Source organism: Arvicanthis niloticus, chromosome 1, assembly GCF_011762505.2.
Source record: "Arvicanthis niloticus isolate mArvNil1 chromosome 1, mArvNil1.pat.X, whole genome shotgun sequence".
Taxonomy (NCBI): domain Eukaryota; kingdom Metazoa; phylum Chordata; class Mammalia; order Rodentia; family Muridae; genus Arvicanthis; species Arvicanthis niloticus.
The window spans coordinates 145924391-145990036 of NC_047658.1; the positions used below are offsets into that span (position 1 = coordinate 145924391).

The 65646-nt window shown below is 38.5% G+C and overlaps 1 long non-coding RNA gene across 1 annotated transcript; it reads left to right on the plus strand.

Annotated features, from left to right (window-relative positions):
- The first annotated feature begins 31034 nt into the window (after positions 1–31034).
- LOC117695550 (uncharacterized) lies at positions 31035–60272 on the plus strand. The gene is made up of 4 exons (XR_013108390.1): positions 31035–31150; positions 31308–31453; positions 52353–52449; positions 60003–60272. It is a non-coding gene; the product is annotated as an uncharacterized LOC117695550 (long non-coding RNA).
- The last annotated feature ends 5374 nt before the right edge of the window (positions 60273–65646 follow it).

Consider the following 65646-nt stretch of genomic DNA (forward strand, 5'->3'; position numbering starts at 1 on the left):
CTTTATTCAGTATGGCTATATGGGACTTCTTTTAGGAAAATTTATGTTATGAATATGCTTTTCCTGTTACTATTAAACATATATAACAGTTACCATTAAACATATATAACAATCACTAAGTAATAGCACACCCCTTTGGAGCAGATCTTTGCACATCCATGATGATGTACTGTTTTGTAATGATGCTATATAAACAAATAGATGACTTCTTAAGTCTTAATGATGATCCTATAAGAATTTCTAAAATTATATCAATGATTATTAAGCTCTTTTATAGTGGGACTGCTATTAGGCTCTTTTCTGATAGTCCAAAGTGTGATGATAACTCTGCCAGTCTACCAAGTGTCACAGTTAATTGCTCTTAGATGTAACCAGACTTTCTCCTACTCAGAGCACATTCCACGAGGTTGTAAAACAATTAACCAAGGTCATAAAATGGGAACTAATGATTTTTTATATTTTTTATCTTTTATATTTTTATATTTTTTATCTTCCTAGGACAGAAGATAAAATATTGACTGGTCTATCTGTATAAACTTTACTGATAACTTAGTTATGGTTTTAAACCTTCAGTGACCCTGTGGAGCTGAGACAAGTGATGTATTTTGAGCCAGATAATTACTCCTAATGGATATGCATGTAAACATTCTCTTTTGTAAACTTCTATTTAAATTTATAATTTGATATTTTTTGTGAACTTGTGATGAACTTTGTAACATGTGATCATGTATTCTGGAGAGAGACTCAAGGAAGGGCCTTTTGGAGACTGCCCCACCTGGGTATCCATCTCATGTGCAGTCACCAAAGGCAGTCACTGTTGTGGATGCCATGTGGAAGTGCATGTTGATAGGAGCTTGCTATAGCTGTCTCCTGAGAGGTTCTGCCAGAGCCTGACATATACAGAGGGAGATGCTCTCAGCTAACCATTGAACTTTGGGTTCACAATGGAGGAGTCAGAGAGAAAACTGAAGGAGCTGAAGGGTTTTGCAGCCTATCATAGGGAGATGAACAATACCAACCCACCAGAGCTCCCTGGGCTTAAACTACCAGCCTGGAAACTGATAAGAAGAGACCCATGGCTCCAGCTGTATATGTAGGGGAGGATGGCATTGATGGGCATAGGTGGGAAAGGAGGTCCTTGGTCCAGTGAAGGCTGGATGTCCCAATGTGGGGATATTTTAGGGCAGGGAGGTGGGAGTGGGTGGGTGGGACCACACCCTCATAGAAGCAGGAGAAGGGGGAATGGGATAGAGGGTTTCTGGGGGGGAAGGGAATGGGGAAAAGGGATAACATCTGAAATGTAAATGAATAAAACTACCAAGAAAAAAGAAAAAAAATTCTGTAGTTACTTGGCAATATGAGAGTATAGTCATTTTTTTTTAACCAGACAGAATTAAGGCTTCTTGAAAGCAGCTACCATCTCCTTAGTTTCTCATGCTATTTGCTGATCCAGTATTTCCACTTATACTAAAATCTGAGACAAGATGCTCTTTTGTCTCCAGATGAGATGAATGTAAATGGCCCAGCTGATGTTTTCCCTAACACATGGTGTGTAGTCAAATAAAGAGCTATTGAATGAAAAAAAAAAAAAAAAAAAGAACTGAGGACAAAGAAATGAGAGGCAGATAGAATAGACTTTTTCCCTTTCCCCAGATAGAATAGAAACGTTTCCTTTTCCTCTTCCTAGAAGATGTTTTTTCCCTAGAAGAATTTTTCCCTTACTAGAATTTTTTTTCCCTTTTTCGATTTAGGATATTCCTGCTTTTCCCCTTTGATAGCTTTCATAGGAAACTTTGTACATCTTAGTAATACATGCTATAACCACTATTCTCTAAGTGTGCCTTTTTCTTCCTTTGACTTCCCACTAGCAGGTTGAAAGTTAGAGCCCTGTAGTTCCTGCTGAGATAGTACAAAGGCTATTTACTTAATCCATTGTGGTTTGAAGAAGAGGTGCTAAGTGCAGAAAACTGCAGTTTCTGGCCTCAGGATCACTGAAGGCAGGCCAGCTACAGTAGCATAATAACTTAGACTTAGATAAGTAAGCGTTTTATTATATAGCAACACTAAATATCTCATAATAAAACCCGGAATCTCATAAGATCAAGTTTTACCCTCCACCAATGCTCTTCCCTGTCTGCTGCCTCAAGAAGAAGTGACAAGAAAGAAGAACCCCTCCCTCCCCTGATGGGGCTGGGCCCTGGCAATCTCCCTTTCTAGTTAACCCTCTACAACCCCCCTCTCACATCCACATCTCAAATGATATCTCACCCTCCAGTTACCCCTTCACAACTTCCCCATCGCACATTCACCTTCTCTCTGCTCCTCTTTTCCTCTATTAGGATGCTTCATCCCCTTCACTTCACATTTTGACTAAATTCATACCTTTTGGGTCCTGGGAGCCTCTTTGTTGGAGTCTGGGACTCTCCAGTGGGTATCCCCAGTTCTTCATCTCCTACTACTATGTATTTCTATTTGATTTCCTGACCCTCTATATGTCTCTCCTGTCACCTCCAGTACCTGATCCCACTCCCACTTTTTTGTCCTCCTCCTCTCTCCCTCTCAGATCACCCCTCCTTCCACCTCCTAAGATCATCCTATTTCCCACTCTATGCAGGACTGAAGCATCCACACCCTGACCTTTCTTCCTCCTAAGCTTTATATGGTCTGCGCTTTGTATTTTGGTCATTGTGAGCTTTTGGGCTAATATCCATGTATCAGAGAGTACATATCATGTGTGTTCTTTTGTGACTGGGTTACCTCACTCAGGATGCTATTTTCTAGTTCCATTCATTTACTTGCAAATTTCATGAAGTCATTATGTTTAGTAGCTGAGTACTACTCTATTGTGTAAATGTACCACATTTTCTATATCCATTCTTCCCTTGAGGGACATCTGGGTTGTTTCCAGCTTCTGGCTATAATATATAAGGCTGCTATCAACATAGTGGAGAATATCTCCTTGTTTTATGTTTGGATATCTTTTGGGTATACGTCTAGAAGTGGAAAAGTTGGGTTTTCAGATAGAACTATTTCCAATTTTCTCAGGAACCATCAGTTTGATCTTATTGCCTCTGGCTACTACAGTCCTTCTTCCCACTCTTCTGCAAGGTTCATGGTCTCCCTCGGGAGTTTTGCTGTGTGGCTCTGCATCTTCTTCCATCAATTACAAGAGAAAGTCTCTTCAAAGACAGTTGAGCATTATGCTTATCTGAGTGCATCAAAATATCATTGGGGTCATTTCCTTGACTTTTTAATGGGGGAGGGCCAGTTGTGTGAGGCTGTAGCCTATGTTTTCATTTGGCTTCTGGTTCCTGGAATCAGACAATGCAAGGCCAGGGCTTCTTCTCATGGCATGGGCCTTAAGTTAGACCAGTTATTTGCAGGAATCTCCCATAAGCTCTTGGCCACCATTACTCCAGAATATTTTTCAGGCACAACAGGTTTGGTTCAAAGGTTTTATGGCTATGTTTGTGTCTGAGTTCTACCACTGGAAGTCTTGTCTAGTTATAGAAGATGGCTGGTTCAGAAACTGTATCTTCAATTACTAAGAGACCTCAATAAGGCCAACCTTTAGGTTCCAAGAAGTTTTTATGGCATCAGGTTTCCACATTGACATCTAAATGGTGCCCAATTTCAGTTGTCTTTCCCTGTACTTTCTTCCTCTTTTCCACATGATCTTCCCTGTTCCCATGCCCCCATGTCCCCAATCCACCTGAAAATCTATTTTATTTTCTCTTCCTAGGAAGATCCACACATTGATCATAGAATCTTCCTTTTTACTTAGCCTCTCTGGGTCTGTGGAGTACAGTTTGAATATCTTTTAGTTAATCATTAATATTCACATACAAATGAAGACATATCATGTTTTTCTTTTTGGGACTGTATTGCCTTAGTCAGGCTGATTTTGTTCTAGTTTTATCTATGAAACAAATTTCATGATGTCGTTTTCTCTAGCAGTTGAGTAATATGCTCCATGGTGTCAATGTACCACATTTTCTTTATTTCTACTTCAGTAGAGGGATATCAAGTTTGTTTTCAATTTACAACTATTATGAATAAAGCCACTATGAATACAGTTGAGCAAGTGTCCCTGAGGAAAGATGGAGCATCTCCAATATCTCCAGGAGTGGTATAGTGGGGGTCTTGATGTAGATTGAGTCCCAGTTTTCTGAGAAACTTCCATATTGATTTCTACAGAGGCTGTACAAGTTTCCATTTCTACCAACAACCAAGGAGAGTTCCATGTGTTCCACATTTTTGGCAGCATAAGGTGTCATTTATGTTTTTGATATTAACCATTCTACCAGGTGTAAGATGGAATCTCAAAGTTTTTTTGATTTTCATTTCTCTGATGATTAAGAATATTGATCATGTTTTCTGGTTCTTTGAAATGGGAATCTTCACTCTTCTATTCCTACTATTCTTAGGTTTGGTGTTTTGATTGTGTCTTGAATTTCCTGGATGTTTTGGGTTAGTAGCTTTTTTGCCCTTTGTTTTTTCTTTAAATGTGTCAATATCTTCTGTGGTATCATTGATGCCTGAGATTTTCTCTTATATCTCTTGTATTCTGTTCATGATGCTTGAATGTATAACCTCGGTCTCATTTCTAGGTTCTTTCCATTTCCTGATCTCTTTCCAGGGTTGTCCCCATTTGTGATTCATCTATGGTATTTGTGATTCATCTATAGTTTCTATTTTCATATTAGATCCTGAATGTTTTGCTCAATTCCTTCACCTGTTTGATTGTGCTTTTATGTTTTCTATTTATTGACTTTTATCTCTTTACCTGTGTTCTGTATTTCTCCACCACCCACTGCTACTTACTTCTATTAATTCTCCTTGTCCTCTGGACTTCTATCCTGTGTTTTCCCATACCTGTCCCCTCTTCTTCCCTCCCTTTTCTCTCCTTCACCTAGATTCTACCCTCCCTCTGCCTCCCATGATTATTTTGTTTTTCCTTTTATGTGAGTTTGAAGTATCTACACTTTGGCCTTTCTTTTTGTTAAGCTTCATACAGTATTTGGGTTTTATTATGGGTATTCTGATCTGTGAGCCTAATATCCACTTATCAGTGAGTACATACCAGGTATGTTTTTTGGGTCCAGCTTAACTCATTCAGCATGATATTTTCTAGTTCCATCCATGTGCCTACAAAGTTTGTGAAGTTGTCACTTTTAATAGCTGAGTAGTACTCCATTGTGTAAATATAGAAGGTTTTCTGTATTTGTTTCTTTGTTGAGGGATATTTGGGTTGTTTCCAGCTTCTGGTTATTATAAATAAGGCTGCTGTGAACATAGAAGAGCCCATAATCTTGGTATATGATAGAACATCTATTGGGTATATGCCCAGGAGTGGTATATCTGCATCCTCATGTAGTACTATGTCAAATTTTCTGAGGAACTGCTCTACGTATTTCTAGAGTGGTTGTAGCATCTTGCAATCTTACTAGCAGTGGAGTAGTGTTCCTCTTTCTCCACATCCTCACCAGTGTCTCTTAACACCTGAGTTTTTTTCTTAGCCATTTTGACTGGTGTAAAACGGAATCTCAGGGTCATTTTGATTTGCATTTCCGTGATGACTAAGGATGTTGACCATTACCTTAAATGTTTCTTGGTCATTTGAGATTCTTCAGTTGAAAATTCTTTGTTTAGCTCTGTATTCTTTTTTTTAAAAATAAAGTTATTTGGTTCTCTGGAGTCTAACTTCTTGAGTTCTTTGTATATTTTGGTATTAGCCCTCTATCAGATGTAGGAATGGTAAAGATCTTTTTCCAAGTTGTACACTGCTGTCTTGTTGTGATGACAATGTCCTTTGCCTCATAGAAACTTTTCAATTTAATGAAGTCCCACTTGTCTATAGTTTATTTTAGAGCATAAGCCATTGGTGTTCTGTTCAGGAAGATTTCTCTTGTGCGGATATGTTCCAGGCTCTTTTCCATTTTATTTTCTATTAGACTCAGTGTATCTGGTTTTATGTGAAAGTCCTTGATCCACTTGGACTTGAGCTTTGTACAAGGAGATAAGAATAGATCAATTTGTATTGCTCTACATGCCCACTGCCACTTCAGACAGCACCATTTGTCAAATATGCTGCCTTTTTTCCCACTGGATGGTTTTGGACTTTTTGTCAAAGTTTAGGTGACCAGAGGTGTGTGGGTTTAGTTTTTAAATTCTATTTCATTGATCTACCTGCCTGTCTCTGTATCAATATCATGCAATTTTTATTACTATTTCTCTGCAATATAGCTTGGGAACAGGGATAGTGATTCTACCAGAAGTTCTTATATTGTTGAGAATAGTTTTTGCTATCCTTGGTTTTTGTTGTCTCAAATAAATTTGAGAATTGTTCTTTCTATTTTTGTGAAGAACTGAGATCAAATTTTGATGGGGATTGGATTGAACGTGTAGATTGCTTTTGGCAAAGTGGACATTTTTACTTTGTTAATCTAGCCAATCCATCATCATGGGAGATCTTTCCATGTTCTGAGATCTTCTTCGACTTCTTTCTTCAGATACCTGTATTTCTTGCCATACAGGTCTTTCACTTGCTTGGTTAGAGTCATACCAAGGTATTTTATATTATTTATGAGTATTTTGAAAGACGTCATTTCCCTACTTCCTTTTCAGATTGTTTATACTTTGAGTAGAAAAAGGCTACTGATTTGTTAGAGTTAATTTTATATTCAGCCACTTTGCTGAAGTTGTTTATAAGTTTTCGGAGTTCTGTGATAGAATTTTTGGGGTCACTTAAGTATAGTATCATATCATCTGAAAATGGTGATATTTTGACTGTTTCTTTCCAATTTGTATCCATTAGAATTCTTTTACTTGTCTAATTGGTCTGGCTAGAACTTCATGTACTTTATTGAATAGATAGTGAGAAAGTGTAGGCAGCTTTGTCTAGTCCCAGATTTTAGTAGGATTGCTTCAAACTTCTCTTCCTTTAGTTTAATGTTGGCTATTGGTTTGCTATATATTGCTTTTATTATGCTTTTGCATATGCCTTGAATTCCTGATCTCTCCAATACTTTTAACATGAAGGGCTGTTGTATTTTTTCAAATGGTTATTCAGCTTCTAGTGTTTTTTTTTTTCTTTGAGTTTTTTTTTTTTTAATATAGTAGATTACACTGATGGGTTTCCATATATTTAACTATCCCTGCATCACTGGGATGAAGCTTACATGATTATTCTGAATAATCATTTTGATATGTTCTTGGATTTAATTTGTGAGAATTTTTTATTGAGTATTTTTGCATCAATATTCATAAGAGAAAGTGACATAAGGGAAAGAGACATTCTGTTTCTTTGTTAGATCTTTGTGTGGTTGAGGTCTCAGTGTAACTGTGGCTTTATAGAACAAATTATATAATGTCCCTTCTGTTTCTACCTTTTAGAGTAGTTTGAAGAGTATTGGTATTAAGTCTTCTTCGAAGATCTGATAAAATTCATCAATAAAACCATCTGGTCCTGGGCTTTATTTGGTTGGAAGACTTTTAATGACTGCTTCTATTTCTTTAGGGGTTATTGGACTATTTAGATGTTTTTCTTTTCTGACAGTGATTTAACTTTTGTACCTGGCATCAGCCTAGAAAATCGTCCACTTCATTTACATTTTCCTGTTTTGTTGAGTATAGGCTTTTGTAGCAGGATCTGGTCATTCTTTGAGTTTCTTCAGTGTCTGTGTATCCCTTTCATTTCTGATTTTTAAAATTTGAATACTGTTTCTGTTTAGTTTAAATATCTGTTAAATATCCTCTGTTTAGTCTTGCTAAGTGTTTATTTATCTTGCTGATTTCTCAAAGAAGCAGCTCCTGGTTTTGTTGATTCTTTGTATAGTTCTCTTTATTTCTACTTGGTTAATTTCACCCCAGAGTTTGATTATTTCCTGCCATCTACTCTTTTTGTGTGTATTTGCTTGTTATTGTTCTAGAGCTTTCAGATGTGCTGTTAAGCTACCAGCGTATTATCTCTCCAATTTCTTTATGGAGGCACCCAGGACTAAGAGATTTCTTCTTAGCATTGCTTTCATGTATCTCATAAGTTTTGGTATTATATATGTTTATTTTCATTAAATTCTAGAAAGTTTTTCATTTCTTTATTTTTCCCCTGATCAAGTTATCATTGAGCAGAGAGTTGTTCAGTTTCTATATGTTTGTGGGATTTCTGTTGTTTTTGTTGTCATTGAAGACCAGACTTAATTCCTAATGATCTGATAAGATACATGGGGTTATTTCAATCTTTCTGTATTTTTTGAGGCCTGTTTTGTGACCAATTATACGGTCAGTTTTAGAGAAGGTATCATGAGGTGCTGAGAAGGTATATTCTTTTGTTTTAGGATGAAATGTTTTATAGATATCTGTTAAATCCATTTGGTTCATAACTTTTGTTAGTTTCACTGTGTCTCTGTTTAGTTTCTTTTTCCATGATCTGTTCATTGATGAGCGTGGGGTGTTGAAATCTCCCACTAGTATTGTGTGAGATGCAATGTGTGCTTTGAGCTTTAGTAATACTTCTTTTTCAAATGTGGTTGCCCTTGCATTTGGGGCATAGATGTTCAGAATTGAGAGTTTTTCTTTGTAGATTTTTCCTTTGATGAGTATGAAATATCTTTCCTCATTTTTTGATAACTTTCAGTTGAAAGTTCATTTTATTTGATATTCAAATGGCTATTCCAACTTGTTTCCTGCAACTATTTGCATGGAAAAAATTTTCCCAGCCTTTTACTTTGAGGTACTGTCTGTCTTTGTCACTGCAGTGCACTTCAGCAAATTGCTGAATCCTGTTTCTGTAAATAGTCTCTTAGCCTATGTCTTTTTATTGGGTATTGAATCCATTGATGTTGAGAGATATTAGGGACCAATATTATTGCTTTGTGTTATTTTTGTTGTTGAAAAAAATTAAAAAAAAAAAACAAAAAGACTATAGTCATAGGGGCAACTGGGCAGAAACAATATTCTTGGACTACTTCATGAACTGTTGATCTGGGGAAAGGACAAGTGTCTCATTCTGGTTATTCCTGAGTGCTCTATGCCTTTGTTGGGGAGAGACAAAGTTAAAGTTTACTCAGACAGGACCACGGGTGTCTTGAGAGAACCCCCACCTCTATGATATTGACCTTAAAACTAGAAGATGAGTAACAGCTTCATGAGCTTCAAAAACTTCAAGAAGCCCCCCTTGACATTAGTAAATGGTTAACAGAATTTCCAAAAGCTTGGACTAAAACCAGTGCACCCTCTATTGGAGTGCAGCAATACCCAATGAGTTGTGAAGCCAGAAAAAAAATTAGACCTCACATTCACAGACTATTACAGGGAACTTGCACAACAGAAGACCAAGACCAAATGAGAGAAGAATGAGAAAGGAAAAAATGTAAGACCCCCACAAAGAGAGGACCTCACCCAAGCCTCAGGAATTCATAGCCAGTATTCTAGTCTTCAGTCTCTCTTTTGTGATATACTTTTTCTGTCTCTTTAACTAAATCTTGCAGGGTATAATATTGTAATTCCTCTATATGCTGTAACTTCTTACCTGTCACCAGAGCCCGGCGGGGTAAACTGTCAGCTGCTCCCTGCCTGTAGCCATGTTGAAGTCTCACTCTGGTCAGTTAAGGGGGGCTTCTAACAAAATTCTTTCTCATTCTTCTGTGGTAAAGAGAACCTGTAAGAGTTGTTGGCAATCATCCCAGGTAGGCTGGTGGAAAAACATTAAAGACTCTTCTAGTCCAGTCAGACTGGTAGGGTTATCTGAAATGGAAGAGTGATTAATCTTCTAGTTTGGTCTGTGCCTCATTCTGCAGAGGGCCAGGGTTCGGAAGGCTGGCTTCTTCTTTCTCACCCATGGTGATGGTTCTTGGACCAGGTCCTGCCACACAGTAATTTATGGCTGTTGATCGGGATGTGACCTGAGTCCTTCCTGAAAAATAATAGCTTTAACTTTAAAATAATAGTCAAGTCAAAAGTCCCTTCTGGTGGCCAGCTAACATCAAAAGTCAGCCACTCTGAGGCACAAAAAGTCTGTGACAGTCCTTTCTTGATCTCAACTGATAAGTTATGTGTTCTGGTTTTAAATTCAGTTCAATAGTCTAGGGTTAAACTTTAGTCACAGTCTATTTCATTATCACAAATAACATAAAACCCAGACAAAACAAACACGCAGAGAGACTAAAGAAAAAAACCTGTCTCAATCACGAGTGCCAGCCAGGAGGGACTCCACATCCTCCCTACCAAGAGGATCACTGTGGCCTCTCTGGCACCCAGATGGGAATCTCTCAGGCGTCCCAGAGAATTCCTGCCCTCCTGGGACATCTCCCAGGGCTGCAGCCAGTGATTTCCCTAACAAGTCTGCCAATCACTTCGTTTGTCTTTTCCTGAGACAGAAACGGCTGCAAACAGCTGCAAAGAACAGAAAGTACTTTCAGAAAACCAGCTTACTGAGACAGTACAGACAAGAGAATGGGCCCAAAACATAGAAACAGAAATCTTTTACTGAGACAATATAGACAACAAATTGGCCAAAAACACAGAAATCATACCTCCAAGTGGGTTCTTAGAACTTAGGGTGGTTGCAAATTTCCAGTCAGGGAACCAAAAATGTATAACCCCCAGGAAGGGAGGACCTCACCCAAGCCTCAGGAATTTGCAGCCACCCAATAAATCACAAGACACCGAACTTGATGCAATCAGCAAGAGGTATATTTCAATCAGCATGTTGAGGTCAAGATCCATGACCCATGCAGAGGGAGTGGGGTCTGACCCCGGGGCTTTGGAGACAGAGGGAATTTAAAGGCAAAAACCACAACTCAGGGAGGAAACCACAACCCAGGGGGAGTGAAGGAGGGTTATTGGAGAGTACTTGTGGAAAGTCCCAGCCCATTATTCAGTTTGTGACAGGGTCCAAGGAACTGTCATGGGGAACATTTTGTATAGGCTATTCACAAAGAGCCTATTCATAATCAACCATCTATCTTGTGGTCAGCCAAGTTTCTGCCAGGGAAAGCAATGGATTATCAGGGTCTCTTCTTTTCTCTTTTTTGGGTCAGTGGTCAGGCTAGAGACTGAGTGGTCTTAGCCCTTGGGCTTCCAGGTGCTAATGAGAGGCCACAGAAGGACTAAGACTGGGAGGGGTGTTATGTTATGGGCTAGACCAACCTGTAGCTGAAAGGGGCAAGAGAGAGAAGATCCAGTGGTGCCCCATGGTGTAGAGACTCTTGGTCATGGTGACTTGCTTGGCTGGGTCATGGCTGGTTTGGCTAGCTTGTTTGAATTGGCAGGCCTATGTGGTTGGAACATAGAGAGGTTGGTGGGAGATTAGGTGGTGGCTGGGTAGTTGAAGGTCTTCTCTACTCTTCACCATGGCAGGTCCCAAAGATGAGAGGTAGTCCATGGTTTTAAAACATTTATTGTCACGGCAGAAAGTGGATAAAGCTGTACCCCATGTTCTCAAGGCAGGCCCAAGGTTAAATACCTTTTTCAATTAGGAGGAGGGTTTGGGAAGGAATGCCCAATTGGCTATGCCCTCTGGCCTTTAGGTATCTATGAATATGGAGATCTTCTGAGGCTCTGCAGCTTGCAATCATGACTTCTATCTGTGCTATGTGACACAAGGCCACAAACCTTTCTTTGGGAGGGACTGTAAATGGCTGAAGTTAAGTGAAAGGAACCAGGGTCCAGGAGCAAGGCTGAACACCTACCATCCCTTTAGGGGCTCCAGGGTTCAAGGCCTGTGCTTGACCATGTACCCAGTTGTATCTCACAGCCTACTGCTCCACAACTTCTCCTTTTTCTTTTTCTTTTTTTCTCCTTTCAGGAGGTTGAAGAGGGGTTGAATGGTGCTTGTGGAAAGGGGGACCCAGGGTCGAAGCCAATTGAGGTTGCCCCAAAAGCTCTAGATGGAGGCAACAATTAATTTTTGAGGAAAGGAAAGGGTGGGTTTGAAGGGGCATATTGAAGTAAGGGAGATCTCTGTTCCTAAAAATGGCATGGAATAAGAATAAGAATAAGAATAAGAATAAGAATAAGAATAAGAATAAGAATAACAATAACAATAACAATAACAATAAGTTGGATTTTGTGAGGGGCTATTTTGAATCCTAGGGCAGATAGGGAAGGTATTAGTTGGTCTGTAAGGCAGGAGGGAGAGGGAGAAGCATGACCCATATTAATATGTCATCCATGTAATGATATATATTGAGTCTTTTGTCTAAATAGGGTTTTAATGCAGTGGCTACAGCCTCCTGACAAATGGTTGGACTATTACCCATTCCCTTGGGCAAAACAGTCCATTCATATTGTGAGGCTGGGCCAGAGCTGTTAATGGGGGACACTGATAATGTAAAGTGTTCACAATCCTGAGGGTGGAGAGAGATGGAAAAAAGCAGTCTTTTATGTCTATTGCTAATAGGGGAATATTGGCAGGAATGACTGAGATGTGGGGTAGCCCTCTTTGCGGGAAGCCCCAGACTCACATGGTTCTTTTAATTGCCCCGAAATCTTGCAAGTCTCCATTCCCCTGAACTCTTTTTTTTTTTTATAGTAAACACAGGGATATTCTATGGACTGTGGGAGGGGTTGATTGTTGTAGCGACAGCTGTTCTTCTACCAGCTCTCTGAGTATTCTAAGCTTCTTCCTTGATAGAGACCACTGTGGGACCCAGATGGCTTTCTTGGAGAGCCAATCAAGGCAGGGAGTACTCAATCTAATGTAGTCCCTAGAATTGGGGGTGATTTGGAGGAGGGTTATTTGGGTCTTTTTGGGTACTATTTTCTTTATAAGTAATGTCCTCTATTTTAATGTGGTCTCTTTCTGGTTGGGTGGTAAGAACCACATTTAAGGCTTATAAGATATCTCTCCCTAAAAGATTGGTGGCTACTTGAGCCACCAGGGGGTGTATGAGGCTGGTGGCTCCATCTGGGTTTTTCCTAGCTGTAGGTCTGTTTGGTGATGAATGTTTGAGAGGTACCCCCTATGCCTAGAAGCTGGGGCCCAGTGAGCAGTTACCAGTCATGTGGGATCTCTTGTCGTTTTAAAATTGTTCTGTCTGCTCCAGTATCAATAAGACACCTGAATGGTTTATCATCTATTTTAATGGTTAATTTTGGGTGGGAGCCTTCTGAGATGCTGGGCCCCCATAAGACTTCTATAAGAGTAATTGTCCCTCTTACTGTTGGGGCTGAAAATTGAAGTTTGAAGTTTAAAGGCTCTAGTGGCTAACAATCCTTATCATTTAGAGTGGTACAGTATCTCCTCCAGTGGAAACCTTTTCTGTAGTGGGGACAGATTTTCTTACGGGGAGTAGAATCTGTTATGTGAAGAGAGTTATGTGCATTTATTCCTCTAATGTCCTGCCTCTTTGCATTTGAGGCAGCTTCCTTCTGTTTTTACTACTGGTACAATTGCCTGAGCCATGGATGCAATCTGGTGTGATGGAGTTCCTATATCTTGGGTTGCCACAATCCACCTATTGTGATGCTCTTCCCAGAGACCCTGGCAAGGTAGTCTAGATTCAGAAGTCATGCCTTCCCAAACAATGGTTTGAAAAAGGAGGTCCCTGGCTGTGGGGTTGGGAATTTTTCATTCTGAGCTCATTTTAGTTCTGAGAGAGAGGAGGGAGGATGTGGAGTCTTGTGATCTCGAGGGTGAAGTAAGCCTATCTGAAGCTTGGGTTGCACAGAGGTGGACCTGCTCATAGTACCCTGCTGGCTGAGTTGCCTGCTGTGTTCTCCAGTAGAAAAGTCTTCCTGGTCAAAGAGTTCATTAAAACCCTATAGAGTATCGTTGCTTCTGTCTAGGTTTTGCCTAACTTGTTGACAGAATTTGTCACAAAATAAGGCTTTCCACTTTAGAAACCTTCCCTCAATAATGGACTGCTACCTGAAAGTTTAAGCTGAAATAAACATTTTTCTTCTCAAAGTTGTGATAGTCATGGTATTTATTATAGTAACAGAAGCAAAATTACTAGAAGACATTAATGGAACAAGAGGTATTGCAGGAGAATTGGGTATGAGAAAGCCATGTTTGATGCCCAGCTTTCTAAGCCAGATAGTACGGTGTTCACAAGAGAATTAGAAAAAGATTTTGTTACCCAGTAAGTACCTTTAGATGATTACATGGCTTTAGTGGTTTGCTGTGCCCATGGTAGGCAAGATCTTTAATGGGGAAAAAGGGATAAGGCCCTTATCAGATCTAAATGAATTAAGCTGGCATGTAAATTGTATTTCTAAAGTACGAAGTTTAACAAAAGGGCATAAGAAAGGGACAGAGCAGAGAAAAGGAGAATGCTGGGGTTACTTGAATGCAATGTGTCATGATGTATTGGACTGGTATTTCTAAGTGGAAAATTGACAGAAAGTTGAGTGCTGTGTTAATGAATATTTGGAAGTCTTTAAAAACTTTTTACCAAGTCATGAAAGACAAATATGAAAAAACAGTACAGATATATAAATGTGAAACTCCATCCAGGTGTGGAAAGTTATCCAACCAGAGCATACAGTATATATTTCTCTCCTCTAAATATTGTGGATAAAGGCTGTTCTCCAAGTCAAAAGCACCTTAAACAGAAATATATGGCTTGAGAAACAGACAGATGTATCAGGGAAAAATATTGTGCATTATGGAAAACTCACTAAGGCAAAGACCCCCTCTACACTGCTGTACCAAACATTACTTTTTGACTAAAATGTGGGTAAATGTTACAAGAGATTTTCATTATGTGTTGGGGCTTGTTAGTGTTTCTTTTAAACAATGCCCTTACCTTACCAAGACCAATTGTATTTTCTTAGGGAGGGTAGTAGTGGGTCTTCAGAAATATGTTAAATGAATCTTTAACATAATGCTAAGTTTTGAGCACTTTGTAGATTTGAAATAATTTAGAACAGTAAAAATAACACTTTTGGGGTTTATACAACAAAACTTTGTGAGTTGAAGGAGAACCCTCGGGAGCCATAAGGCTGTTAGGTCACATCCCAGAAACAAGTGAATGTTACTTTATGTTATTTCCCCAAGAATTATTGACTAAGAAATCTATGAAATTCCCCAGATTATAAGGCTATTTCTACTGTTGTTGGCTGCATGCTATATGGTAAGATCTCATTTCTAAAAGCACCTCATTTTTGGGGTACAGGACATGGAGAAATCTGACTAGAAGTGAGGTGGAACTTTCCTCCTTTATGGGTAGTTTTTATATTACTTGAAAAGACCAAACCAACTGTCATGGAAGTATTGTCACCAACAGTCCTATTCACTTGATGACCCCCATTTGTCACTTTCACCATACCAGTGAAGACTTGTCAGTTGATATAATAATGATGTTTCCTGGCAGAGTGTGAGAACCACTACATAGGAGGGAATTTACATGTGCTATGTAAGTCAGGGTTTTCACCTATGGCTAGGAAGGTTGGTGATAGGCTGTGTCCAAAGAATACCATTTCGAAACCTCTGGCTCAGTTCATTGCCTTTCACTTTTATGTTGGTTCTAATTTTGTGTGGAGTTAGCTTGGTGGGTGCAAATATAGGCCTGGAATTGAGAGCTCAGGGACCCTTTATTTATCAGTGCTGTAAACTAAGGGGAGGGCAGAAGTTTGGGCCAGGGAGTGAGGTTCTAAGGTCCTTTGACCTGTCAGTATTGAGGGATATGGAGACTGTAGAGGGTAGGCCAGGGTCTCCAGGTATAGGGAGCTTTTATGTAGGGATTCTTGAAGATAGAAGAACAATGGAATTTATTTTTTGATAACAGGTATGATTACTATGAAGAGTTCATATACTTCATTGTGGTTTTCATTAGTTCTTACTTTATATGTTTAACACTTGTCTCAGCACACAAGCACATGGTACCTTTTGTTTATAGTTGCCATAAGACAGGCCTCTGTCATAGAGTATTTCTTTATTACCACTAAAGGGTGACCTAATCCAACTACATAGGTGATATATTTTCAGCATGAACTAGATTAAAAAGATAGAGTGTGGAAGCTTAAGGATCCCCAGGCATCTGGGGCACTCAGACAGTATGGAAGTAAAAGAAAAGTTACAGCAAGGGCTAACTTTTATTAACTGATTGAACATATTGCTTAAGAATTCCTGTGCAGGTGGTGTCATGTGGCATGACAAGCCAGAGACAACCCCAAGCCCAATGTCATAGGTCCTGGACAGGCAGAACACCCCCAAAATGACCCCTGCCCAGTCCCATGAGTCCCAGGTGGGCAAAACAAGCCTTAGAGGACCTCCACCCTGGTGCTACGTTGCATATAGAACTGCTGAGATAACTCTAGACACCCAGAGGCCCTGGGTATCACTAAGATGATTGTGTAAGTAGTAGAGAAATGGAAGAGAACGTAGTAGAAGAATGTAGGCTTAATGAAGAGAGGCAGAAGTGAAGACTCCCCAGAGTAGTGAGGAACAGCCTGATGTGAGTAGCCAGAGATGCTACCTAAGGCCAAAGAAAGGTCCTGACCTCCTGTGCTGCTACTGAAGACCATGTCTGGGTTCATGGCCCCGAAAACAGTGTGTGTGTGTGTGTGTGTGTGTGTGTGTGTGTGTGTGTGTGTGTGTATTTCTGTTATCACCAAAAGCCAGGAGGATGTTCCTGGCCTGGGCTGCCACTGGGGGCCATGTTGACGTCTGAGGGCTGTGCAGAGATAGCCTCATTCTTTGCTTGTGCTGCGTAGGAGTGAAAGAGCTGGCCTTCAAAGTATCAGAGCAGGAGAGCTGACCCTATCCCTTTCCAGCTGCAACACTCTGAAAGTAGGCTCTATGCCTCACCCAGGAAGTACAGTTCAGCTAGGCCTGGTTGCACCTGAGTGTATCACATCTGAGTGAGTGAGAGTGGGAAAGCTGTGTGGGTAGCCATTTGCCTACCAAGAGGTGGAGTGGGCACTGGGGAGATTCCCTCTCTACCTGTCACAGTTGAGAGGGCTGACTCTGGGGTCATGAGAGCGGGTGAGCTAGCTAACCCAACCCTACCTGCAGCACTGAAAGAGAGGCCCTGCACCTTGCCTTGGCAGCACAGTAGAGCTGACCCTAATGGCAATGGCATGGACGAGCCAGATTCTACAGTATGAGAGCTGGCCTTATCTCTTGTTGATTACAGCATTAGGTGAGCTAGGTGGAGCAGTGTTGATGAGCTTGCCATGGTGGTGTGGACTTAAGAGAGCTGGTAAAACTACCAACTTATCTACCACTCAGGCCTAAATATAGGGTTTGAATTGGCCCACCCTAACATTTCTCTTATGTATGAAACACTAGAGTGAATGAAAAAGCAGGCCCTGCAGATCCAATGCAACAGGATCTCTACAATAAATGGTAACAACAGATATTTGAGAAAGGTCCCTGTGAGTATCCATTATTGATGGTGTAGCAGAAGCCACAGACCTTCAAACAGACCAATGACTCATTGCAATGAACAGTTGCAAGTAAAGATGTGTGAACAAAAGGGTGTACTGTGGGGCACATTGTGATAGACTACAGCTTCCACAACAGGATTTTATTATTTTTTTATTTTTATTTATTTTATTTTTTACATTTTTTACTTATTCACTTTACTCACTTCCTTACTTCTAGTCACCTCCTCCCACAATCCTTCTTCAATGAGTGGGTGAGGGCCTCTTGGATATCTCCACAGCATTCCTTTTCAAGTCTCTGCAAGGCTAGGTACTTCCTTTCCCATTGGCCTGACAAGGAAGCCCAGCTAGAATAGCATACCCCATGTGCTGGCAACAGCTTTTGGGATAGGCTCCACTCTAGTTGCTTGGGACCCACATGAAGACCAAGCTGCATATCTGCTACATATGAGCAAAGAGACATATATTAGGCCTGTGTATATTCTTTGGTTGGTGCTTCAGTCCTTGAGAGCCCCAAGGGTCCAGGTTTGTTTTTTCTGTTGGTCTTCCTGTGAAGTTCCTATGCCCTCAGGGGCTGCAATCCTTCCTCCTATTCTATAAGAGTTTCCAGTCTTCATTCATTTTTTAGCTGTGGGTGTTTGTATCTGACTGAGTTAGTTGGTGGATAGAACCTATCAGAGGAGAGCCATGCTAGCTTCCTGTCTGCAAGCATAACAAAGTGTCAGGGTTTAGTGCTCATCCATGGGATAAGTCGCAGGTTGGGCCTTTATTGGGTGGCTGTTCCCTCAGCCTCTGCTCCATTCACAATCTCTGCATTTCTTGTAGACAGGATAAGTTTTGGGTGAAAAATTTTGTGGGTGTGTTGGTGTCCCTGTCTCTCAAGCTGGGTTCCTGCCTGTACCAGGAGATAGACTCCCCAGGCTCCATATTCCCAAACCTGTGAGTCACAACTAAGGATACCTCCATCTTGGTTGCCTCCCCTATCTCAGGTCTCAGTCTCTTCCTGACGATTATGTCTTCTTTCATGTTCCCTGTCAGTTGTAGCTTTTGATTCATTATCACAGCCATCCAGTCATCTCCTTGTTTCTCCCCATACCTGACCTTGGACTTTCCACTCTCCTCCCCATTCCTCTTCCACTCAGTTCCCTGCCTTCATCTGTCTTCCATGACCATTCCTTTCACCCTTCCAAATGAGAGTCAAACATCTTTGATTGTGCCTTTTTTCCTGTCTAGCCTTCTTGGGTTTGTGGAGCATGAGCATCCTGTATTTTATGGCTAATACCTACTTAGAAGTGATTATATATATCATGCATGTCCTTTGGGGACTGGATTACCTCACTCAAGGTGATAGTCTCAAGATCCATCCATTTGCCTTCAAAATTAAAGAGGTCTTTGTTTTTCATAGTTAAATAGTAATCCATTGTGCAGATGTACCACTTTTCTTTATCCATTTTTCAGTTGAGGGACACCTAGGTTGTTTCCAGTTTCTGGCTATTACAACTAAAGCTGCTATAAACATAGATGAGCAAGTGTCTTTGTGGTATGGTGGAGCACCTTTTGAGTATATGCCCAAGGGCAGCATGGTTGGGTCTTGAGGTAAAATTATTCGAAGTTTTCTGGGAAACCACCAAATTGATTCCCAAGGTGGCTGTATAAATTCCTGCCAGCAATGGAGAAGTGTGCTCCTTGCTCCACATCCTTGCCAGCATGCGCTATCAGTAGATTTTTTGATCTTAGCCATTCTGATATATGTAAGATGGAGTCTTAGAGTCATTTTGATTTGGATTTTCCCTGATGACTAAGGACTTTGGCCATTTCTTTAAGTGGTTCTTGATCAATCAAGATTCCTCTGTTGCAAATTCTGTTTAGCATTGTGCTCCATTTTAAATTGGGTTATTTAGGTTGTTGTTGTCTACTAGAGTTCTTTATAAACTTCAGATATTATCCCTCTGTCAGATGTAGAGTTGGGTAAGATTCTTTCCCAACCTGTAGGCAGATATTCTTATCAACAGCATTCTTTGCTTTGCAGTTTCATGAGGTCCCAGTTATCAGTTGTTGATTTTAGAGTCTGAGCCATTGGTGCTCTGTTCAGGTTATTTTCTCCTATACTAATACATTCAAGGATATTTCTGACTTTCTCTTTTATGAGATTTAATGCATCCAGTTTTATGTTGAGGTCCTTTCCCCTTAGCACTGCTTTCATGTGTCTCTTAAATTTGAGTATGATATGTGTTCATTTTTATTGAATTCTAGAAAATCTTTCATTTTTCTTTCTCCTCACTCTGTTCTCTCTCTCTCTCTCTCTCTCTCTCTCTCTCTCTCTCTCTCTCTCTCTTTTCTTCTTTTCTTCTTTCTTTCTCTCAAGCAAAGATCATTGAGTAGAAATTTGTTAAATTTTCATGAGTGTGTAGGCTTCCTGGTATTTCTGTTGTTGAAGCTTTAATTCATGTTGTTCTGAAAAGTACAAGGTATTATTTTACTTTAGCTGTATATATTGATGTTTGCTTTGTGACTGTTTATATGATCACTTTTGGAGAAGGAACCATGAGGTGCTGAGAGGGAGATATATTTTTTTGTGTTCGCATGAAATATTCTGTAGATTTCTGTAAGATTCATTTGATTTATAATTTTTTTTTTAGTTTCAGTATTTTTCTGTTTAGTTTTTGTCTGGATGTCCTGTCATCTGGATGACCTGTCAGTTGCTGAGAGTTGGGTGCTGAAGTCTCCCATTATTAATGTGTGGGCTTAGATGTGAGGTTTAAGCCTTAGTAATTTTTTAAATGTGGTTATCCTTGATTTGGGGCAAAAATATTCAGAATTGAGATATCATTATGGTAGATTTTTCTTTTTTTTCTATCAATGTTATAATTTTAATTCTCTCATTTGTCCATGATCTACCATTGTATTTTATTTTTTTATTTATTAGATATTTTATTTACACTTCAGATGTCATCCCCTTTCCCCATTCCCCCCACCCTTAGAAAACCCCTATCCCATACCCCCTTTTCCTTTTTGCATTTATACATTTTTTTAAAAAAATGTTAATCATAGGCTTTATAAGTTTGGAATTGTTCAATCAGAGGTGTAACCCACTACCCAACCTAGATATAACAACTATCTTTGACTGGTGGAGATACATGAACATCTGCCTCCCTGTCTCCCCCTCTTTCTCTCTTTCATCACCTAGCTTCTCCTCTCCTTTTTCTTCTCCTCTTCTTACTCCCTTTCTTCCTCTCAGTACTCCTCCTACCTTAGCTCCTCCTACACATCACCCTTCCTGTTAAAATGAAACTTTTCTCTCAAAATACAATTAGAGCATAATTATGCCAATTTGTACCAGTGAGGTACAAGATAGTCCTAATACCCAGTCCATCCTTTTGTTGACTAACCAGCACCTCTGTCATCTATCCTAACTAAAACATTTAGTTCTGAACCTGGCTTTAGGATGAATGTCAACTGACGACCATCCACTCAAATCTTTTCTCTCAAGGTAAATAGCTATAAGCTTTCAACCCCGTTAGAAATCCAGAATGACTGAGTTAACTATAATTGTGGGAAGCACAAAGCATAGCTTCTAAAACTTAGCCAATTTATAGAGACCTCTGAACATCTGGACACTTGCTCTACTTCAAAACATTGGAGCATCTGTTCTGCCTTCTGGCCCAGGATCATCTGACAGACCTTAGTGCTGCAGAATTATTAAGGGCTGATTACTCTGTCTAGGCAGATATAATCAGTCGACTATTCTGCAAGTGTGTCCTTTTCTGGACAGTAATTTGTCTGTAGAAGGAAAGAGGCAATTCTTGCCTGGTGGCTGTCTCACCGCAACTGGAGTAACTCCAAGGATGCTCAATTTCTTCTTAGAATTCAATATAGGAAGCTGGCCAGAGCAGACAGGTCTCTAATGAAAATGAACATTAATACAGAAATGTTTGTCATGTCAATTCTAAGGATTTCTGATGTTTTGAAAACCAACTATCCATGTGAGGTAATCTAGACTGTTGCCTGTTAACTCCACTCAGCTATTTCTAAATAAAACATAGAGAACACCCTTATAATAAACTCCAAGTCATGAATTTGCTATAGTCCCTTAACTCACAGGCTGACCATCTCAAATCAGTTAAAAAAAGTTAAAGAAGGACTGGGTCTAAGCTTTGTATTCCTAAATGTGTTATACTGGTACAATGCCTATGAGAGTAACAATATTCATCTCACTCTTATATCACTAAGAAGCTCATGCCAATGAAAACCTTAAAATTTGTAATCAAAGTAAATTGGTGCCACTTAAGAATTTATATCTTCATCTTGATATTAATTATATAGATTTCTATTAATAGGTTATGGCTATGCAATTAACCCCTAGCTAATCCTCTCTATTCCCACCAAACCACTACATTTCCCTAGAAAGACAGTCCAACATTTACCACCTTAGTCCCCAAGCCCAGGGAATAGGGGCGCTGACTCTTCATTAGCTTCTTCAAGCTGATTATGGGCGTTGAGATATTAGAAGAGGAGTGGGGGGAAGAGCAAATTGACAATCCTCTGATGCTGTGTCTTCGCTGCCTCCAGATGGAATTCCCAGACCTCAGAGGTTTGAGCAGGTCTGTCCAGCTTGCTTGTTGAGTAGATACACCAAGACTGATCATTCTGCAATATACAATTCTCAAAACAAATTTTAGTATCAAGATAGTTTTTTTTTTTTAAAGAGGGCTGACATTTTATTAAGAATGTTGTTTCTAACCGCTTTTCTATTTTTCCCCCTCTTTTATTGGATATAATATTTACATTTCAAATTTTATCCCCTTACCACATTTCCCCCACCACCCAGGAACCCCTTATCCCATCCCCCTTCCTCCTGCTTCTATGAAGGTGTTTACCCACCTACCCCCAGCCCCCCTCCCCACCCTCAGATCCCCCCTCCTCAGTGCTCATCCTTCAGAGTACCAATGACCTTGTCTCCCACCTATGCCCAACAAGGCCATCCTCCCCTACATATACAGCTGGAGTCATGTGTCTCTCCCTATGTGCTCCTAGGCTGGTGGTTTAGACCCTGGGGAGCTCTGGCTGGTTGGTATTGTTGCTCTCCTCATGGGGCCACCAGCCCTTAAGGTTCCTTCAGCTTACTCTCTAACTCCTCCATTGGGAACCTTTGATCAGATTAGTGGATAGCTGTGAGTATCTGTCTCTGGGTATGTCAGACTCTGGGGGACCTCTAAGGAGACAGCCTTATCAGGCTGCTGTCAGCTTTCCTATCCTGACATCCCTATCAGCGTCTATTTTTGGAGACTGCTCATGGAATGAATACCCAGATGGAATGGTCTCCATACAACCCCCCCTTCAAATTCTGTCCCACACTTTGTCTCCATATTTGCTCCCTTGGGTATTTAGTTACTCCTTCTAAGAAAGACCTAGGCATCCTCACTTGTTCTTTCTTCTTCATGAGCTTCATGTCGTCTGTTACTTGAATTTTTGTTGTTTCAAACTTTTGGGCTAATCTCCGCTTATCAGTGAGTAAATACCATGTGTGTTCTTTTGTGATTGGGTTACCTCACTCAGGATGATATTTTCTAGTTCCATCCATTTACCTAAGAATTTCTCAAATTCATTATTTTTAATAGCTGAGTAATATTCCATTGTGTAAATGTACCACATTTTTTGTATCCATTCCTCTGTTGAAGGGCATCTGGGTTCTTTCCAGCTTCTGGCTATTATAAATAAGGCTGCTATGAACATAGTGGAGCATATGTCTTTGTTATTTGTTTGGGCATTTTCTAGGTATATGCCCAAGAGTTGTATAGCTGGGTCCTCAGGTAGTGGTATGTCTAATTTTCTGAGGAACCGCCAGATTGACTTCCAGAGTGGTTGTACCAGCTTGCAACCCCACCAACAATGAAGGAGTGTTCCTCTTTCTTCACATCCTCACTACCATCTACTATCACCTGAGTTTTTGATCTTAGCCATTCTGACTGGTGTCAGGTGGTATCTCAGTGTTGTTTTGATTTGCATTTCCCTGATGACTAAGGATGTTGAGCATTTCTTAAGGTGCTTCTAGGCCATTCGAGTTTCCTCAGTTGAGAATTCTTTGTTTAGCTCTGTACCCCATTTTTAATGGGGTTATTTTGTTGTTTGGCGTCTAATTTCTTGAGTTCTTTGTATATATTTGATATTAGCCCTCTATCAGATGTAGGATTGGTAATGATCTTTTCCCAATCTGTTGGTTGCCTTTTTGTCTTGTTGACAGTGTCCTTTGCCTTACAGAAGCTTTGCAATTTGATGAGGTCCCATTTGTTGATTCTTGATCTTAGAGCATAAGCCATTGGTGTTCTGTTCAGGAACTTTTCCCCTGTGCCTAGGTATTTGAGGGTCTTCCCCAACTTCTCTTCTATTAGTTTCACTGTATCTGGCTTTATGTGAAGGTCCTTTATCCACTTGGAGTTGAGCTTTGTACAAGGGAATAAGAATGGATTAATTTGCATTCTTCTACATGTTGACCTCCAATTGAGCCAGCACCACTTGTTGAAAATGCTGTCCTTTTTCCACTGGATGGATTTAGCTCCCTTGTCAAAGATCAAGTGGCCGTAGGTGTGCAGGTTCATTTCTGGGTCTTCAATTCTATTCCATTGATCATCCTGTCTGTCTCTGTACCAATACCATGCAGTTTTTATCACTACTGCTCTGTAGTACAGTTTGAGGTCCGGAATGGTGATTCCCCCAGAGGTTCTTTTATTGTTGAGAATAGTTCTCCCTATCCTGGGTTTTTTGTTATTCCAAATGAATTTGTAAATTGCTCTTTCTATCTCTATGAAGAATTGATTTGGAATTTTGATGGGTGTTGTATTGAATCTGTAGATTGCTTTTGGCAGGATAGCCATTTTTACTAAGTTAATCCTGCCAATCCAGGAGCATGGGAGATCTTTCCATCTTCTGAGATCTTCTTCGATTTCTTTCTTCAGAGACTTGAAGTTCTTGTCATACAGATCTTTCACTTGCTTGGTTAGATTCACTCCAAGATATTTTATTTTATTTGTGGCTATTGTGAAGGGTGTCATTTCCCTAATTTCTTTCTCAACCTGTTTATCCTTTGAATAGAGGAAGGCTACTGATTTGTTTGTGTTGATTTTATATCCAGCCACATTGCTAAAGTTGTTTATCAGGTTTAGGAGTTCTCTGGTGGAAGTTTTAGGGTCACTTAAGCATACTATCATATCATCTGCAAATAGTGAAATTTTGACTTCTTCCTTTCCTATCTGTATCCCTTTGACTTCCTTTTGTTGTCTAATTGCTCTAGCTAAGACTTCCAGTACTATATTGAATAGGTAGGGTGAGAGTGGGCAGCCTTGCCTAGTCCCTGATCTTAGCGGGATTGCTTCAAGTTTTTCTCCATTTAGCTTGATGTTAGCTACTGGCTTGCTGTATATTGCTTTTACTATGTTTAGATATGGGCCTTGAATTTCTGATCTTTCCAAGAGTTTTAACATGAAGGGATGTTGAATTTTTTCAAATGCTTTCTCAGCATCTAGTGAGATGACCATGTGGTTTTTTTTCTTTGATTTTTTTTATGTAGTGGATTACATTGATGGATTTCCGAATAGTGAACCATCCTTGCATTCCTGGGCTAAAGCCTACTTGATCTTGATGGATAATTGTTTTGATGTGTTGTTGGATTTGGTTTGTGAGAATTTTATTGAGTATTTTTGCATCAATATTCATAAGAGAGATTGGTCTGTAGTTCTCTTTCTTTGTTGGGTCTTTCTGTGGTTTAGGTATGAGCGTAATGTTAGCTTCATAGAACGAATTGGGTAGTGTTCCTTCTGTTTCTATTTGATGGAATAGCTTGAAGAGGATTGGTATTAGCTCTTCCTTGAAGATCCGAATGAATTCTGCACTGAAACCATCTGGCCCCAGATATTTTTTGGTGGGAAGATTTTTAATGATTGTGTCTATTTCTTTAGGCATTATGTGACTGTTTAGATGGTTTATCTGCTCCTCGTTTAACTTTGGTACCTGGTATCTGTCTAGAAAATTGTCCATTTCATCCAGATTTTCCAATTTTGTTGAGTATAGGCCTTTGTAGTAGGATCTGATGATTTTTAAAAATTTCCTCTGTTTCTGTTGTTATGTCTCCTTTTTCAGTTCTGATTTTATTAATTTGAATGCTGTCTCTAAGCCCTTTGGTTAATCTAGCTAAGGGTTTGTCTATCTTATTGATTTTCTCAAAGAACCAGCTCCTGGTTTTGTTGATATTTTGTATAGTTCTTTTTGTTTCAACTTGATTGATTTCAGCCCTGAGTTTGATTATTTCCTGCCATCTACTCCTCTTGGGTATACTAGCTTCTTTTTGTTCTAATGCTTTCAGGTTTGCTATCAAGTTGTTAATGTATGCTCTTTCCAATTTCTTTTTGTGAGCACTTAGAGCTATGAGTTTTCCTCTTAGTACTGCTTTCAATGAGTCCCACAAGTTTTGATATGATGTGTCCTCATTTTCATTTAAATCTAAAAAGTCTTTAATTTCTTTCTTTATTTCTTCCTTGACCAAGTTATCATTGAGTAGAGCATTGTTCAGTTGTCAAGTGTATGTGGGCTTTCTGTTGTTTTGTCCATGTCAAAGACAAGTCTTAGTCCATGGTGGTCTGATAAGGTACTAGGGATTATTTCAATCTTTTTGTATCTGTTGAGGCCTGTTTTGTGACCAATTATATGGTCTATTTTGGAGAAGGTACCATGAGGTGCTGAAAGAAGGTATATTCTTTTGTTTTAGGATGAAATGTTCTATAGATGTCAGTTAAGTCCAATTGGTTCATAACTTCTGTTGGTTTCATTGTGTCTCGGTTTAGTTTCTGTTTCCATGATCTGTCCATAGCTGAGAGTGGGGTGTTGAAATCTCCCACTATTATTGTGTAGGGTGCAATGTATGCTTTAAGGTTTAGTAAAGTTTCTTTTATGTATGTGTGTGCCCTTGCATTTGGGGCATAGATGTTGAGAATTGCGAGTTCCTATTGGTACATTTTTCCTTTGATAAATATGAAATGTCCTTCTTTATCTTTTTTGATTACTTCTGGTTGAAAAATGATTTTTTTTTGATATTAGAATTGCTACTCCAGCTTGTTTCTTGGGACCATTTGCTTGGAAGATTGTTTTCCAACCTTTTACTCTGAGGTAGTGTCTGTCTTTTCCACAGAGGTGTGTTTCCTGAATGCAGCAAAATATTGGGTCCTGCTTATGTATCCACTCTGATAGTCTATGTCTTTTTATTGGAGAATTGAGTCCATTGATATTAAGAGATATTAAGGAGAAATGAATGTTGTTTCCTGTTATTTTTGTTATTGGCAGTGGAGATATGTTTGTGTAGCTACCTTCTTTTATGGCTTTTGGAAGATTACTTTCTTGCTTTTTCTAGGTAGTAGTTTCCCTCCTTGTGATGGAGTTTTCCATCAATTATTCTTTGAAGTGCTGGATTTGTGTTGAGATACTGTGTAAATTTGGATTTGTCATGGAATATTTTGGTTTCTCCATCAATAATGATTGACAGATTTGCTGGGTATAGTAGTCTGGGCTGGCATTTGTGTTCTCTTAGGGTCTTTATGATGTTGGTCCAGGATCTTCTGGCTTTTATGGTCTCTGGTGAGAAGTCTGGTGTAATTCTTATAGGTCTGCCTTTATATGTTACTTTGCCTTTTTTCCTTACTGCTTTTAGTATTTTTTCTTTGTTTTGTACATTTGATGTTTTGACTATTATGTGGCAGGAAGTATTTCTTTTCTGGGGAAGGACCAAGGTTATGCTGCTTATGTACTGATACTTCTGAGGGTGGCATGTAGCTCAAGATTTGATCAGTCACCCACAATGATTCTGGTGCCAAATACAGCAGGTAAGAACATATGTCTCTAACTATTCCATAGGCTCTGTCCTCAGCTAGTACTCTGGGTATTGAGGGCCTTAGGATCTCACCAATTTAAGATTTTTACAAACTTTCAATTTTTGTCTAGCCTATCCAGTAAATGCAACTTACTTCTTTGGGAATTTTGGTCAATATGAATCATGCAACAAATTCTACTTCCCTTGCACAAAATAACAGAGCAAGATGACTTTGGGTCACCAGAGGTCTAATGATTATTAAAATAAAAACTTTTCTGACTCCATGTCAGAAAATAATGATCTAATAAGTAACTAGTTTCTGATTAAGATCAAATGTTTCTGACCTCTATGTCAAAAAATATGATGTAATTATTAACTAAACTCATGTTTGTTTTGAATAAGACTGAATAAGGTCAGTATTGACTCACAGTGTACAGTCAGTAAAGGTTGTTGGATGCAGTAGAACTGAATGTCTATATGGAGGAAAACAGGCAAGATAAGAACTTAAACCCTGGCTCTACTACCTATAGTTTCTGTCTGCTTAGAATCTTCAAGGCTCAGCTTTCAATCCCCAGTGGGAATAATTTTGGCTTAGACAAAGAAATTAGAGAAAATAAGAAGAAATACTGATATGAGCATTTTAAGAATATCCATAGAGTTGGTATAATCTGATTTATGAAATACTGTATAACATAGCCTTAAAAGACACTTTTTGTGTGCTAAGAGAACTTAGCAATATTTGCTTAGTCAATTTAGAATACCTATAAGGCTATCTCTACAAATCAAGCTTTTGTTTGAGGTTTGCCATTATAATTAGAATAACACATATTCTATTGATATTTGAATCTTTATAATATCTGTGTCATTACATTTTATTCTGAATAGTCTGGTCACATTATACTATAATTTCTAACATCCCCAGACACCTATGAATTATTAAAGCCACAGAAACTGTTCTTTATTAAACCTTCCTTATTCTATAGTAACTTCTTTTATCCTTAAAATTACAGAATTATGATGAAGTTTATGTCAACTTGACAAAAAGTAGAGTCATTTGGAAAGAGGAAACTTCAGCTGAGAAAATGTCTCCCTAAGATCTGGCTGTAGGCAAATTCTTTATTAGTGATTGACTGAGGAGTGCTCAGCAAATGATGAGTGGGGCCATCCATGGGATGGTGGTCCTGGGTTTTAGGAGAAAGCATCTCATTGAATTAAATTTTTTTCTTTCAATGAACTGTGTGATACTGAAGGTTCTTCTGTTTGTTTTTCCCCATTAGGACAAATAACTAATGTCATAATTTTCCATGCCTTGTGTTATATAGTTGTCAAAAACAGTATAATACATCATCTTTTATTCAAGATGTCTGAGTAACTCTAAACACACTATTTACTTAGTTGTATTTGTCAGAGTCTGTTAAATACATACAAAGGTACATTTATTGAGAATACATGTGCAAATGTTTAAAGTAACAAATAAATATTTTAAATATATAGTAGTTAAACCTGGGCATGGTCACTCATAAATAGACTAAGCATGAGAAGATAAAGCAGATGAGTATAGTTTGAACTATATCATGAAACTTTCTTTAAGCATGAAGAACATATTAGTTTTGTCTTTATCACTAGAATAAAGTCCACATAAAAGAGAGATTAAATAGTAGCATCTAGTGGATTAGTCAATTATGATGTCATGTTGATTCTGTAGCCACATGATAAAAGCGCCGTGCTGCCTGATCACAGCTGGGTCAGTGAAGAGGAGCTCAATGGATCTAGTCATGTTCCTGGTACTCACACTCTCCTCTCTCTTTCTCCTCTCACTCTGGAGACAGAGTTCTGGGAAAGGGAAGCTTCCTTCTGGCCCCACCCTTCTTCCAATTATTGGCAATTTACTCCAGCTAGATGTGAAGAACATCACACAATTCTTAACCAATGTAAGCATGCGTTATGCTCCTCTAGCACCTTGTAAAGAAAGATAACTGAAACTCTTAAAAGTTTTTTTTATTTTGAGATTATAATAACAGAATTATTATTTTGAGATTATAAAATATTCCCCTTTCCCCTAACTTAGTAAATAATGTGATGGACTCTTTACAAGAGACCTTTAGTAAAAAATTTTTGGAAATGGTAGTAAAATAAAGATGGGGAGAAGTATACACTGCCTTTTCAATTTTTCAAGCCATCCCATATACTCCTTCTTGTTCTTTTAAAAAAAATCTACGGTCTATTTTTAAATTAATTGTTATTACATGCATATATGTACATTTATATGCACAGATTTTTAAATATGACCTATATGGTCTGTATGATGTTATTTTTGTGTATATTTTTAGAACTGGCCAAACAATATTGGAATCAATGATTACAAAGTTAACAACCTTTAAAGTTGCATTTCTTGTCCCTATCAGAAATTGAGGATGGAGTGATTCCTATTGTGAATTTGAGAACTTTGGGTCTTCACATATTATAATAATATTTGCAAAATTATAAAAGTTGTATATACTTTTTCCAATCTTTATTTTATTGTTTGCCACAATTTTTTGCTAAAGTTCTATAGTAAAGGGCACATTACATCATATACCAAGTGAGGTAGCACTTTAGAAATGTGTTTTTATTGGACTTATCCTTTGGCACTGATGTTCTCTGAATAACTGATGCTTTATTAAAAGAAAATATCTATAGGTGTGGCATAACAGAAAATATTAGAACTAAATATATTTGATAGAATTCAGATTAGTTTTTATTCTATGACTGGAACCATGAATGCCCCAGGATAAGAAACTGTTCTCCTATCAGATGCCTATGCTGTGTATAGTTTTTAGTAATGGTAGAATGGACTTGGGGTCCTCACTATGGATTTCTACTCTTCTTCTTGGGGCTAATCTCCTCAGAAAAAGCTTTGCAGGTGTTTCTGAAACAGTCATCTGAGCATTGATACTTATTTTAGTAGGAATGAACATGGAATTAGATTGCCTAGGCATCAAGTGATAAAAGAACAGAGTACCAATATTAAGTTCTTTAAAAATTATTATTATTATTATTATTATTATTATTATTATTATTGTTGTTGTTGTTGTTGTTGCTATTATTTATTCACATTCAAAATGTTGCACTTCATCCTCCCTCAGAGAGTTCTTTTCCCATCATCTCTCTCCTTTGTTTCTGAGAGAGTACCTCCAGGGATACTCCTTCCCTGGAGTATCAAGTTTCTATAGATTTAGGCACATCCTCTCCCACTAAGGTAAGAAAAGGCGATTCTATCCTACATATGTGGCAGGGAGAGAAGTGGAGGGGTATGAGGGCATTGAACCTATTGGGTATGCTTTTAAGTTGGTGGCTTAGTATCTAGGAGATCCCAGGTGTCCAGGCTAGTTGACACTGTTGGTCTTCCTATGGGGTCACCATTCCTTTCAGTTCCTTCAATCTTTCCTCTACTTTTCATTAGGGGGTCTCTGTTAAATGCTTGGCTGTGAGTATCAGCATCTGTTTCAGTCAGCTGCTGGGAGAGCCTTTCAAAGGATGGCTATGATGAATTTCTGTCTTTAATCACAATATAGCATCAGTAACAATGTCAGGGGTTGATACACACCCATGCAATGGAGGCTTTAATTCATGAAAAATTCAGTCCCAAAATGAATCTGAAAAACTCTTGTCTAAGTTACTTATTGAAACATGATCCAGAGAACTGCTGAATATTTTGATGTGACAATTCACTGTAATCTAAATATCAACTGCCTGGGCCATCATGGGGTACATGTACCCACTGACAAGTGACAATTACCCATTGCTTTGCTTTCCAATTTTCAATTCTCAAAGTCCATGGCCCTGAGTTCACTCTGTACTTTGGCATGAAGCTCACTGTGGTGTTGTATGGGTATGAAGTAGTGAAAGAAGACTTGATTGATCATGGGGAAGAGTTTACTGAAAAAGGAGGCTTCCTAGTAGCTGAAAAAGTTAATAAAGGCCTTGGTAAGTAACTGTGTATGTTCATGTATGAGCTGGGCTGCATTCACAGTGAGAAAAAGATAGAAAGCAAAGGCTAGACTTGATCCTGGGGCTCAAACGGGGCATCTCTATGGCTGTATCTTCTCAGATACCCTTTCTTGTTCTGTTTCTATTTGTTTAGGAATTGTTTTTAACCATGGAAGCAGATGGAGACAAGATGCTTCACACTCATGACCATGCAGAGTTTAAGCATAAGGAAAAAAAACATTGAGGACTGTGTTCAAGAGGAAGCACAGTGTCTTGTGGAAGATCTGAGGCAAACCAATGGTGAGTACAAAAAAAATGGTGAGTTAGAGTACAAAGGATCCACTGGTATTATTCTATCTGAAATGTTTTTCTGTTATTTTTGAATCAGATAACATTAACACAGGTTTTTAAAATAATCTTTAATCTTTTTTTTCATTTCAGTCATAACCATCCTCCTATTATGCCCTCTGATTCTTCCTCATCCCATTCTTCCTCCCCCATCAACAAGAGGATGACCCTACACCCCCACACACCCAGTCCTCAACACCTTGCTATTTTCTTGGGCCTCAAGATTAAGAGTTAGGTGTATTTTCTCTCATTGAGGCCAGACCAGGCAGTTCTCTGTTGTGTATGTATCAGGGGCTTCTGAACAGCTAGTATATTCCTCCTGGATGGTAGTTCAGTGTCTGAGAGAGCCCAGGGTCAGGGTTAAAGACAGCTGGCCTTCCTATGAGGATGCCCTTCTCCTTAGCTTCTTCCAGTTTTTCCTTAATTCAACCACAGCAGGCCCTGGCTTCTGTCCATTGGTTGGTTGTAAGTATCTGCTATATTCTCAGTCAGGTGCTTGCAGGTCTTCTCAGAGAGTAGCCAGCTAGGCTCCTGTTAGTGCTCTTAACCACTGAGCCAGTTGATGCCCTGTCTCCAACTGGAGGTGGATTCCATAAATTCACTCTCTCCACTGTTGGGCATTTCATCTTAGGTCCCCGTCTTCTCCTCCTCTTCTTACTCCTTCTCTTCCTCTCAGTACTCCTCCCACCTTAGCTCCTCCTACATATCACCCTTCCTGCTAAAATGAAAGTTTTCTCTCAAAATACAATTAGAGCATAATTGTGCCAATTTGTACCAGTGAGGTACAAGATAGTCCTAATACCCAGTCCATCATTTTGTTGACTAACCAGAACCTCTGTCATCTATCCTAACTAAAACATTTAGTTCTGAACCTGGCTTTAGGATGAATGTCAGCTGACAACCATCCACTCAAATCTTTTCTCTCAAGGTAAATAGCCAGGATTGGCTATGAGGCTATAAGTTTTCAACCCCGTCAGAAATCCAGAATGACTGAGTTAACTATAATTGTGGGAAGCACAAAGCATAGCTTCTAAAACTTAGCCAATTTATAGAGACCTCTGAACACCTGGACACTCCCTCTACTACAAAACGTTGGAGCATCTGTTCTTCCACTTTCTGGCCCAGGATCATCTGACAGACCTTAGTGCTGCAGAATTATTAAGGGCTGATTACTCTGTCTAGGCAGATATAATCAGTCGACTATTCTGCAAGTGTGTCCTTTTCTGGACAGTAATTTGTCTGTAGAAGGAAAGAGGCAATTCTTGTCTAGTGGCTGTCTCACCACAACTGGAGTAACTCCAAGGATGCTCAATTTCTTCTTAGAATTCAATATAGGAAGCTGTCCGGAGCAGACAGGTCTCTAATCAAAACGAACATTAATACAGAAATGTTTGTCATGTCTAACTCTATTTGTTGTTTAAGAACAGATATTTTTTTCCTGTAACTCCCTTATGGGATCTATAACCATCATCTCCATTGTGGTAGCATTTGGAGTTGGAAGTGCAAAGGGAGGGGGTCTTCCGGAAATGGGCCATTTAGGGTCATAATGTTTGGCTGCCTTTTCCTCTAAGTCAGCACAATCTGGCTCTGACAAATCATCATCAACCTTTGGTTGTATTTTAGATTCTAATTTCGAATAAATACATTTCTTTTTGTTTTGAACATGAAAGATAGCATTCAAACAATGAAACAAAAGCAGACAATTAACACTCGTGAGCAGCAAACAACAAAACAAAAACAGAGAGTTGAGTTTAGTCTGACTTATTTCTTGCCCCATTTTCATTAACATGACTTACCTTTCTCAACATGGCAGATTCCTGCAACAATCAACAGATTCTTCTTCTGGTAACATCCCTCACTGGATCTCTTGTTCTTGTTGCCTCTTGTTGAGCACCAAAAAATGTTGAGGCCTAAGCTGCCCCACGTTGGGTGCCAAATATGTTGAGAACTGCACTACCCCACGTTTGGGGTCCAAAATGTCTTAGACTGTTCTGTCAATGTTTGGACCTGCACTGCCAAAAGCCTTGGGGACTAAGTTGTTAGAGCCTGCACTGCCCCAAGCTGCTCCAGTCTGCGGGTCAGGGCTCAGCAAGAAAGAGAGTGAGGAGGGACTCGAAAAATGGAGACCAGACAGAGTGTAATTCAATCCCGTTTATTCTTCGGCCTCTCTTCTTCTCTCCAAGTCCCAAGTCTTGAGTTCCTAGTCCCTAGTGCCTCTAAATTCCAAGCTACTTCTTTCAAGTACTAAGTGCCTAATAACTAATAATTCTTTTTCTAAGTTCTCTAGTCCAAGTGTCTTCTTCTTCAATGCCTAATTCCTACTCCAAGTTGTACTCCCAGTTGTACTCTCTAACCTAATTCCTAGTTCCAAGTTGTTCTTTCCTAATGCCTAATTCCTACTTCCAAGTTGTACTGAGTTGTACTCTTAATGTCTAATTCCTACTCCAAGTTGTTCTCTCTGAAGTGTCTGATTCTCTGTTCTCTTCCGAGTTGTACTGAACTCTTCTGTCTGCCTCTCTACTTTTATGTCTCACTTCTAAGCCAGGCCTTCAAGTCACACCTTTAATCATGCCCTTAGGTCTTGTCTCTAAATCTGATCTCTAAGTCACACCTTTAAGTCTCACACCTTTAATCTCACACACCCAAGGTATCTAAACCAAGATTATCAAAGTGTGCTCAGCTGTTGTAGGCTGATGTAAAACAAGTCTCATGTCAGGGTATATGGCTCAAGATGGCTGCAAAGTTGATAGCCGCTTTCTGTTAAAAGTCAGCTCCCAACACACAAGCTTGGCTGAACCCAAGAAAATTCTGATCATGCTCTTGGCTCCCAGTAGAATATAGACTCTCATGTTTAAATATTATCCAATGACTTTATACATTTAGAAATACTCAATTAACAACTTCCCCACATAATTAGAGTTGTTTCCCAATAGCTAACCTTAAGATATAAATCATTCCTTCCGCTGCTCACCCCTCTTCCTATCTGAGGCCTGGACCAGACCTCTTCCCGGCCTGTTGGTGAGTGCATCCCGGATCCCGCCGGAGACATTCTGGGGGCTCCAAGGATCCCACAGCCAGCTTTAGGTAGGAAAACCCAAATACTGCCCTGAGCCCATAGCTGGGTGCCCTGAGTGCTCAGATTCCAACAGATCCCCCCCTGCCCCTGCCGGCTAGCACCCCGCTTCTGGCCATCTCCCGGGTCTGAGGCCTGGACCAGACCTCTGCCAGGTCCGCTGTTGTGTGGACCCCGGATTCCGCCTGAGACATACTGGAAGGTCCACTCAACCCAGAGCCATAGAGGAACAACTGAACACAGAGTGTCAGACAACATATCCTGAGATATCCAAGAGGAGACACTGCACCCAGAACAGCAGACACCTAGCTGGACTGCCACCTTGGAGGCACCATATCCTGAGGCATCCTAGAGATACCACTGTAATCAGTGCAGCTGGAAAAAAATCACAGAGACATCTGGACCCCTAGAAGACCAGACACAAGTGAGACAACTGGAAAGGCAGGCTTCAATCAGAGACAAGTACAGGTAGCACTAGATTTAACCAGATGGAAAAAGGGAGGCGCAAGAATGTAAGCAACAGAAACCAAAGTTACATGGCATCATCAGAACCCAGTTCCCCCATCATAGCAAGCCCTGAACACCCCATCACACCAGAAAAGCACGATTCAGAATTAAAATCATTTCTCATGATGATGATAGAGGACTTTAAGAAAGACATAAATAACACTCTCAAAGAACAGATAGAAACCCTTAGAGAGGAAACACAAAAATCCCTTAAGGAATTGCAAGAAAATGCAACCAAGCAGGAGAAGGAATTAAACAAACCCATGCAGGATCTAAAAATGGAAGTAGAAACAATAAAGAAATCACAAAGGGACAATACCCTGGAGATAGAAAACTTTAAAAAATGATCAGGAGTCATAGACACAAGTATCACCAACAGAATACAAGAGATGGAAGAGAGAATCTCATGTGCAGAAGATACCATGGAAAACATTGACACAACTGTCAAAGAAAATGCAAAGTACAAAAAGCTACTAACCCAAAATATACAAGAAATCCAAGACACAATGAGAAGGCCAAACCTAAGGATAATAGGAATAGATGAGGGGGAAGACTCTCAACTTAAAGGAACAGTAAATATCCTCAACAAAATTATAGAGGAAAACTTCCCTAACCTAAAGGAAGAGATGTTCATAAATATACAAGAAGCCTACAGAACTCCAAATAGTTTAGACCAGAAAAGAAATACTTCCCGCCATATAATAGTCAAAACATCAAATGTACAAAACAAAGAAAAAATACTAAAAGCAGTAAGGGAAAAAGGCAAAGTAACATATAAAGGCAGACCTATAAGAATTACACCAGACTTCTCACCAGAGACCATAAAAGCCAGAAGATAGTGGACGGATATCATACAGACCCTAAAAGAACATAAATGCCAGCCCAGACTACTATACCCAGCAAATCTGTCAATCATTATTGATGGAGAAACCAAAATATTCCATGACAAATCCAAGTTTACACAGTATCTCAACAGAAACCCAGCACTTCAAAGGATAATTGATGGAAAACTCCATCACAAGGAGGGAAACTACAACCTAGAAAAAGCAGGAAAGTAATCTTCCAAAAGCCATAAAAGAAGGTAGCTACACAAACATATCTCCACTGCCAATAACAAAAATAACAGGAAACAACACTCATTTTTCCTTAATATCTCTTAATATCAATGGACTCAATTCTCCAATAAAAAGACATAGACTATCAGAGTGGATACATAAGCAGGACCCAACATTTTGCTGCATTCAGGAAACACACCTCTGTGGAAAAGACAGACACTACCTCAGAGTAAAAGGTTGGAAAACAATCTTCCAAGCAAATGGTCCCAAGAAACAAGCTGGAGTAGCAATTCTAATATCAAATAAAATCATTTTTCAACCAGAAGTAATCAAAAAAGATAAAGAAGGACACTTCATATTCATCAAAGGAAAAATGTACCAATAGGAACTCGCAATTCTCAACATCTATGCCCCAAATGTAAGGGCACCCACATACATAAAAGAAACTTTACTAAACCTTAAAGCATACATTGCACCCTACACAGTAATAGTGGGAGATTTCAACACCCCACTCTCAGCTATGGACAGATCATGGAAACAGAAACTAAACCGAGACACAATGAAACCAACAGAAGTTATGAACCAATTGGACTTAACTGACATCTATAGAACATTTCATCCTAAAACAAAAGAATATACCTTCTTTCAGCACCTCATGGTACCTTCTCCAAAATAGACCATATAATTGGTCACAAAACAGGCCTCAACAGATACAAAAAGATTGAAATAATCCCTAGTACCTTATCAGACCACCATGGACTAAGACTTGTCTTTGACATGGACAAAAACAACAGAAAGCCCACATACACTTGGCAACTGAACAATGCTCTTCTCAATGATAACTTGGTCAAGGAAGAAATAAAGAAAGAAATTAAAGACTTTTTAGATTTAAATGAAAATGAGGACACATCATATCAAAACTTGTGGGACTCATTGAAAGCAGTACTAAGAGGAAAACTCATAGCTCTAAGTGCTCACAAAAAGAAATTGGAAAGAGCATACATTAACAACTTGATAGCAAACCTGAAAGCATTAGAACAAAAAGAAGCTAGTATACCCAAGAGGAGTAGATGGCAGGAAATAATCAAACTCAGGGCTGAAATCAATCAAGTTGAAACAAAAAGAACTATACAAAATATCAACAAAACCAGGAGCTGGTTCTTTGAGAAAATCAATAAGATAGACAAACCCTTAGCCAGATTAACCAAAGGGCTTAGAGACAGCATTCAAATTAATAAAATCAGAACTGAAAAAGGAGACATAACAACAGAAACAGAGGAAATTTTTAAAAATCATCAGATCCTACTACAAAGGCCTATACTCAACAAAATTGGAAAATCTGGATGAAATGGATAATTTTCTAGACAGATACCAGGTACCAAAGTTAAACGAGGAGCAGATAAACCATCTAAACAGTCGCATAATGCCTAAAGAAATAGACACAGTCATTAAAAATCTTCCCACCAAAAAATGTCTGGGGCCAGATGGTTTCAGTGCAGAATTCATTCAGACCTTCAAGGAAGACCTAATACCAATCCTCTTCAAGCTATTCCATCGAATAAAAACAGAAGGAACACTACCCAATTCGTTCTATGAAGCTAACATTACGCTCATACCTAAACCACAGAAAGATCCAACAAAGAAAGAGAACTACAGTCATGGAATATCTTAGTTTCTCCATCTATGGTAATTAAAAGTTTTGCTGTGTATAGTAGTCTGGGCTGGCATTTGTGTTCTTCTAGGGTCTGTATGATATCACTCCAGGATCTTCTGTCTTTTATAGTCTGTGGTGAGAAGTTTGGTGTAATTCTAATAGGTCTGCCTTTATATTTGCTATGGTGGGAGCACTGGGTTCTGAGGATGTTAGTTACTTTTGGTTTCTGTTGTTTATATTCTTATGCTTGCTTTTTTCCATCTGGTTATCACTAGTACTCCCTGCACTCACTGTCTCTGAGTGGAGCCTGTCTCTTCTCTTATCTTGCTTGTATAAGAACTCCTCAGAGTCCAGCTGTCTCTGTGATCCTGTGATCCTGAGATCCTGGGTGTAAGAGATCCTGGGACTCAAGCTGCCTCTGTGATCCTGAAATCCTATAATCCTGGGTGTGTTTGATCTCCTGGGATTCCAGCTTCCATTGGGTATTGTGACAGTGTATGCAGAGCTATGATCCTGGGTGTTTTAGAGATCCTTGGAGTCCAGCTTTCTCAACTGCTGTGAGTGTAGTAGTACTCTAAGTACAGTGGTTTTCCACTGCTCTGAATACAGTGGTTCCTCTAGATTGCATCAGGATATAGTATCTTCATGGGAGCAGACCAGCTGGGAGTCTACCCCAGCAACAAGAACCAAGTGGAGGGGGTGGAGTTGGAGTGATAATAAGGAGGGTGGTGTTTTGGTAGGTGATGGGTCCTTAGTGCCCCAGGCTCCCATCTGCTGCTTTGGGCATTTAGGTTGTGGGAGAGGGTTCTTACTCTTTGCTCTGAGTACAGTGGTTCCTCTAGGATGGGTCAGGATATGGTGTCTTCACCGGAGCACACCAGCTAAAAGTCTACCTCAGCAACAAAGCATTTTCCTGATTTTTTTCTCTGCCCATTTATCCTTAGAGTAGCAGAAAGCTACTGATTTGTTTGAGTTAATTTTGTATTTAGCCACTTTGTTAAATTGTTTATCAGCTAAAAGCGTGCTCTGGCAGAAGTTTTGAGGTTGCTTATGTATACCATCATATCATCTGCAAATAGTGATATCTTGACTTCTTCCCAATTTGTATCCCTTTGATTTCCTTTTTTTTTTTTTTTTTGTCTAATTTCTTTGTCTAGGACTTCGAGCACTATATTAAATAGATATGGGGAGAGTTGGGAGCCTTTTCTTGTCCCTGATTTTAGTGGGATTGCTTTAAGTTTCTTTTTATTTAGTTTGATGTTTGTAATTGGTTTGCTGTATATTGCTTTTATTATGTTTAGGTATGGACATTGAATTTATGATCTGATACTTTTAACATGAAAGTGTATCTTACTTTGTCAAAAGCTTTTTCAGCATCTACTGAGATGATCATGTGCTTTTTTCCCCTTGAGTTTGCTTATATAGTGGATTATGTTCATGGATTTTTATACATTGAACCATCCTTGCATCCCTGGGATGAAGCCTATTTGATCATGGTGAATGATCATTTTCATGTGTTTTTGGATTTGGTTTGTGAGAATTTTATTGAGTACTTTTGCATCAATATTTTAAGGGAAATTGTTCTGAAGTTCTTTTTCATTGTTGGGTCTTTGTGTGGTTTAGGTATCAGCACAACTGTGGCTTCATAAAATGAATTTGGTAGTGTCCCTTCTGTTTCTGTTTCGTGGAATAATCTGAAAAGTATTGGAATTAGGTTTTCTTTGAAGGTCTGATAGAATTCTGCATTAAACCATCTGACCCTAAGTTTTTTTTATTTTTGGGGGGCACTTTTTAATAACTTCTATTTCTTTAGGGGTTATGGGACTGTTTAGATGTTTTATCTGATCATGATTAAACTTTGTTACCTGGTATCTGTCTAGAAAATCACCCTTCTTTTTCTAGATTTTCCAGTTTTGTTGTATATAGGCTTTTGTAGTAAGATCTCATGATTTTTTGAATATCTTCTGTTTCTGTTGTTATGTCTCCCTTTTCATTTCTGTTTTTGATAATTTGGATACTGACTCTCTGCCCTCGGGTGGTTAGTCTGGCTAAGGGTTTATCTATCTTGTTGATTTTCTCAAAGAATCACTTCCTGGTTTTGTTGATTTTTTTCTATAGTTCTTTCTGTTTCCACTTGGTTATTTTAGCCTCAAGTTTGATCATTTTCTGCCATCTCCTCTTCTTGGGTGAGTTTGCTTTTTTTTTTTTTTTTTTTTTTAAATTGTAGAGCTTTCTGATGTGCTGTTGCACTTCTAGTGCATGAATCTTTGTAATTTTTTTAGGAAAAGCTTTCCTACTAGTACTGCTTTCATCGAGTCCCATAAACTTGATATGTTTTGCCTTCATTTTCATTAAATCCATTTCGTTTATAACCTGTATTACTTTCAATGTGTCTCTGTTTTGTTTCTTTTTCAATGACCTGCCCATTGATGAAAGTGGGGTGTTGAAGTCTCCCACTATTATTGTGGAGGATTCAATTTGGTTTTGAACTTTGGTAAAATTTCTTTTAGGAATTTGGGTGCCTTTGCAGTTGGGACATAGATAATCAGAATTGAAACTTTCTCTTGTTGGATTTTTCCTTTGATGAATATGAAGTTTCCTTCCCCATCACACTTCAATACTTTTGATTGAAAGTCAACTTAAATGAGTAGGAGTGTGGCAACTTTAACTTCTTCTTGGGAATATTTCCTTGAAAGCCTTTATTCTCAGCCTTTAACTTTGAGGAAGTGTCTGTCTTTTTCATTGAGGCATGTTTCTTTTATGTAGCAAAATGCTGTATCCTGCTTGTGTATCCAGTCTGTTATCTGATGTCTTTTTTATTGGGGAATTGAGTCTGTTAATACTGAGAGATACTAAAGATAGATGATTGTTAGTACTTGTTATGTTTGTTGTAGGTGACATTACATGAATGTGATTCTCTCTTTTTGGTTTTGTTTTGAGATGATTAACATTTTGTTTTTTCTTTGGTGTAAGTATTCTCCTTGTGTTGGAGTTTTCTTTCTAGAATCCTTTGTAGGGTTAAATTTGTAGAAGTACTGTTTAAATTTTTTTTGTCATAGAATATTTTGGTTTCTTCATCTATGTTGAGAGTTTTTTCTGGGTTGGCATTTGTGCTTTCATAGGGTCTGCATGACCTGTGTCCAGGCTCTTCTGGCTTTCAGGGTCTCTGATGAGAAGTATGGTGTAATTCTAATAGGTCTGACTTTATATATTACTTGACCTTTTTCTTTTACAATTTCTAATAATTTTTCTTTGCTCTGTGAATTTTCTCTTTGGTTTATTATGTGATGAGATCATTTTCTTTTCTGGCCCAATTTATTTGGTGTTCTACAGGCTTCTTGTATACGTATGGCCATCTATTTCTTTAGCTTAGGGATATTTTCTTCTATGACTTTGTTGAAGATATTTTTGGGTCCTTTGAGCTGGGAATATTCACTCTCTTCTATTCCAATTATTCTTAGATTTGGTCTTTTCATTGTATCCTGGATTTCCTGGATGTTTTAGGTTAGGAGTTTTCTGATTCAAATTTTCTTTGACTGCTGAGTCAATATCTACATCTGAGATTCTCTCTTCTATCATTGTATTCTGTTGTTGATGCTTGCATATTTAGTTCCTGATCTCCTTTCTAGGTTTTCATTTTCTATGGCTCCCACCATTTGTATTTTCTTTGTTGTTCCTCTTTCCATGTTTAGGTTTTGAACTGCTTTGTTAAATTTCTTTATCAGTTTTATTACATTTTCTTATATTTATTTAGGTGATTTTTTTCCTGTTTAAAGGCTTCTACCTCATTGTCTATGTTTTATTTTATTTCTTTCAGTGAGTTATTTATATCCTCTTTAAAGGACTTTATTATCTTCATGAGATAGGATTTTAGGTCAGTATCCTGGTTCTCAGGTGTATGGATGTAACCAGGGCTTGCTGAGTTTGGAGAAATGGGTTCTGATAATGCCACTATATATTGGCTTCTGCTGTTTGTGGTCTTGTGCTTGCCTCTTGCCATCTGGTTATCTCTGTTGTTAACTGGTATGGCTGTCTCTGTCTGGATCCTGCCTCCTGTGTCCTATGGTTGTTGTAGGTTTCCTGGGAGGCCTGTGGTCCTGGTTGTAGAAGACCTCCTGGGATGCCTTCAGACTGTGTGATCTTTAACCCTGGGTTTAGCAGACTACCTGTGAGCCCTTCATCCTGTGGGGTCTTCAGAAATACAGATATACTATGGTTTCCCCAGGGGAAGTTCCAGCCCAGAATGTGAGTGGAGTTCTCACAGGAGTGGGGGTTGCTGTGTAGATGGCTCCCAAGTCAACTGGGCTTGTCAGGGTTCTTAGCTTCTGTGATTATTTGGAAGCATCTTTTACCTGTGACCCTCACTGTAGCAGACCTCCTGGGGGACCTTCAGGCTGTTGGGTCTTCAGAGGAGCAGACACACTGATGGTCAGGCCAGGTGGAATGTGCAGCCTGAAAAGTCTAAACACAGCTTTTATTTAATTTCTAATAAGTTCTATCCTTAGCACAAATATACCTTATTTATTGCTGATTATTTTATCAGAGAATAATTGCTGTTGATAATGGTGACAGTGACTTCATCTACATTTATGGATCCCAAATCAGATACTATTTGTTTTCAATTTGTTGATCTACTTTTGTCTCCCAAACTTCACTGATGTATCAAGGTGTCTTGAAAACTCATGTTCACAGTCCTGGATGTTGATAACTCAAAGTATACTTTTTATTCCTGAGCTGTGTATAATAGAATTTTATCTGCTTGGACTCCATGAAAATGCTATAACAAACTTGTATATCAGATAGATTACAGACCTTACAAAAACAATTGGCCATACAATTTTATTCTTTACATTGGGGTTGCTGTATAATAAGAGTTTGTCTATCTAGATTGCTGTGCCACTGTGGCTGATCTCCCTTTTGTGATCCCCGAGACCAGAAGCTGCAGTTTTTTTGGCACTTAGCACCTCATTCTAAAAGCAGCTTAAGTATACAGCTTTTGTTTTGTCTCAGCAAAAACTGCTGGGCTCTGACTTATGCCTGCTAGTATGAGGCACTCAAAAAGTTATTATAGATTTTATTATTAAGAATAAAAATTTTCTATAAAAGCTATCTAAGAAAAAAGTGCAAAGAAATCTTCTATTTTATTTGAGAAAAGGAAAAAGGTTCTATATAAGTGGGAAAAGGCAAAAACTTTTGTTTTATCTTTCCATTATGTTTGCCCTCATCCTTTTGTCCTCAGTATTCATATATTTTTAATATGTGATTGCACATTACAAAGTTCATTACAAGTCTATACCAAAAATTAGATTGAAATAAAGGTTTATAATAAAGAATATTTCTAGACATATTTGTTGGTAGTGATTGCATGGCTAAGCATCCATTATCTGTGTGGCTCCAGAGCTTCACTGAGGGTTTGGAACTAGAACTAAGTTATCAGTGAAGATTCATGTAGATGAGCCCAGACAGTGTTTTATTTTCCATCCTAACAACTATGGTAAATTTTTGATTTTACCTTTTAATGATCTTTGGCAAATTGTTTTATAACCTCCTAGAATGTGCTCTGAGTAGAAAGAAGTTTGGTTATTATCTAAAAAAAAAAAATAACTGATATTATTTAAGAGATTGACAAAATTCTTATTACAGTTTTGACTATCAGAAAAAGTCCTAGTAACAGTTTCAATATAAAAGGGCTTAGTAGTCATAGATATAATTTTTAAAAATTTTATAATATCATCAAGACTTTAAAAGTCATCTATTATTTAACATCACCATAAGAGTACATTTTTATAGATCTGTGTTTAATAATAATAGCTTGAGACAACAATGTGATATTTTTAGAGAGTATATAAGTCAAATTATAAAATTTGTTTTTAGTATCCTCAATTTTTTCATAATGGTGATAATACTTGAGGACTTATATCTAATAAATTATGATAAGTAGATGTTATTTATTTCTGATTTTAAAAAATTGAAATATGTGTATGGGAGTTGACACCTTTTAAAGATTTCTAGTTATAATTACTTTAACAGAAAAAAACAATCAAAAGTACAATTAGTTATTGCCTATATTATCTTTTTAGGCTTTGTGTTCCATACCAGATTAATATAAACAAAACAGACGGTTACAGTCAGACATTTGAGATGTTTTCTTGACAACGTGGTATTACCCATGTTACTAAAATTCCTTGTAATCCTCAAGGACAAGGTCTTATAAAACAGATATTGTGGGACTTTAAAATAGTGTCTTCATGACTCTCTGAGTGTAGAAGTGACTATTGATATTTCTGCCCTGGTTTTACTAAGAACTCTAAAAATTGGCTGTTAAAAAGAAAAGAGGAGGAGCTACACCCCCAGAATAAGTCTCCCAGAAATACTCTCCATTATGTCTTGTTCATTCTCAATTTTCTAAATCTGGATGCTCATGGCAAATCTGCTGCTGATTGCCTTTGGCATGCTGAGACCAATAAAAACTATGTCACAGTTATGTGGAAGGACCCTCTTAGCTTTAAATGGAATGGCCCAGGCCCAGTTCTCATGTGGGACTGAGGATTGATATGCCTGTTGATACCAAAGAAGGCACAGCTAAATGGCTGCCAAAAAGATTAATGAAATAAATAGATACCCCCACAAAGACAGGCCCAATTACAAGTAAGATCAATAACAATTGACATCCAGGGAAAAGAAATATCCCTGGGAATTCTGTTCTTTTTCCTTTCCAGGTAAAAATGAATCACCCATGGTATTTGCTGTTGAAAGTTCTAATACTGATGCTAGCCTCCAGATTTACACTACTCAGACCTTCAATGGGCCATTGACAGAGAAATCAAACAGCTAGAGATTGATATCACTATTCTGAAGAAATCTTTTGTTTTGCTGTCTGAAGTGATCTCCAAAAAATGTAAAGGACTTTATTGGACTTAATTTACTTTCTTGCAACAGAAAAGGCTGTGTACAGCTCTAGACTGTGTACAACCCTTAAGAAGAATGTTGCTTTTACATAGATAAGACAGGGATAGTTAAAGAGAACATGAAGAAGATCAGAGAAGGCCTTGAGAAAATAAAGAGAGCATAAGGGAGAAAGATGAGAGCCTGTACAAAAATTGGTTTTCTTTCTTTCTTTTTTTTTTTTGCTTTTTTTATTAGATATTTTATTTACACTTCAGATGCCATCCCCTTTCCCCACCCCCCCCTTAGAAAACCCCTATCCCATGCCCCCTTTTCCTTTTTGCATTTATACATTTTTTTTTAAATAATGTTAATCGTAGGCTTTATAAGTTTGGAATTGTTCAATCAGAGGTGTAACCCACTGACCAACCTAGATATAACAACTATCTTTGACTGGTGGAGATACATGAATATCTGCCTCCCTGTCTCCCCCCTCTTTCTCTCTTTCATCACCTAGCTTCTCCTCTCCTTCTTCTTCTCCTCTTCCTACTCCTTTTCTTCCTCTCAGTACTCTTCTTACCTTAGCTCCTCCTACACATCACCCTTCCTGTTAAAATGAAACTTTTCTCTCAAAATACAATTAAAGCATAATTATGCCAATTTGTACCAGTGAGGTACAAGATAGTCCTAATACCCAGTCCATCCTTTTGTTGACTAACCAGCACCTCTGTCATCTATCCTAACTAAAACATTTAGTTCTGAACCTGGCTTTAGGATGAATGTCAGCTGACGAAGAATTGGTTTTCAACCTCTCCATGGTGTTCAACCCTACTTCCTTCCATTTTGGTACCATTAATTGGGTTATTTCTACATATTATGTTTGGTCCCTGGGCCTTAAACAGGCTGACTAATTTGTGAAGCAACAGATAGATAATTTGATAGCGAAACCTATTCAGATACATTATCATAAGTTAGCTATGGAGGACCATGAGACTCAAGACGAGGTTGTTACTCTATGCAGCATGTTTCCAAAACCCATATCTACTCAACCTAAAAGAGGGGACTCCCGCCTCTAGACCAAGCAGAGCAGAGAGGGGCCACTCAGAACCCCCTCTGACTGGCAATCTAAATTCTTGCTTACGCTGCAAGGCTAAGCACTACAAAGCAATATGTATATATATACATATATATATATATATATATATATATATATATATATATGCATATATATATATATATAGTCTTTCTGGGTTTCCTTAGGGCCAAGAATGACTGCATAGTGGTTGATGTCAAAAGTATCCCCTCTCCAGGAAAAAGACATTGGGATGGGTATGGCTCTCATGCCTCACTGAACAACGACAGGAGGACTGGAGCCATTACAAGTTCCCTTTTAATTACTGGAGGTCAGGCCTCTATACCTGCCTTTGCAAAATTGGAATCACTATGGTCCTTCTATACTTAGAGAAGGGGGAGATGTCAGGGACAGCCCTGCTTATACACTGAATGCCTGGAATCAGTCATAGGCCTAAAAAAACGATGGTAGGCCTGACATATATGCCTGCTAACACAAAGTCTTGGGTCTCTGTGAAAAAACACTGAAACAGATAGCTAGAAGCTATTTTGAAGAAGCAGCTTTGGTGGAAAATTGCCAAGCCTGAGTAGTCATAGACTTTGTAGATAGGTAACCTAGGTGGATAGAACCAACTTAGATAAGGACAAGTGAATCATATGCAGAGTCATAATGATCTGTTCCCTGAACCTTCACCGAGCTGACACTCTGTTCTAGAAGATATCTGTACTCCCCATGAACACCTACGCTCCTCCATCATCCCTTTCCTACATCCTGCCTTTTTGTGTATATAACCCCTGTTTGAAAAAAAAATGGTTTGATCAGCCTATAGACAAGCCATGATTCTTTGTGTCTTTGCCTGTTTCCCAACCCCACTCTCTTGTGGGTGACTTCCCTGGACCTCTGTTTAATTCCCTGCTGGCCAGGACAATCTTCAAATAGTGAAATTTTGACTTCTTCTTTTCAATTTGTATCCCTTTGAACTCCCTTTTTTGTCTAATTGTTCTAAATAGAACTTTGAGTACTATATTGAATAGGTAGGGAGAGAATGGTCAGCCTTGTTTAGTCCCTGATTTAGAGGGATTGCTTCAAGTTTCTCTCCATTTAGTTTGACTTTGGCTACTGGTTTGCTGTATATTGCTTTTCCTGTGTTTAGGTATGTATCTCGAATCTCTTATATTTCCATGTCTTTTAACATGAAGGGGTGTTGAATTTTGTCAAATGCTTTTCCAGTATTGAATGAAATGGTCGTGTGGTTTTTATCTTTTTGTTTGTTTACATAGTGGTTTTTAACATTGATAGTTTTCCTTATAATGAAACATACCTTTATTCCTGGGGTGAACGATACTTGATCGTGGTGAATGATTGTTTGATATGTTCTTGGATGCCATTTGTGAGAATTTTATTGAGTATTTTTGCATCAGTATTCATAAGGGAAATTGGTCTGAAGTTCTATTTTTTGTTGGGTCTTTGTGTGGTATAGGTATAAGAATAACTGTGCCTTCATTTGTGCTGTTACACTGCTAATATATGCTCTCTCTAGTTTGTTTTTGGATGCACTTAGAGCTATGACTTTTTTCCTCTTAGCACTGCTTTTATTGTGTCCCCATAAGTTTGGATATGTTGTGCCTTCATTTTCATTAAATTTTAAAATGTCTTTAATTTCTTCCTTTATTTCTTCCTTGAATGAGTTATCATTGAGTAGGACTTTGTTCAGCTTCCATGTGTATGTGGGCTTTCTGTTGATTTTGTTGTTTTTAAAGACCAGCCTTAGTCCTTGGTGATCTGATAGGATGCATGGGATTATTTAAATCTTTTTGTATTTATTGAAGCTTGTTTTGTGACCAATTATATGGTCAATTGGAGAAGGTACCACAAGATGCTAAGAAGAAGGTATTTTCTTTTGTTTTAGGATGAAATATTCTATAGATATCTGTTAAATCCATTTGGTTCATAACTTCTGTTAGTTTCACTGTGTCTCTGTTTAGTTTCTGTTTCTATGATCTGTCCATTGATGAGAGTAGGGTATTGAAGTCTTCTACTATTATTGTGTGAGGTACTATGTGCTTTGAACTTTAGTAAAGTTTCTTTTATGAATGTGGTTGCTCTTGCATTTGGAGCATATATGTTCAGAACTGAGAGTTCACCCGGTGTATTTTTTCCTTTGATAAGTATAAAGTGACCTCACCCATCTTTTTGATAACTTTTGGCTGAACGTGAAATTTATTTAATATTAGAATGGCTGCTCCAGCTTGTTTCTTGAAACCAGTTGCTTTCAAAAAGTTTTTTTCCAGCCTTTTACTCTAAGTAGTATCTGTCTTTGTCACTGAGGTGCATTTCCTGTATGCAGCAAAATGTTCAGGCCTGTGTACATATCCAGTCTGTTATTCAATTTATTTTATTGGGGAATTGAGTCCATTGATTTTAAGAGATATTAAGGACTAATTAGTGTTGCTTCCTGTTATTTTTGTTCTTATACGTGGAAAACAGTGTTTGTGTGTCTATATTCTTTTGGATTTGTTTAAAGATTATTTTCTTGATTTTTCTATGGTGTAGTTTCCATCCTTGTGTTGGAGTTTTTCATCTATTATCCTTTGTAGGGCTGTATTTGTGGAAAGATTTTGTGTAAGTTTGGTTTTGTCATGGGATATGTTGGTTTCTTCACCTATAATAATTGAGAGTTTTGATGAGTGTAGTAGCCTGGGCTGGTATTTGTATTCTCTTAGTGTCTGTATGACCTGCCCCAGATCTTCTGGCTTTTAGAGTCTCTGTTGAGAAATCTGGTCTAATTCTAATAGGTCTGCTTTCATATGTTGGTTTACTCTTTTCCTTCATTGCTTTTAATAATTTTTCTGTGTTTTTTGCTTTAATTATTATGTGATGGGAGAAATTTCTTTTCTGTTCAAATCTATTTGAGATTCTGTAGTCTTGTATGTTTATGGACATCTCTTTCTTTAGGTTAGGGAAGTTTTCTTCTATAATTTGAAGATATTTACTAGTCCTTTTTTGGCAAATCTTCTCTTTGTTTTATACCTATTATTCTTAGGTTTGTTCTTTTCATTGTGTCCTGGATTTCCTGGAAGTCTTGGATTAGGACCTTTTTGCAATTTCTTTGACTGTTATGCCAATGTTTTCTATGGTATCTTCTGCACCTGAGATTCTCTCTTCTATCTCTTGTATTCTGTTGGTGATACTTGCATCTGTGACTCCTGATCTCTTTCTTAAGTTTTCTATCTCCAGGGTTGTCTTCCTTTGTGATTTCTTTATTGTTTCTATTTCTGTTTTTAGATCCTAGATGGTTCTGTTCAATTCTTTCACCTGTTTAGTTGTGTTTTCCTCTACTTCTTTACAGGAATTATGTGTTTTCCCTTTAAGGGCTTCTACCTACTTACCTTTCTTTTCTTATATTTCTTTAAGGAAGTTATTTATGTCATTCTTAAGGTCCTCTATCATTATCATGAGATGTGTTTTTTAAATCATAATCTTGCTTTTCTGGTGTGTTGGGGTATCCAGGCCTTTCTGTGGTAAAAACTGGGTTCTGATGATGACAAGTATCCTTGGTTTCTGTTGCTTTTGTTCTTATTCTTGATACTTTCCATCTGGTTATCTCTGGTGTTAGTTGGTCTTGCTGTCACTGTCTGGAGCTTGTCACTACTGTGAGCCTGTGAACCTGTGATCTTAGGTGTCAGCACTCCTGGGAGAATAGCTCTTTTTGGGCAAGATTTGGGAATTAAGAGCTGTGACACAGAGTTATCTCCAGGATGCAGATGTAAGCTGGAAGGATCCTGTCCATGGGTGCTCTGTGGTTCCTATGCCCTTTGGGCTCTTAATGGGTTCCTCTTGGACCAGGTATTGAAGCAATAGTAGTGGTCTTACCTGTGATCTTAAGTGTGTCAGCACTTCTGGGAGACCAGCTTTCTCTGGGTAGGATTTCGGTATGGAGAGTTTTTGACACAGGGTTAGCTCCAGGGAGCATATTGAAACTGAATGCCTATATTCATTTTTTCAACTATTTTGTTTTTTCTTTTTAAAAGGGAATTATTTATTTTCTTTTTTGTTTTCTCTTTGAATTATTTAAGGGATTTATTAATATTCTCTTTAAGGACTTTTACCAACCCCATAAAGTCATAAGATAATTATTCTTGTGCTTCAGCTGTGTTTGAATATGTAGTGCTTGCTGTAGTAACAGCTTGGCTCTGATGTTGTCATGTTGCCATGGTTGTTGTTGTTGTTGTGTTCTTATCCTGGCACCTAGGCATCTGGGTTTGGGATGATTGTATGTCTAGGTGCAAATTTCTGGGATTGTCTTTTTTGGTAACCTGTTTTGTGTCTTTCTTTGTTTATTGGCTGTTTTATTTATTTACATTACAATTGTTATTCTACCTTTCCAGTTTCTCCTACACAAACTCTCTGTCCACTCACCCTTCCCCCTGCTTCCATGAGGGTGCTTCCCCACCATCTCGCCCACTCCCCCACAGTGCCAAAGCATCTCCCTATGCTTGGTCATCAAGCCTTCACAGAACCAAGGGACTTCCTTCCCATTGATACCAGATAAGGCAATCTTCAACTATATAATCAGTCTGATATTAGGCTGTATGCATCTGCATCTGTATTGACCAGTCTCTGGCAAAGTGTCTTGGGAAACAGGTCTAACATGTTCCTAACAACAAGCACTTCCAAGTATCAACAATAGTGTTGGGGTTTGGTGTCTGCAGATAGAATGGATCCTTAGGTAGAACAGTTTCTGCATGGCCTTTCCTTCCTTCAGTCTCTAGTCCACACTTTGCCCCTGAATTTCCTTTTGACAGGATAAATTTTGGATTAATAATTTTGAGATGAGTGGGTGGCCCAATCCATCAACCAGGAGCAGTGCCTTTCCACTGGAAATGGTCTCTACAGGTTCTCTCTCCCCTTTGCTGTGTATTTCCTTGTCCTTGGCCAATGTCAAATTCCTGTGAAGCAGCTCATTTCCTTGTCTTTGGCTCTTGTCAGATTCTTGCCAAGCAGCACCAAAGGCTCTTCACCTTTCCCCCTTTTTTATTTCATAAACAAGGCTGAGCCTGTCTTAGGTCATTCTGATGAGAATATTTTCTTTACCTGCCATGGAATATGCATTATCAAAAACAATGGATTTTTGTCTTAGGTTGGTAAGGCTCTGTGCAGAATTTTACTCATCCTTGGCTTGCCAGCCTGTTAATTTAATAACTCTGCCTAGGTGTCTATTTTCAGGTTCAAGCCATGTATGTTGGCTGCCAACATGTTGATGTTTTTAAAGACAAGCTTTAAAACAATGGGCAGGAATAAAATTATTCCAAGGACAAAAAGGGCATCATCAAACAATATATGCCACTCTTGTAGCTTGACCAAAATAGAAATACTGACCTCAGGCCAAGATTAATTACATCAGCAGTATCTGCCACATCAATGCTCATCAGAGCAGCATTCTTTAAATTCATAAGCTCAGTATGTAAAGTTAAAATATCTAGGGAGGTGTTAAAATTATGCGAAATACACTGCAAGTGTCTTTAAACTTTTTTCCTAATTATAATGACTACCTCTGTAAATTTTAGATCTAACAGGAATCCAATGGTATTTGGCAGAACACTCAAGACCCCTCCTTACTCTTAAACTCTGAACTGCCTTCCAATAATTTGAAATCCGACATGTCAGTTGCAGAGGTCTATCCACCAGCTTTTATTTTCTTTCCCCGAGTATCACAGAAACTTGGTCTTCTGAAAAAAGCTTACAAGTACTGAAAGAAGTGAGTCAGGCTTTAAATAGAAGCAAGTGGGTAGTGGACTTGCTGGTATAACAGCTTTAATTACATTAATTTCTAGCACCACTGCTTCTGCAATTGCTTTGACACCAGAAGTTAAGACAGCTACTTTTGTTAATCATTTAGCAAAAAAATGTTATTAATATGTTGAATATACAAGAGGATTTAGATAGACATTTAGAACAATGGAATGGTGCTCATTATCCTATTTAAATTATTGGAAGTCATTATTTTTTAATATCTGAGTAGTTCTCCATTGTGTAAATGTACCTTATTTTCTGTATTCATTCTTCTGTTAAGGGCATCTATGTTGTTTTTTTTTTATTCTGGCCTATTGTTTCTTAGTTTGTGATTCCTTTTTGTTCTTCTGGCTTGTGTGGTCTGTGCTTGAGAAGATCATCTCATTCAGAGTTTTGTGCAGGAGTTCTGTGAGCTTGCATAGCATCTGATTGAAAAAAATTCTCCCCCCTTATTGGAGGCTTGTACATGTCAATGAGAAAGGTCAGAGGATTTGGGATAGTTTTAGGGGGGAACACAGAGAAAAAGGAAGTAGTCTGTTGGTGAGTGGCCTACCTGTTATTTTGGTGACCCATATGGCCTTTGGTCTAGCAGTGAGTCTCTGCCTGAGTTGCAAATTAGGATATAGTGATACAGAAGAGAGGAGGATTGGGGATAGTGTATGTGTTGGAATACTAAGAGAGTGGAAGAGAAAAGTGACTTTATTCATGTGCCCTTCTTGTTATCTCATACATGAAAATAAGCCAGATAGTCTGACTTTTGTTGTTTTTATGTCTGGTGGTTTTTATCTTATTTTATTAATTTGTTTTTCTAGATGAATATTTTAATAACATGTATGTCTACAGACCAGAAGAGAACATTAGATTTCAGACAACATGTGTATTCTGGAAGAGCAGCCAGTACCCTTTACTGTAAGTCATCTCTCCAGACCCTAGTTTGGTATCTAAAAAATCCCTACATTAGGGCTAACATTCAGGCCCATATTCATTTAAGTATGAGCATACAGAGATGTTCACACATGCTATACATTATACAAATATGTTCAGTAGAAAACATTAGATTTTTTAAATAAAATTCATTCAAAATATTCATATTTTATTTAGATACCTATTTTTTTTATTAAAACATGTTTTAGAAAAGCCCCCAAAATAACCAAACATGGAATATAATTATTTTATTTTTAAATATACTTTATTTTATTTTTAAAAATTTTTATTGGTTATTTTATTTATTTACATTTCAAATGTTATCCACTTTCCCAGTTTTCTCTTCTCAAACTCCCTTTCCCCCTCCCTTGCAATTATGAGAAAGCTTCCCCAACTGCTACCCACTCTTGCCTCAGCACCCTATCATTCCTCTATGCTGAGTAGTCAAGCCTCCACAGGACCAAGGGCTCACCTTACTTTGATGCCAGATAAAGCAAACTTCTGCTACATATCCAGCTGGAGCCGTGAGTTCCCACATGTTTACTCTTGGTTGGTAGCTTAGTCCCTGAGAGTTTTGGGGAGACTGGTTGATTGATATTATTCTTCTTCCTGTGGGGCTGAAAATCCCTTCAGCTCCTTCAGTTCTTCCCCTAACTCCTCCATTGGGGTACCTATGTTCAGCTTGATGTTTGACTTTGTGAATCTGCACCTGTATTGGTCAGGCTCTGGCAGAGCCTCTCAGGGGACAGCTATAGCAGGCTCCTCCCAGCAAGTGCTTGGCATTAACAATAGTGTCTTGGTTGGTGACTGCAGATCAGATTCTGATATTTAAAAAAAAAAAAAAAAAACAGCTTTGAACAGGACTCAGCAGACAAAACCCAGAGAAAATGGGGCTCCCAGGAGCTCTAACGTGAGCAGTATCTTAGGTAAGGAGGCAGTTACTCTCACCTCAAACAGGGAGTAACTGGGACCCACTGGGACCCAGGAATTCACTCCTGGCCTGGAGCACTGATTCCTTCTGGTCTGAGCCTGAGCACAGAGCAGATCCTGGGAGGCAGCTCTGCACCCACCCTCAAAAAACCCAGAGGAAGCAGGGCTTCCAGGAGCTCTAACCCAGGTAGTATTTCAGGTAAGGAGACAGCAACACTCATCCCAAACAGGGACCCATGGGACCCAGGAATTCACTCCTGGTCCAGAGCACTGGTTCTTTCCTGTCTCTGCCTGGGCACTGAGCAGATCTTGGGCCTCAGCTCTAACTCCAGAAGCAACACATATTCTAAACAGTTCTGACACAACCAAGGTAATAGGAAAGACAGGCTCCAATCAGAGACAGTGCAGGTAGAACCAAGGAGATCCAGATGGGAAAAGGCAAGCACAAGAACATAAGCATTAGCAACCTAGAGTACTTGGCATCATCAGAACATAGTTCTCCTACATTAGAAAGTCCTGAATTTCCCATAAAACCAGGAAAGCAAGAGTCAGATCTAAAATCACTTCTAATGATGACAATAGAGGACTTTAAGGAGGACATAAATTGCCTCAATTTAAGGAGGGCAATTTAAGGAGAACACAGGTAAACAGGTAGAAGCCCTTAAAGAGGAAACACAAAAATCCCTTAAAGAATTATAAGAGAACACAAGCAAACAGGTAAAGGAATTGAACAAAACCATCCAGGACATAAAAATGGAAGTAGAAACCATAAAGAAATCACAAAGGGAGACTACCCTGGATATAGAAAACCTAGAAAAGAAATCATGAGTCATAGATGCAAGCATCATCAACAGAATACAAGAGATAGAAGAGAGAATCTCAGGTTCAGAAGATACCATAGAAAATAGTGATACAACTTTCAAAGAAAACACAAAATGAAAAAAATTATTTAATACAATTCACCAGGAAATTTAGGACACAATGAGAAGACCAAACCTAAGGATAATAGGTATATAAGAGAGCAAGGATTCCCAACATAAAGAGCCAATAAATATCTTCAACAAGATTGTAGAAAAAACTTCCCAAACCTAAAGAATGAGATGCCTGTAATCATACAAGAAGCCTACAGAATGCCAAATAGACTGGACCAAAAAAGAAATACCTCCAGTCACATAATAGTAAAAACATAAAATGCATAAAACAAAGAAAGAATTTTAAAAGCATTAAGGGGAAAAGGCCAAGTAATATATAAAGGCTGACTTATTAGAATTATACCAGACTTTTCACCAGATACTAAAAAAGCCAGAAGATCTTGGACAGATGTCATAGAGACCCTAAAAGAACATAAATACTGGCCCAGGCTAGTATACCCAGCAAAACTCTCAATTTCATAGATGAAGAAACCAATATATTCCACTACAAAAATTTACACAATATCTTTCCACAAACCCAGCACCACAAAGGATAATAGCAGGAAACCTCCAATTTAAGGAGGGCAATTATACCCTAGAAAGAGCAAGAAAGTAATCCTCTTCCAACAAACCCAAAAGAAGATAGCCACACAAACAATGCCTCCACTATTAACAAAAATAACAGGAAGCAACAATCTCCTCTCCTCAATATTTGTTAACATCAATGGACTCATTTCTCCAATAAAAAGACATAGGCTACTGGACTGGATATGCAAATAGGACCCAGCATTTCACTGCATACAGGAAACCCACCTCAGTGACAAAGGCAGACACTACCTTAGAGTAAAAGGCTAGAAAGCAATTTTTCAATCAAATGGTCCTAAGAAGCAAGCTGGAGCAGCCATTCTAATATAGACTAAAATCGACTTTCAACTTGAAGCTATCAAAAAGAATAGGAAGGACATTTCATACTCTTCAAAGGAAAAATCAACCAGCATGAACTCTCAATTCTGAACATCTATGCTTTGAATGCAAGAGAACGCACTTTTCTTCATAAAAGAAACCTTACTAAAGCTCAAAGCAACACATTTTACTTCACACAATAATAGTGGGAGACTTCAACACCCCACTCTCAGCAAAGGACAGATCATGGAAACAGAAACTAAACAGAGATACAGTGAAACTAACAGACATTATGAACCAAATGGACTTAACAGATATCTATAGAACATTTCACCCTAAAACAAAAGAATATACCTTTTTCTCAGCACCTCCTGGTACCTTCTACAAAATAGATCATATAATTGGTCACAAAACAGGCCTCAACATATACAAAAAAATGAAATAATTCCATGCATCCTATCAGATCACCATGGTCTAAGGCTGGTCTTCAATAATGACAAAGACAATGGAAAGCCCATATTCACATGGAAACTGAACAACACTCTACTCAATGATAATGTGGTCAGGGAAGAAATAAAGAAAGAAATTTTCGAATTTAATGAAAATGAAGACACATCATACCAAAACCTATGGGACATAATGAAAGCAGTGCTAAGAGGAAAACTCATGGCTCTAAGTGCATAAAAAAGAAACTGGAGGTAGCATACACTAGCAGCTTGACAATACACCTGAAAGCACTAGAGCAAAAAGAAGCAAATACATCCAAGAGGAGTAGATGGCAGGAAATAATCAAACTCAGGGCTGAAATCAAACAAGTAGAAACAGAAAGAACTATACAAAGAATCAATAAAACCAGGACTTGGTTCTTTGAGAAAATCAACAAGATAAATAAACCTTTAGCCAGACTAATCAGAGGGCAGAGAGACAGTATACAAATTAATAAAATCAGAATTGAAAAGTGTAACATAACAACAGAAAATGAGGAAATTCAAAAAATCATCAGATTCTACAATAAAAGCCTATACTCAACAAAATTTGAAAATCTAGATGAAATGGACAATTTTCTAGAAAAATACTAGTTACCAATGTTAAATTGGGAGTAAATAAACCATCTAAATAGTCCCATAACCCCAAAAGAAATAGAAGCAGTCATTAAAAGTCTCCCCACCAAAAAAGTTCAGGACCAGATGGATTTAGAATTCTATCTGACCTTCAAGGAAGACCTAATACCAATTCTCTTTAAACTATTCCACAAAATAGAAACAGAAGGAACACTACCCAATTCATTCTATGAAGCCACAATTGTGCTCATATCCAAACCACACAAAGACCCAACAAAGAAAGAGAACTTCAGACCAATTTTCCTAATAAATATTGATGCAAAAGTACTCAATAAAATTCTCATGAACCAAATCCAAGAAGACATCAAAACAATTATCCATCACGATCAAGTAGGCTTTATCCCTGTAATGCAGGGTTGGTTCAACATACAGAAATCTATCAGTGTAATCCACTGTATAAACAAACTCAAAGAAAAAATCATATGATCATCTCACTAGATGTTTAGAAAGCATTTGACAAAATTCAACACCCCTTCATGATAAAAGTCTTGGAAAGATCGGGAATTCAAGGTCCATATCTAAACATAGTAAAAGCAATATACAGCAAAGCAGTAGCCAACATCAAACTAAATGGAGAGAAACTTTAAGCAATCCCACTAAGATCAGGGACTAGACAAGGCTGCCCACTCTCCCCCTACCTATTCAATATAGTACTAAAATCCTAGCCAGAGCAATTAGGAAACAAAAGGAGATCAAAGAGATACAAATTGGAAATGATGAAATCAAAATTTCACTATTTGCAGATGATATGATAGTGTACTTAAGTGATCCCAAAACTTCCAACAGACAACTCTTAAACCTGATAAACAACTTTAGCAAAGTGGCTGGGTATAAAATTAACTCAAACAAATCAGTAGCCTTTTTCTACTCAAAAGATAAATTGGCTGAGAAAGAAATTATGGAAATGATACCATTCACAATAGTCACACATAATATAAAATACCATGGTGTGAATCTAAGCCAGCAAGTAAAAGGCCTGTATGAGAAGAACTTCAAGCCCCTGAACAAAGAAATCAAAACAGATCTCAGAAGATGGAAATATCTCCCATGTTCATGGATTGGAAGGATTAATATAGTAAAAATGTCTCTCTTGCCAAAAGCAATCTACAGATTTAATACAATGCCCATCAAAATTCCCACTCAGTTATTCACAGAGATAGAAAAAGCAATCTTAAAATTCATTTGGAATAACAAAAAAACCCCAGGATAGTGAAAACTACTCTCAACAATAATAAAACTGGGAGAATTACCATCCCTGATTTCAAGCTATACTACAAAGCAATAGTACTAACAACTGCATAGTATTGGAACAGAGACAGGCAGGAGGATCAATGGAACAGAATAGAAGACCCAGAAATGAACCCCCATACCTTTGGTCACTTGATTTTTGACAAAGGAGCTAAAACCATCCAGTGGAAAAAAGACAGCATTTTCAACAAATGGTGCTGTTCCAAATGGAGGTCAACATGTAGAAGAATGCAAATTGATCCATACTCATCTCCTTGTACAAAGCTAAATTCCAAGTGGATCAAGGACCTACACAATAATACCATCTACACTGAAACTAATAGAAGAGAAAATATGGAAAAGCCTCAAACACATGGGCACAGGGGAAAAGTTCCTGAACAGAACACCAATGGCTTATGCTCTAAGATCAAGAATTGACAAATGGGACCTCATCAAACTGCAAAGCTTCTGTAAAGCAAAGGGCACCATCAATAGGACAAAGAGGCAACCAAGGGATTGGGAAAAGATCTTTACCAATCCTACATCTGATAGTGTGCTACTGCCCAAGGTATAAAAAGAACTGAAGAAATTAGACTCTAGACAATCAAATAACTCTATTTAAAAATGAGGTACACAGATGAACAAAGATTTCTCAATTGAGGAAACTAAAATGGTTGAGAAGCATCTAAAGAAATATTCAGCATCCCTAGTCATCAGGGAAATGCAAATGAAAGCAACAATGAGATTCCACCTCATGACAGTCAGAATGGATAAGATTGAAAACAGGTGACAGCAGATGTTTGTGAGGATGTGGAGAAAGATGAACACTCCTCCATTGTTGGTGGGATTGTAAGCTGGTACGACCACTATGGAAAGTAGTCTGGAGGTACCTCAGAAAATTGAACATAGTGTTACCTGAGGACCCAGCTATACCACTCCTGGGCATATACCCAAAAGATGTTTTAACATACAACAGAGACACATGCTCCACTATGTTCATAGCAGCCTTATTTATAATAGCCAGAAGTTGGAAATAACCCAGATGTCCTTCAACAGAGGAATGGATACAGAAAATGTGGTACATTTACACAATGGAGTACTATTTGGCTATTAAAAACAATGAGTTCATGAAATTCTTAGGCAAATGGATGGAGCTAGAAAATATCATCCTGCATGAGGTAACGCAATCACAAAAGAAAACACATGGTATGCACTCACTGATAAGTGGATATTAGCCCCAAAACTTACAATACCAATGACACAACACATGAAGCACATGAAACTCAAGAAGGAGAAGGAAAACAAAGTGTGGGTGCCTTGGTCATCTTTAGAAGAAGTATTAAAATACTCAACCAGAGCTCCCAGGGTCTAAACCTCCAGCCTGAGAACACAAAGGGAGGGACTAATGGCTCCACCTGTATAGGTAATTGAGGGTGGCCTTGTCAGGCATTAGTGGAAGTAGAGAGCCATGGTCCCCAAAAGTTTGGATTCTCTAGTGTTGGGGAATTTGAGAGCAAGGAGGTGGGATTGGAAGGATGGTGGGAGCACACCCTCATAAAAATAGGAGGAGCTAGTATGGGACAAGGGGTTTTGGGGGAGAATGGGAGAGGAGATAGTATTGAAAAGTAAATAGGTAAAATGTCCCCCCCCAAAGATAATGCATTGACAAAAAAGATAGTTTACCTATTTCAAATTATTTTCAAAAGTTTCTAGGAGATGCTAATTGGCTATGATCTTATTTTAAGCTTTCCACAAAAGAATTTAGGTCTCTGTTTAATATTCTCAAGAGAGATGCAAATCCTAATTTCCCTCAACAATTAATTGACAAAAAAGGAGTAATTTTACAAAAAGTAGAAGAAGCCATCATTAATTGATATATTATATAGATTTATTAGTTGTTGGCTGTTTTATAACAGTCCTTTGATAAAAGAAATTCTTAATATAGATTTATATTTCTTTAAATAGTGTCTTCATGACTCTGAGTTTGGAAGGAATGGCTGCTGGCGGTTCTGCTCTGATTTTGCAAGAACTCTGAAAACTTGGCTTTAAAAAACAAAAGAGGGGTACCTGTGCCACCCAGAAAGAGTCTCCCCAAAATACTCTCCATCATGCCTTGCTCACTTTTAATTTTCTAAAACTGAAATCTCATAGCAAATCTGCTGCTGACTGCCTCTGGCATTGCTGAGACCAATAAAAACTATGGTACAGCTATGTGGAAGGACCTTCTTACCCTTAAATAGAATGGCCCGGATCCAGTTCTCATATGGGGCTGAGGATTGATATGCCTGTTTGATACCACAGAAGGCACAGCTAAATGGCTGCCAAAAGATTAATGAAATAAGTAGATACCCCCACAAAGCTATGTCTGATTATAAATAAGATGAATAACAATTGACATCCAGGGAAGAGAAATCTCCCTAAGAATTCTGTTCTTTTTCATTTCCAGGTAAAAATGAATCACCCATGATATCTGCTGTTAGAAGTTTTAATCCGGACAGACATTGGTGATGCAGAATTATTAAGGGCTGATTACTCTGTCTTGGCATATATAATCACTCAACTATTCTGCAAGTGTGTCCTTTTCTGGACAGTAATTTGTCTGTAGAAGGAAAGAGGCAATTCCTGCCTAGTGGCTGTCTCACCACAATTGGAATAACTCCAAAAATGCTCAATTTCTTCTTAGAATCCAAGACAGGAAGTTGTCAGAAGCAGACAGGTCTCTAATCAAAATGAGCATTAATATAGAAATATTTGTAATGCCAATTCTATGGACTTCTGATGTTTTGAAAATCAACTATCCATGTAAGGTAACCTGGACTGTTGTCTGTTAACTCCTCTTGCTATTTCTAAATAAAATATGGAAAACACCCTAACAATAAACTCAAAGCCATGAATTTGCTATAGTCCCTTAACTCATAGGCTAACCATCCCAAATCAGTTAAAAAAGTTAAAGAAGGACTGGGTCTAAGCCTTGTATTCCTAAATGTGTTATACAGGCACAATGCCCATGAGAGTATCAATATTCATCTCACTTTTATATCAATAAGAAGCTCATACCAATGAAAACCTTAAATTTGAAATGAAAGTAAATTTTGTTCCATTTGAGAAATTATACCTTCATCTTGATATTAATTATATAGATTTCTACCAATAGGTTATGGCTATGCAATGAGTCCTAGCTAATCCTCCCTGTTCCAACAAAACCACTACTTTTCCCTAGAAAGACAGCCCAATATTAACCTTAGTCCCCAAGCCCAGGGAATAGGGGTGCTGACTCTTTAACTTCTTCAAGGTGATTAAGGGCGTTGAGATATTAGAAGAGGGGTGGGGGGAAGAGTAAATTGATAAGCCTCTGATGCTGTATCTTCACTGCATCCAGATGGAATTCCAGGACACTGGAGGTTTGGTCAGGTCTGCTCAGTATGCTTGATGAGTAGATATACCAAGGCTGTGCATTCTGCAATATACAATTCTCAGAACAAGTTTTAGTATAAAGAAAAACAAAATTTTTTTCCTAGAAGTTTGACATTTTTAAAAAGATGTTGGTTCTAGCAACTTTTCTTTTTTTCCCTTTTTAAAAATTGGTTGTAATATTTACATTTCAAATTTTATCACCTTATCCCATCCCCTCTCCACATCACTAATGTCTGTCAGATGATTCTGGGCCAGAAGGCTGAAGATTTGATGCTCCAATGTTCTGTAGTATAGGGATTGTCCAGGTGTTCAGCAGTCTCTATAAATTGGCTAAGTGTTAGAAGCTATGTTTAGTGCTTCCCATAATTTCAGTTAACTCAGTCATTCTGGATTTCTGATGGGGTGAAGACCTATAGTCTCATAGCCAATCCTGGCTATTTACTTTGAGAGAACAGATCTGAGTGGACAGTTTTCAGCTGACATTCATCCTAAAGCCAAGAAAAAAGCCAGGTTCAAAACTAAGTGCTTTAGTTAGGACAGATGACAGAGGTTCTGGTTAGTCAACAAAATGATGAACTGGGTATTAGGACTTTTGCACCTCACCAGTACAATTAAGAATAACTATGCTCTAATTGCATTTTGAGAGAAAAGTTTTATTTTAACAGGAAGGGTGATGAGAGAGAGAAAGAGAGAGAAAGGGGGGGGGGCATGGAGGCAGATGTTCACGTGTCTCCACCAGTAAAGATAGTTTATATATCTAGGTTGGGTATTGGGTTACACTTCAGATTAAGCATTACCAAACTTATAAAGCCTTTGACTAGCATTTCAAGAAATGTATAAAAGCAAAAAGAAGGAGGGGGAATGGGATAGGGCTTTCTAGGAAGGGGAAATGTGGAAAGGAGATGGCATCTGAAATGTAAATAAAATATAAAAGAAAAATAAAAGAAGTTCTAATCCTGATGCCAGCCTCCAAACTTATACTACTCTGACCTTTGATGGGCCATTGACAAGAACATCAAACAGGTAGAGATTGACATCACTATTCTGAAGAAATTCCTCATTTTGTTGTCTGAAATGATCTCCAAAAATTGCAAAGGACTTTATTGGACTTAATTTAATCTTTTACCATAGAAAAGACTGTATATGCCAGGCGGTGGTGGCACATGCCTTTAATCCCAGCACTTGGGAGGCAGAGGCAGGCAGATTTCTGTGTTTGAGGCCAGCCTGGTCTACAGAATGAGTGCCAGGACAGCCAGGGCTACACAGAGAAACCCTGTCTCAAAAAACCAAAAACAACAACAACAACAAAAAGAAAAGACTGTGTACAGCTCTGGACTGTGTAAAACCCTTAAGAAAAATGTTGCTTTTGCATAGACAAGATAGGGATGGTTAAAGAAAGCATGAACAAGATCAGAGAACGCCTTGAGAAAAGACAGAGACAGAAAGAGAAAGATGAGAGCTGGTATAAGAATTGGTTTTCAACCTCTTCACAGTTGCCAACCCTATTTTGTTCCATCTTGAGATTATTAATTGGGTTATTTTTGCTCATTTCTTTTGGTCCATGGCCTTAAATAGGCTGACTAACTTGGTGAAACCACAGATAGATAATTTGGTAGCAAAACCTATTCAGATACATTATCTCATAAGTTAGCTATGGAGGACCACAAGACTCAAGATGATGTTGTTATTCTATCCAGGGTGTTCCCAAAACCCATCTCCATTTAACCTAAAAGAGGGGACTTCCACCCCTAGACCTTCAGAGGAGGGCCACCCAGAACCCCCTCTGACTGGCAATCTGAATTCTTGCTTAGCCTGCAAGGCTAAGCACTGCAAGGGAATATAAATAAAAGTCAAAAATATCTTTCTGGGTTCCCTGAAGGACAAGCCTGACTGCATAGGGGTTGATGTCAAAATTATCCCCTCTCCAGGAAAAAGACATTGGGATGAGTATGGCACTCATGCCTCACTTGATGACAGGAGCACCAGAGTCATTACAAGGTCCCCTTTAATTACTGGAGGTCAGGCCTCTATCCCTGCCTTTGCAAGATTAGAATCACCATGGCCCTTCTATACTTGGAGAAGGGAGGAGATGTCAGGGGCAGCCCCGCTTATACACTGAAGGCCTAAAATCAGCCATAGGCCTAAAATCAGCAATAGGCCTGACATTCATGCCTTCTAACACAAATATTTGTGTCTCTGTGGAAAAACAATGAAACAGATGGCGATAGGCTATTGAAAACAGGCAGCTTCTATGGAAATCTACCAGCCTGAGTAGTCATAGACCCTGTAAATATGCAGCCTTGGTGGATAGTACCACATTAGATAAGGACAAGTGTATCATAGGCAGAGTCATAGTGACCTGTCCCCCGAAACTTCACCCCGCCAATACCCTGTTCTGAAAGATATCTGTACTCCCCCTGAACACCTATGCTCCTGCGTCATCCCTTTCCCCACATCTTGCCTTTTTGTGTTTATAGCCTTTATGTAAAAAGGTAAAAATTATGATTTGATTTTAAAAAAATAAAAAAAGAACTCAGCAGTTTAGAGCTCTTGCAAAGGACCCGGATTTTGTTCCCAGTGCCCACATATCTGCTCATAATTCCCTGTAATGCTAATTCCATGGAATCTCATATTTTATGGCATCTGAAGGCATTGCATGAATATGATGAGCATGTAGACAAGTAGGCAAACACACACACATAAACACACACACACAAATAAAACAAATTAAAATATCAATCTCAAACATTTAGCATCTATTTACAGTGGAACACTTAAAATGTTTCTTGTTTTGTTATTACACAGCACATTTGATCTCAAACACATGAGAACCCCTTATCTATCTATAATATATCAACTTTTTCCTCAGTCTTCTCCCTTCTATTCTCTCAAAATTCAACTAACTACCCATATATTCTACATTTCTATTAACACCAATGTTTAAACAATATGCATAATATTTTCCATACACTGATGTTGTCTGTTGTTGCAATAGAATTTGGATTGCTGACCATTAAAGAATCTCCTGTTTTGATTTTTGAGGACATTCCAATCTGCTTTCCATTTTGACAGTGCTAATTATGATTACTTTAATAGTGTATCCTCATTCTTCATATCCTCACTGGCACTTTCTTGCCATTGTCTTTTAAATAATAAAAAACAGTACTATCAGGTGGTGTTTACTCTCTGTGTCCTGATTAGCATTTTCCTGAAGATTTTCATCACATACTATCTTAGCACTCCATGGTACATACCTATTTTTTTAAATTATGTGTATTTTGCACATATTTTTATTGGATATTATATTTACATTTCAGATTTTATTCTTTTACCCCATTCCCTCCACCACCCAGAAACCCCCTTATCCCATCCTACCTCCTCCTGCTTCTATGAGGATGTGCCCCCACCTACCACCCCACTTCCATTTCCCCACCTTCAAATTCCATCCCTACTCGGTGTTCAGCCTTCATGGGACCAAGGATCTCCTCTCCAACCTATGCCCGACAAGGCCATCCTCTTCTACATATACAGCTGGAGTCATGGGTCGCTCCCTATGTGCTCCTAGCTTATATGCTTATTTGCTGATACCATTATTGTGTACCTTTGCAATTTTACTAGTAGAGGATGACAGTAGCACAGGATTATCTAATTCCATAGGTAGTGTGTGGTTTAGCATGACCTGAGAGTATATATGTGAAGGTGGGGGTCTGTCTTCTTGGTGTGGTAGTTTTACACATCTTTTGTATATTCTACAGCTTGTGTGCAGGCACTGTAGGATTCTTTGTGGGTTTTGGCATACTAGCAATGAAAGGGCCACTGCAAGGCTTTTATAAAACAACTGTTGCCAACTGCTATCTCTTTCTTCACAAAGAATAGTTACAATAAATTATGATTCATGGCTTTGAGGTTGGAATGGTTTGGGATGTCTTGTGGAGAGTCTTTCTACAGCAAGGCGTTGTTAAGATATATTGTGGTTTTTGTAGATACAAGTACTTACAAGGCTGCCATGATGCAAGGCATGTCTTTTCTATTGCTGTACTTATTTCCACTTTGACTTTTTGTCAGTTCTACAGGCTCTATATACAAGCTCTGATGTAAGCACAGGGCACATTTATCCCTGTCTGTTATGTCTTGCTGAACTGTAGCAAACACTCAGACCAAAGAAAGATTCTGTGCTAGCTTTACCCAACAGGTTCAGTCTAACTCTCTCCTGTCAGGTAACAGGGGATGGGGGAGGATAATGGTGACAATTCGTGTCTGGCAGGTTAATGTGTTTCCATAATGTCAACATGCAGGCACGCAAAGGGAATGGGGCAATGGAATGTTAGCAAAGTTGGCTCAGTACTTGTTTAGAGTCCAAGGCACTGACTTCCCTCTTCTTCCGAATGTATCCATTGCTCATGACTAACCATATGGAAGTAAATGTGGAAGAGACAAGCATTGATTCTTACATTCTTGATTGTAACTTTTAAAATTATTTTTATTATACTAAGATAAGGCCTTATAGATTCTCACTTGATTTCCTTAGCTCTTGAACTTGGTCTAAAAATAACTATTCAAATATCTTGTCTGTGGAAATATGACCACTGGGGAACATTATTTATCACTCATTGAAAACTCAATATCCCACAAGAATAACCAATCATTGTAGCACAGATTAATAAACTGATAGAAGT